The sequence below is a fragment of the Sceloporus occidentalis genome, unplaced genomic scaffold (assembly GCF_023333645.1).
Source record: "Sceloporus occidentalis isolate IW3139 unplaced genomic scaffold, rSceOcc1.0.p SCAF_361, whole genome shotgun sequence".
NCBI classification, from domain to species: Eukaryota; Metazoa; Chordata; class Lepidosauria; order Squamata; family Phrynosomatidae; genus Sceloporus; species Sceloporus occidentalis.
In genome coordinates, this window is record NW_028317341.1 from 438398 (window position 1) to 510486 (window position 72089).

At 42.9% G+C, this 72089-nt stretch overlaps 2 protein-coding genes across 4 annotated transcripts; one reads left to right on the forward strand and one right to left on the reverse strand.

Annotated features, from left to right (window-relative positions):
- Positions 1 to 17929: 17929 nt before the first annotated feature.
- LOC149273664 (retinoic acid receptor alpha-like) lies at positions 17930 to 52342 on the forward strand. Of its 3 annotated transcripts, none has more exons than XM_089506039.1 (8): positions 17930 to 18107; positions 45344 to 45492; positions 46804 to 46945; positions 48217 to 48377; positions 48736 to 48912; positions 50670 to 50874; positions 51560 to 51718; positions 52134 to 52342. In XM_089506039.1, exons 1-8 carry the CDS (start codon positions 17930 to 17932, stop codon positions 52340 to 52342), a joined length of 1380 nt encoding a protein of 459 aa, XP_089362165.1. The 3 variants fall into 3 exon arrangements, with proteins under 3 accessions (XP_089362165.1, XP_089362167.1, XP_089362166.1); XM_089506040.1 differs by lacking the exon at positions 17930 to 18107 and adding an exon at positions 36296 to 36464; XM_089506041.1 differs by lacking the exons at positions 45344 to 45492; positions 46804 to 46945.
- An 8053-nt stretch (positions 52343 to 60395) lies between these two features.
- LOC149273665 (gap junction delta-3 protein-like) lies at positions 60396 to 61313 on the reverse strand. The gene has a single exon (XM_089506038.1). The coding sequence runs from the start codon at positions 61311 to 61313 to the stop codon at positions 60396 to 60398; it is 918 nt and encodes a 305-aa protein (XP_089362164.1).
- Between the last annotated feature and the right edge of the window lie 10776 nt (positions 61314 to 72089).

Consider the following 72089-nt stretch of genomic DNA (forward strand, 5'->3'; position numbering starts at 1 on the left):
TGTAGTGCTCCAACATAACAGAGCTGTCAGTCGGAACATCTGGTACCAGAAAGCATTATTATCGTTATTATTTATAAAGTGGCAACAATTTCCGCAGCGCTTCTTACAGTCCGATCGTTCAAGGAGTCCAACAAACTAGAACTGACAGACGAACGGATACGTTGCGTAAAGAGGGTCCTGATCTCAAGCTTACAATCTACAGGGGATGGGTGTAGAGAAAGTGGGAGAGAAGTGCCTCGGAGCACTGTGGGTGTTGTATTAGTGGCAGGTAAGAAGGTTCTATCTGCAAAGATTGTACGCTTTTCTGAAGAAGTAGGTTTTTGAGGTTTTTCTTGACTATTGAGAGGGTGGGTGAAAGCCGACGGTTAGATGGACGGGGTATGTTTTTATTTTAACAGTTTGAGTAATTGCGTGGGTACATTAAAAAGAAAAAAGTAGCCCACGATATTGTGTGATTTGGAATATTTTAAAACCTCTCCAGGGCTGGGCATTATTTCTGTTTGGTGTACTTAAATATGGTGATGACCCGCCATGTTTCTGGATCTTTCCCCTTCGTGCTTAATGGCTGGACCGCAGGTGTTAAACAGATAAACAGGACTGAAAGTGAGCCTAAATCAAGCTCAGACTGGCCATCTGGCACACAGGGCAAATGCCTGGTGAGGGGCACTGACCGGCAGCACCATGCCCTCACCCAAAATGCTGCCACGGTGTGTGGCCACATCTGGATCTGCCCGGCTATCTGCATAAAAGGTTTTATTTGGCTGCTCTTGCATAGTCAAGCGGCTGCTGGCCTTAAACTTCCAGCGCCACCTCGTCTCCACCAGTCCAGCCCCGGCCTGAATCCAAAAGGCTTTAACGTACAGAGGAACTTTGAAGGAGCACTAATGGACCCAAGAGTGGGTAAGTGTTTCCAGTCTTTTTTAAAACAGTATGTTGTTTGGGTTAGGGGGTAGTCTGTGCAGACTATAGTTCCTGCAGGAGTCCTACATAACTTTTTTCTTTTGAGGACCCCACTTTTTGAGGTTCCCCCCCCCAAACCAGTTTGGTGGTGGCCAAAGTCAGAGTCCTCCCTAGCCTCTAGAAACTGGCTATGAGAAAGCCTGTGCTTTGGTGGAGCAGGTATCTTCTCGCCTCCTTGTGGACCGGCCACATCGGTGGCACAGCTGTATAAACTTAGTTTATGAGGTGTTATATACGTTCTCGCGCTCAAGTCCAAATTTTTTCTCGTTGAAGATTGTCTTGTAATATTTATAGGTTTCTGGATCCTTCATAATAATAATAATAATCATAGAAAGTACAATAATTTAAAAACAAAACACACACAAAAGGAAGAAAACCTGCTGCCCAAGGGCAAGAACATTCTTACTCTGTAGAACCATCAGTAGAAGGGCTGTTACAATTTGGGGGACACCTAAACAAATTGAGGGGACAATGAAATAGCAAACAAATGAATACAAAAATAATTCTAGAGGGCAAAGGGTAATAAAGAAATAAAGGGAAAACATATCAACTCACTGGGGAAGGCACATGGGGGGGATCCAGAAACATGTTTGTGATGGCGGTCCTGTGTGATACCACAATTTCTATCTGATAGATTGTTAAAAATAGCAGTACTCTGGAATGCCCTTTCCAGATCACCACTTTTCTGCCTTCTCCTCCCTTGATACAATCCGTCAGCCGAGCAAGGCATTCTGGGTCACTTCCTTTAAAATATGTAGCTGGATTTTTCTAGTTCTGATTTTTTTTTTTTAATGTGTGTGTGTCTCTGGCTCTGACCCAAAGCAAACACATCACTTCACCAACAAAAAGAAAGAAAAGATGCAAATAGATGTGATATTTATACAAGAAGAGGCCTTTAGGATCAAGTACATTACAGGAAACACAGGAAACATTTGCATGGGAGGTTCTGTCCCTCTCGGAGACAGAGGCTGGAAAGTCACGGGGCCCCAATGGAGAGGATTCCCGAAAAATGGCGTGTAAAAAATTAAATACACCCGCTATCTTAATACCATTGTGATCATCATATAGAGTTTGGGGTAAAGGGATGCTCCAGCCATCATACGCGACCAAGAGGTCTAAGCATGGGGGGATTCTGGAGCACTGTGTCTCCTTCTCATGGACCTTCTGGGTTTAATATCTAGCAGCCTGTCTGGCCGTACAGATTTTATTTTCTAGAATAATAAAAAGCAATACCTTCACCGCTCCACAGACAGGCGTACCCTGCACAGACTGCTTTCAACTTCGCTATCTTATTATCAAAACATTGCTGCCCCTTAGTCATAAATGGGTTTTATAAACTGTGTTTTACAACGGATAAGAGCCATGTGTTCTGGATTATGCTTTTATTACACTATGTTTTTATTTTGGATTCCTCCAGCCCTCCTCTAAATATCTATAACTCGCCATGATTTCCGTATTTGAAATTGCATTTTTTTTTTTTTTTTTACCCAGGACCTCTAATCGTAAATACTTGCATTTTTCAGACAGACGTTATCTGCTGCTGTAAATTGGATTTTGCATTGCACTTTATTATCCATCGGTGTTCCCTCTGCTCCCTTGATTTACTACTAGCCTTTAGGAAGTGAAAAGTGACTAGATGTGCAAATCCATTGCCAACAAATCTCCTCCAGCATCTTCACTACAAAGGTTTTTTATTTTATTTTCGAAATGTATTTATTTATTGCAAGAGTTGGTTGCGACTTTCAGACTTTTTCTGTTGTGGAACCCCCCCCCCCCGATCGTACTAGGAGAAAATGAATGGATTCTTGACATTATTTGTTTTTTTTTGTACAGGAGTAGCCAGGCATCTTACAATTACATTTATAGCGGCGCTATAAGTGAGACAGAAAAACCTGTTACTGGTTATATGTCACATATGTTTACAGCTGTTGATAAAATGTCAATATTTCATTGGCACACCTGGGATCTTCCAGGGACTGGTTCTTCTAAGTTCTCCCTTTCGTATCTCCTTCCGGGAAGTGGGGGTTGAGTAGAACCAACTTCAGGATGGTGGGATTAGCCACATGCATGGGCAGGAAAAGCCCCATATACTTCTTGAAGGGAGCAAAGAGTGAAGGGTACCTGGGTTATGAGTAGGTTGTCCGCTCTGTCCCGAGAGCACACTGGCCATTAAAACCTGGATCCCTCTAGCATACATGGGAAGATTCTGGGTTTGACCTGGAGTCTCTGAGTGAGGCCAGGGTCTCCAGGTCAGTTTCTTCTTTCTCTGGGCTGGGGAGTGTTGTTTGGCCACGCCCACTTCCATCCTACTGCCCACCCAGTAAAATTTGTCAGGAGCTAGCCCTGCCCCTTCATGAAGCCACTCCCACACAAGAGGAAAAGCTTGCCCAGGGAATTGTTCTTTATTAATAATGCAATGCTGTACCATAACTAGCAGTACATTACATATTTATTCAACAGAAACAATGATAAAAGGCAAAACAGTACTATCAGACTTTATAGGGGGAGTCTCAGAGTAAAACTTCTCTGTTCCATCAAGGTAAATGGCTTCCTGCCATAGCTGGCCTTTTAGATATTCCAAAGTCTCATTTCATATGCAGGTATCGCTTTCCAATGTCAGTCAATCCAGTTCTATCTTTGCAGAGATGGTTATCGGGTGTAAATGACTCCACTAATCTGATAGTAGAGTAATGCCCGACCAGATAACACGGTAGGCTGTGCTCTATTCAGAAGAATAAGCTGACCGGATGGATACTTTTAAAACCTTTCAGAATTCTGGGCACGTAAAAATATACCATTGAGGTCCAACGACATCCGCGCCCCCGGCAATACTTTGGCTGTCACAGAGATCTAAAGTTACGTATTTATCAGTTGGCTTTTGACGCGAGGGCTGGAGACACTAAGGTCTATGATCTAAATTCATATACCCCTTTTTAGTTCACTATAAATGTGGGAATAACCCTCAGTACATAAACATGGAGTAGGCACTAGCTTCCATAATGAGACGTTCCAAGTTGTTTGTTCATTGGTGAATACCTAGAGGTGACATTGTTCATCCCAGGGCTGTTCTAGGACCAACCAACAAACAGGCCCTTTACAAGTTTTAATGTAGTGGAGTCTGGAGTTGGCCTTCCAAATTAGAAGCCTCATTATAAGGTGGAGACAGGCGTAGGTCGTTCTACGAGACACAGCTGGTTTCCTCTAAGAGCAATGTCATACCACCATTAGAACTAAACTGACGCATGACCTGTACCGTGTGGCTGAGTTCTAGAAGAAGGATTTCTGTGAATTGCTGCAAATTATATGGAAACAAAGCACCTCCGAACCTATTGAGACTGCTTGTGGTTATCAGACGTGGACTGTTAGTTTGGGCTATGACCACCGAATCATTTGTCTTCTGACTCGCAACACCTCCTGGTTTGTAGTTCAGTAGTTTGTAGCCACAAAGCTAAACGTTTTTTCTCACCAGTGCACATTTTGATGTTTTATGCACTCCTGCGTAGATACTGACTGGCGAGGCAAGTATGAGAATATTTGCCTAAGCGTTCTCTGTCGACTTGGTCTATTCTAGTGATTAACCAGAGAAGTATTGGCTGATACATTCTGCGCAGATAACCAACCATCCCCAGGCATGCAACTTGTATCTGACTCATAGGAAACTATTGACTTCCACTTTGACCCTTTTAACCCTTATCTTACATGGTACATTGTTTCTGAAGTTCTGGATCTCTGCTGGTCTGTGATTTTTTTTTTTTTTTTTTGATTTTTTTTTTGTGGTTTTTCCGGAGCCTTGGGCTGTCTAGAATTTACAGGGACAATACAATGGCTACTTAGCCCCATTACAAAGTAGAGATTTGCACCCACAAACAGAAAGTTTCCTGCCACACTATGGGAAAAATTAAAATGCCAAAGTAGTGCTAATAAGAAGTCTACACTAGTCGACTATCTAGATACTGGAAAGTTCCGCCGTCACAAAGGAGCCTCGCTGCAGCCACCGAAGACTCGTTAACGAATTTACTTTATTATGAACCTACGCTGGGTGGTAATCGCTCAATATTAATGCGAAATCTACCAGCGCTGGCGAGCGGACCCTTCAGAGGCGCAGGTACTGCGCTGGAAATAGACCTGATTCGGAATCATAATACGGTTTTTTTTTATTTTTGGAAATCGGAATGTACTATTTGCTTCCAGATTCTATCTGTCATTGAGTTGTCTTTGAACCCGGTAGAACTGGTGCAAAGTCGCTTCTGGCAGCGCTTTCCCCTACAGTCAATATAATGAAGCGCTAGAGGAATTTATGGCCGCTCTTTTTGAAGTGTAAATGAGGTTAAAGACGGTGAGATTGGGATTCTGTCGGTTCTGAATGCTCACAACCAGCTTTTCTATGTAACAGGTGACTATTTTACACGGCGGGTATTGAATTTTAAAGGAACAGACCCCTAGGTTATTAAAAATATATATATATATATTTTATTTTTTTTACCTTTTCTTGTTTGTTTTTTTTGAAAAATAATTTTTAACCAATGACCGTACTGTCTTCTAGAGCGCAATAACTAGTTCTAAACTAAACAAGGACACAGACAGTAGTGACAGACATAACACACACACATGACACACTATCCCGTGCCTGTCCGACACCAACCCACCCCTCCGGAGTTCCCTCTGACTCTGGCTATGAATGTCACCTGAGTTCAAAATGCAACATTAACCCTTCCAGCTGTTCGTATTAAGGATCTAAGCTTTTCTTAAAACACAAGTTGTTTTTTTAAAATGTTTGAAGTAACCCTTCCAGCGCCATGCCATGCTCTCTCCATGATAGTAGAAGGGAGAATAAATATGAATAATGTAATATGAACTGGTTATAGAACGTCGGACCCTTTGAATGTATGGAAGGTAAGAAGCGCTGCCGAAACTGTTGGCGCTATAAAAAGATAATAATAATGTATGTATAGTTTGTACGGATTGACAGATTGCAATCTCTAGATTGTTTCTGTAAATTGAATTGTTATCCCAATTACTACTTATGTCCAGTTTACCCATTGTAGAGCGCTATGGAATATGATGGCGCTATATAAAACAATAAATAATAATTATATATACATAAAAAACTCCAGAGAAGGTATGTGTGTGTGTATAATATATATATATATATATATATATATATATATATATATATATATATATATATAATTTGTGAATATGTATGTAATGTGTGTTTCTTTGGGACGGAGAAGAAAAAGCAAAGCAGATATTATTTATGAGGACAGTTTTAATAAAAAATAAATATTGTGTATAGAAAATATGATTTTGTTTAAGAATCCTAAGTAATAATATTTTGATGTTGCTGGAAACCCCCTGGAGTTGCTTTCATCTTCTGCTGTGGGGGGTAGATGGGTATCCTGGGTTTTAAAGGCAGGAGACTGGAAGTTTTTAGATTGCAAGCTCTGGGGTGCAGGGCCCTCCTCGCCTTCTGTGCGGAACCCCGTTGAACAGCGCTATGGAATCTGTTAGTGCCATAAAAATAGTAAACTGTAACTTTTTAGATTGTAAACTCTGATGTTCAGGCTCCTCCGCAGCTTCTGCCTCCGTTGAACCGTGCCACCGCCTGTGTAGTCCTGTTGTACAGCGCTACGGAATCTGTTGGTGCCATACAAGTAATGGTTTGTATGGTTGCAGGGCACGTGGGATGCGTAGGGTTAATGGAACGGAGTTTACCCATTTGCTTAACGGCCGGGAAAACCAATCCCGCGCAAAGGGCCGGTGTAACCCTCGCGCCGCACGCTGCCTGGCAGGGGCAGGGTTAAGCCGGAGGGTGGCAGGGCTGCCGTGTCTGCGGGGTGGGGAGCCGGTGGGAGGCGCCGGCAGAGGCTGAGCTCCGGATAAAGTTTCACTATACCCGCTATGGCTGCGGAGAGAGGAGGCTGCCGCGGGGACGTCTGACACGAATTAAGCCGCCCTCCTCTCCTGCCTGTCTGCCGGGCCCCCCAGTAACCTCTAGGACCCCCACAAGGAGAAGAGTAACCCCTGGTTACACAGAGGATACCCCTGCACAGGTAATATGCTCCCAGCCCCAGAGCGATAAGATGGGGGCGCTGGGGACCCCCGTGACTGCTGCATGTTCTGTAGTTTATGGGTAGCGTTATATACAGTACAGGGCTGTGTGTAACACAAACACACACTGCATGCTGAATCACACACAAGTCTGATACAGATACACTTTAGTGTGTGATACAGTGTACACACACACACACACACACACACACTATAGTGCTGATACCATACAGGTGTGTGATACAGGTGTGTGTCTGCAGGTGATGGCCGGTGCACATAACACTCACACTCACGCCTTTAATGTGCTGCACACAGCGGACAGGTACATGTTGTTTAAACAAGACATAAGTGTGAGCATACACATGTGCTGTGTGTTGTTTATGATCTGTATAAATGTGTAACTGCGTCCTAGTGTTGTGTTACACTAATTTCTACTTGTGACACAGTGCAATGTACAGTGCAATATGTTATGTATATTGTGACATTTACTTGTGTGTTGGTGATTGCAGTGTATACTGACAGCTTTGAGGATTAAATATATGCATGGTATAACTACATAATGCACATGTGTGTCACTGTATTTCATACAAAGCCCTATATAATGTGAGACATGCGTAACACACATATGCTGCATATAGAGTTTGTGTTATTGCATTACATGTGTGTGTTACATTTAACACATCTGTATGCCTGCATTCTGCGTGTGAATTCTGTATGCTTATTATATATGTTTATACGGTGTGTGTATATGTGTATATATATATATATATATATATATATATATATATATATATATATATATAATGTGTGTGTGTGTACCGGTGTATATATAGCAGATCCTCGCCTGCAGTGCTGCTCTGTCGCCTGTACATCTGTGTAATAGGCCGCGTGGAATACCCACAGTACACACTTGCATGTGTCATATAGAAAAGCACGTGTCACATCATATGTTGTGTTTAAATGCTCTGTACACAGCGCATCACCGTGTGTGTCTGTTATATACGTTACATGTGCCCATATTGTGCAAAGGTGCATTATACAAGCCTTTATACATAGCGTAATATATACTGCATGCAGTGTTGGTGTTATTTATTTGTTTATATAGAGTCGTGATATTCTGCAGTGCTGTATATGCACGTCACTTGGTATACACCACTATATTGCATACCATGTGGACCTGCACGGCACACACAGTGTACTTGTCGGCACGCAACACACACTGACAATTAGAAATATTATATCCCAGCTTCTCGCGGGTTGAGTTCTAGTATTATTCGGTTATGATGCAGCTGATACCAGCACACGTCTCTACAGCTGTGTATATATATCACCCTCATAGGAGGAGACGTCTATAACTGGTTACAGCACGGACACAATGTACATTGTAAATACATTAAAAATACAATTACATACCGGAAAAAAAAGCACTGGTGTGTTTTAACAAATTGTTTGTAGGTGAGTTAAGGTTTTGTTGTGCTGATTGTGTAAAAAGCAGTGTTTGTGAGTTTTTTTGTGCTGTCATACAATTCTGTTCCCATCCATCATGTCGTTAATCGCATCATATAGAGGCAAATATTTGGTGTATGTTGGAATATACAATGTTATGGGTGTAAGGTACAAATGTGTGATTTTTCCTCCCTCTATAGAACAAATCCTACTTGTGAATTGGGCAGAAACTGGGAGTTCTGGATATTACCGAACGTAAATCAAAAGGGTTTGAGAAAGATTGGCTTGAACCCGATGCCTGTGTAAGATCTGAAGGTAGACTATGATGATGATGATGAGTTTTTTATTTTAAATAATAAGAGAAGCTTTACAGTTTGGGGAGAGGAGACGTCTATTGAGTGAGTCTTGGCGTGAGAGGTGGTTGGACCATAGGGAAAGTGCTTTAGTGTCGAGAGTGGTATGTGGTGGTCTTATCTGTAGAAGATCTGTAATACTTGATGTCACCGGTCAGGGAAAGGCGAAGTGTCCGTAGATGGACACCAGTGTCCATAGAACATCATTAAGTTGTCCACCACAGACCCCAGTAAATGTCCACCACGAGCGATGTTGGCGCTTCCCCCTGTGTCTGATGATCATACAGGAAAAGCTGAAAAAAAAACCTGTGGTTTAGTAAATAGTCTGTAACGTGACACAGTGCCGGAGCCCGACCTCACTTCTGTTCTCGTTGGCACGAAGTGACGGCAGAGCTTTGCACGCATGGCCACCAAGCCTTGCTTTTGATTGACTTTGACTTTAGTGTAAAGATGTCTTTGACTGAACCAACGTTTGTAGAGAAAGCTGTGGAGCCGCGTAATGCGTTGTCTTTGGAACACACAGTAGACACCCTGGCGGTTATATGTAGAAAGTGAGTCTGGTATAAAGTTATAAAACCTACTGTTTCAACATTACGACCATCAGGAGAGTCTCGAGGAAACTGGGCGGGGAGGAAGGGTGGCCAAACTGCGGCTCTTTCACGTCTGGCTTGCGGAAGTACATTGGTTGGACCAACATATTTTCATGCCAGCTCACTCAGACCCTTAGACAGACAACCTGCCAGTGCAACCATGCACTCTCACACTCACACTCCCTTAATGTTTCCTTACGTTCCCCACCGACCACTTCCGTGTCCCTGTCTCCTTTTCAGCAACTCTGCTCTTTTCTTCATTCCCGGTATCCACTCTGTTGCCCGGGCCTTCCGGAGCTCTTCCTTAAAAGGGTGGAGCTTCTGTGTGGGAGCGGGTATGTTTGGAGGCTCCGCCCTTTCGAGGAAGCGCTCCAGAAGGCCTGGTCAACGGAGCTGATACTGGAGAGAAGTGGATGAAGAAAGAAGGCAAGAGAAGAAGTGGTCGGAGGAGGAGGTAGGAAGACATTGAGAGTGAGTGATCGTGTGAGTTTATAAACTACATATGAATAAATTCATACATGTATTTCTTAAGATTTATATATAATTTTTGTAAAAAATATGCATGTCTTGCGGCTCTCAAGCATCTAAAGTCTATCTTTGTGGCTCTTATGTTAAGAAAGTTTGGCCAACCCAGGTATATTACTTGGATATAAAATTAATTATTATAACTATTTCATTACCAAGTACCCAGACTTTTAGTACTGCACTTACTGCCTCCACAAAGATGGCGGATGCTTGGTGTTGCGTGGCACACAATGTGGGCATTGGGCTAATCCAGGCCGTGTGGGAATACTAAAATCCAGCGTGCTATAATCTGAGTGCTTCTCATATATGGTGCTCAGTATTAAAGCGCTCCGTATCGGTGGGCATTATCATTAAAACACCACATATTACGCCACACGGATAATGTGTAGCATTCGATGAATATTTTTTCCTGTGCGTAATACAATTTACGCAATAGGGTGTGTAATAGAAATGTTACGTGGAACTGGTATGTTTCACAGTCCTTGGATTAGAAAAATTCATATATTCTAGGCGGGCCCCCGTGTGTAATAGAGACGCCATGATGGATGGATATTATGTTCTGCGAGCTGTACACGGTGATGAAGTGTATCACAATACACGTGAACACAATATACAGTAACACAAGCTGGCGAAACAAAGGCCGTCCATTTTATTGCTCTGGGATCTTTGCCCTGCGAACAATTTATTTTATCCGTACAAAGTCCGGAGAGGAGGGTGGGGTTGGGAATACCCAGAACTGACAGGGACATGGCCGACGGCCGGCGTCTGAGATATATTTAGCGAGCTTTTACATTCTCCTCTTGCCTTTCACATCCATGCTATATTTGTTTGGTTAGTATACAGTGTGTGCGATTTGTGTTTAATAGAGGTGTGCTGTGAAAAAGTGGGGGCAACCACCTTTTTTTCCCGTACCTGGAATTATAGCCGTATTGCAAATCCTGTTACACAACGTGGGGGCGATGGCCCTGCTCACAGCATTTAAAAGAATGCGCTGCTGCGGTAGAAATTTGTTTTGTGGTTCCCACAGCTCTCGGAGCCCTCCACATAACGCATGCACAGGATTGTCTCTCGTTTTCAGAGGGGCTACAGAAAACCATTGTGGCTTTGCGCTTAAAGTGGACTTTTGTTTGCCTCCGTGTTTGTATGATATGTATAAAACTTTCACAAGTTGTACATGTGATGGAGTTTGGTTCTGAAGTAACATCTGATACATCATCGTGGCATCTGATTAATATATGTCATTGACGATATATGAAGTCATCAGATACTAGCGTGATGTAGTAGCTGTGTGTGCAGCCCCGCAACGGCCATTGGCAAACTGGGAAATGCCCAATGGGCCAGTGCCCAGTACTGCCTCCCATGTACTGTTATTGCCACTCGTGTGGTAGATCCTGGTTTTAGTGTGTTGGAGTTGGCTTCAAGTGGCCACACGTTGCAAAAGTGTAAGCATCCCGTGGTCTTTGGACGGACATCATATTTGGGCTGTTGGCCTTAAAATAGCGGAAGCTTTAAAAGTATTCACGTGCTGTCCACTTACCTGAAAACAAACTATGTTGGAGTCACCCAATCTGTCTGTATGTGGAATTGCAAGGGGTTGGGGACATAAATGCCCCAGGGAAGGTGCCTGATTGGCCCTTTACCCATTCATTCTGTAACAGGGATTCCCCAGTGTACGGCATGCGTGAGATGTGGGGGTTTATTACCTCTCCACTGCCTTAGACCAGACCTATGATAGACCCCCCGGAACATCTGCCCCACATTCAAATGCACAAGACATGACATCGTATCCCAGCGCTTTCTAAAGCAGTCTATGGAGCCTTTACTGGGTTGGTGTAGCCACCATAGTGTAAATGCGCTTGTTGGGAAGATCAATGATCTCCCCTGTGATCGACCCATTGAGCAGCGGGACAACAGGGGGCTGATCGCACAAGAGGGTGATCTCTGACGTTAACGGACTCCTTGGTCGCCGGCCCAGCGCCAGTATAAAGAGAGGCGCGTTTCGCTTTTAAGACATTTCAGGGTACAGAATGAGTTACGTTTCCCACTAGAAGCGCTAATTGGAAGCAAACGGATCTGTTTTTGGAATGCGGTTAATGTTTATACCTAAATATAGAGTCGCAGTCCTTGTAGTAAAACTCCACTCATGCGGAAAACATGGAAAGTCTTCTGCGTGTGAGAGTCTTACGTGTGTGTGGCCAGGGCGGCGTGAGACTCCGGGGCTGGCTTCAGATTGAGTGTAGTGTATTCTGCTGACATTACCAGGACTGGCTCAGACAGCGCTGGGTCTGTATCTAATATAGTGCAAATTACCAGGACTGGCTCAGACAGCGCTGGGTCCGTACCCTCGGATTTTGAGTACACATTCCGGCAGTGCTGGTCTTGTAATGCGTGCCCCCCTTTTGCTTTTGGCTCCCTGCAGCGTCTTTAATGTTTTTCAAGTTTTATCTTTTTGTCTAAAGAAGTCACCTGCCTGCGGAGCCCACGTGGAGCATCTCAGGGCAATTCCTGGAATCCGCATTCGTTTGAGTTCATCTCACCCTGTGTATTTCTAGGAAATTGTGCCCGAGGCCCACGTGGAAGGCATGTGTTACTAGTGTTAACCTTTACACTACGTGTACACATCTGTTCCTGTATATGTATACTTTTTTTAAATTTTATTTTTTACATATATTTTTAATATTTGTTGTAGGTGTGTGTGTGTGTGTGTGTGTGTGTGCAGGGGTGTGTGTATGTGCAGTGGTGTGTGTATGTGTAGGTGTATGTAGGCCATTGTAAATACATCGTAAATATGTTTATTTAGGATTCACGCTCTTATTTATAGAAATACGTTGATTTTAGGAAGTGTGCTTGCGTGGAGTAGTTGCAGCAGGAAGTGGCATTTTGTTGGGCACAGCTGGTAGTCACGCCAGGAAGTATGAAGTCAGGCAGTAGTTGGGGGTCTGGGAGTGGGTGCACAAAGCGGAAGCGGAGTCCGCTGTAAGGTAGAGAAGGGAAGTGAGAGTAGGAGAGTGTTGTCGGGTGCTCTGCCCCCTAACATGCATCCCAGAACGTTTTCCCTCCCTCCGCTGCCTCTCTCTTATACCGGACCTATTTCCACCCTCCCTGACCCTGTTCCTCACCTGCGCTCACCTGTTTGTGTGTTTCGCTTTTGTGACCTTTTCCCTATCACATGGTTCCTCCTGATATGGTTCCTTTTTCGTCTTTTTTTTTTTTCTTCCCAGTGTCTATCTCTCCTCCACCTTTCTCTCTCTCTCTCTCTCTCTCTCTCTTACTTTCCCACTGTCCTCCTAACTTGTGATTCTTACTCCCCTTCCTACCCCTTTCTCTCACCCCCCTCCATTCTCTTTGGCTCTCTCTAGAGGGGAAGGAACACCAACTTCCTGGAGAGAATCTCCAGGCCAAACATCTGAAAACAAGAAAAGAGACAAGGGGGAGAGAGGGAGGGGGGGGGTGGAGGCTGAGACAGGAGGAGGGAGAGGGCTGGCTTCACAAAAGGTCTCCTGCAGCAATACTTTTAGTGAAGTATTTGTTACAGAAGTCCTATGTGTACAATCACACGTAGGAAAGGCACAGACCAGAAACTCATTCATCCGCACACACATTTCCAAGCTACATGAAAAAAGAAGGAAAAAAACCTCATGCAAAATCTTGCAGCGTCATCGTTGCATGCACACGGCGGTGTAGAGATACATATGTACTAACGTAGTAGCTTCAGCTACACAGGGTAACAAGTATAGATACAACATTAAGCTGCAGGTTAGCAGCTGGGTAGTAATTCCATCTCCTTGTATTACAGGAGATCTCCGGCCATCTCATCGAGATAAATATTTTAATATTTTTTTATTTTGCATGCAAATGCATATAGGAAGTCATGATCACCCCCCATGTGTTTTGCTTGCTCCCCCCCCCATGCATACATTAGTACCAGGGGGTTTAACGCATGTTCAGAAATCACTCCCGTTGGTTTAAATTGGAGCACTTTCTTGCCTGTAATTGGCAATAAACACAGACTCCAGAGCTCTGAAACTGCGACGTTGTTACTATTAAGTTTGTTTTTTTCCCCCATTTTTTTTATTTTGGTTTTCTACGATAAAATAATTCATATGTATGAGACTTTTTCTTTTACAATGCGTTATAAAAGGTCAGCCTCCCTGACAAAACTGGCCAAGATATGCCATTTAATGTTTTTTTTTTTCTTTTGAATAAACCTTCTTCCTCCTCTGACAGCTCACCCATAACCTCTTCTTCTTCTGTCTGTACTACAAACCCTTTTCTGCCATCCCTTAGCCTTCTTTATCTCTACACTCCATTTGTTGGCACACTTAAAGCTCTCCCTGTCCTATATGCATTGTGTGCAAGTTTAATGGGTGGCTGTGCACTTCCTGAACCCGGGTTACATCTTGTGTGACATGATAATGTCTAACCCCCTCCATATCGATTGTAAGCTTGATGAGATCAGGGTTCTCTTTACCTAAAGTACCGGTTAGTCTGACCGTTCTAGTTTTTGTCAGACCCTTTGAATGTACGCACTGTAAGAAGCGCTACGGAGATTGTTATAATAATAAATAGTAAAGTAATAATAGTAAAGCAGTGACTGGGTTAACACCATGGGTGGGAGAATTGGGAGCTATAATATCTAAGTGCAGCAGAAGGAAGGTCTCTGCCCTTTTGTGTGTGTGTTTATATATCTGTATGTGAAAATACACACAGTTTATAGAAGCGTTGGAGAGGTGTCCGAGGCTGCAGAATCCCTGGTGGGTTCGACAGGGTGTAATTTCCTGAAAACCTCTCGCTTTATGAGCAAACGTTTCTGTTTCTCTCCTCACCGTTTCCTCTTTTCTTTGTTTTTCTGTCTCCATTCTCACTTTTCCCCGCTTTCCTCTTTTTCATATTTCTCTTCCTAGAATTCCATTCTCTCGCATCCATTCTCTCGCATCCATTCATGGTCTTCTGTTCTTTTTTAATATGACTCGCTTATCAGGGGTCTGTCTTTGTTTTTGTTTTGGGCTACCGTGGGCACAGTTTGGCCATCATTTTGGACATCTTGGAAACCGTATTCCATTAGGTGTTCCTGAGATCTTTTTGCATATCCTTTCTTATTTTTTTTTTTTTTTATAAAGCACCAAGACATTGACCAGTCGTACAGACATACAAGCTGGTTCTTCGTTGTTACCGATCCCTTTTCTCTTACAACTCTTTTTATTTATTTTTGCATCCTGTCAATGATCTTATAACCGCAAGACAACCTTGTCTACATCAAGAGATGGGATTTGCCTTTGGCCCTTTGCAAGCGATATCTCGATCCATTCCCCTCTACCATCTATAGTGTGTATTAGTAAATTGATCCTACAGATGACAACCTTCATGATATTCCAGAGGATAACGGCAAAAAAAAAAAAATACAAACTATTTGCACCATTTTGATTCTTGGAAGGTCAGTGATTTTGTTGTCAGGGTTGCAGAGCTGCAAATAAATTCAGGCATATATGGGATATGCATTATTTTTTCCTGACACCTCCCACCCATGGCGCCCGTGTCGCCCACTTGTTTTCTGTAAGCGTCTTCCCTACTTTAGTCCCCTTATTCTGGTTTTCTAGACTAACTAATCTTAGTCTGATTTTTGTCTTCCAGTATCTGATGCCTGTAATTTTTTTTTCCTCCTGCTTCATGAGTTTCCAGCATTCTATATTCGGATCTTCTACCTGTTTTTCATTTGCATTTTCTCTGTTTCTTGTTTCACGGTATTTCTTTATTAAGTGCCCCTCTCTTTGTTTCGTGGTGCCAGTCTTCCTGCCTCTCCTGTATCTCTCCATCTATCCTTGTTTCTGTGCCTCTTTCTTCTGCTGGTTTCTCTCCTCCCCCTCTCCTTAGTCTTCTGACTTACTCTACACATCTCCAATTTCCCCATTTTTCTTGGGTGGCTCATTAGCCTGGTGTAATTGAACTGTAAGGACGGGTCTTTTCTCACACCGCTGTGAGATTTACGACCTTCCAAGCCCTGAATAAAAAACCCTCCCGAATCCCCCTTTCTGGCCGGCGTGTAATCAGCGTGATGGATCCATAGCATCCCACGCTGCAGGCATCTGTCCCTGATTCTACATGCTAGGATGGACTAGAGGAGAGGGGGTTGCATGGAAGAGGTAGTGGTGGAGATGCAGGATAACTGGAATGGAGACATTATGAGCTGATGTGGTGGAAATTAAGGGGGTATAGGAAAATCAGCAATGGCGTGAGTGCAGACCATAGAAACAAAGATATAGCAATAGAATTAATGAGAAGCTTGGATAGGGCATAATAAACGGCTTGAGCAGAGGAGAGACTGAGTTGTTTGGAAGGAGAACGTTGGGCAGATACAAGTGGATGCTGAGACCAGCCTGGTAAGGTAGAGCTGAGGTGCCCAAAAAACTTTTGAAGGGCAAATGACCAGGGTGAATGGGTTGGGTATCAACTGGCTGAGGCAAGAGGCTTGGAGAGACTGCTTTGGCCTGGGCATGAGAGCGGTTTGTAGTGGCGCTGGGCCTATAGAGGTTTCTGATTACCGTCTGAAGAAAGGACCGCTATGAAGCCCTGAAAGCTTAAATGGCTTTAGTGCCTCATTCTGTGAGTCTTTTTGGAACCAATACAACCAAATCCATTCTAGTGGTTTAAGTTGTGTTTTAAGACACAGCTAAGGATTGAGGGATGTGAAATGGTGGTCTGGTTCTGGTATAGAACTGGAGCCATATCTCACCTGCATTCAAGCATAGCCATCCTGAAATTATGGTCTGTTTGCATTTTAATGTTTGACAGTTTCCATCAAAAAAAACTACGGATCCCATGGACAAATCTTACAGCACTGTTCCTCGAGTGGTTAACAGGAATAAGCATATACACCGCTTTTATTAAGGTTTTAGTTAAATCCATTGTGGTTGTTCTTGTCTGTCTGCTTATTTATCTCTTTTCTATCTTTATGACATAAAACAGCGCATACACATAACAATACTTAAAAAAAAGCCAGTATTAAGCCTATGGCTGAAAACATAATTGTTCAAAAGCTGAATAACAATTGTATGCTGATAATAATGCTGAATGCCGTGCATGTTCATTGTGTTCTTATATTTGTTCGTGCACGCAACACCGCAAGTACGAAGAATGAAAGACATGGGAGTGTGACAGCGTTGTGCCTTTAATTATTATTTTTTGTTCTCAGAGCACACACAGTACCCTCATAGCAAACGTCTGATTGAATACGCGGTATTCCTAACACAGACAAGATTATGTATGACTGGTAAACCAAATATTCACTAAGTAAATAAAAAAGTTGAAGATGTCCACCATGTTTCTACTTTTCAGAATTGTCTCTGATTATATTGAATAATCGAATAAATTAAAGGCTATTGGGACTATTGAAATAGTCAAAACTCACATCTTCCAAACCCTAGAATTCATCGGAGCAAACATTAGGGTGTTCAAAAATCATCTTTCTCATGCAAAAACCAGCTTATCCAGCCTTAAAAAAAGAATGGTTGCATATATCAAAAAGTAATAAAATAATAAATCGTCAAAAACGTATCACTTTTTTTCTTCTCCCTGACGCTATTTTACATCCTCTGTCTTCTTTTCTATTTGTTCACCTATCTAACCACCTGATATTCCATTTAATATCACTTTTTTTTCAACTTTCTTCATTGTTTCCTTATTCTTCTGCTGTTTTCTTACAGTGACCCTGAGAGGAAGAGTTTTGGCATATAACCGCGAGCATCTTCCTTCACCGAGAAGTCTGATGTCGTCCCGTTTCTAACCAGCTACCCGCAGGATATCTATAGTTCTCGTTTGGGAAAACGAGATCGTGCTTATAGACGTCTCCTGCCGAAAATCCTTGGAGTTTTTCGTTGTGGGTGGATCTAACGCTTTGGATTTATTGCTCCTGTGCACTTGCATTTGGGGGGTATCCCCCCTCTTTGAGAAACGTGTAGATGGAAGTTCAAGGGGCCTGACTTGGTCCAGCTGGCTGGACATTGAATAATGACTAGTAACGATAGCCCCTGCCCACCATCTGGGCCAGGACACATGAATGGATACCCCGTACCCCACTATGCCTTCTTCTTTCCCCATATGCTCGGTAGCATGTCTCCACCAGGGGGGCTACCAGGAGTGCAACACCAGCTACCCCTCAGTGGATATAGCACGCCCTCTCCTGCAAGTGAGTACCCCTTCCAGACCCAATGCGGTGACATGTTTTTAGAGTGTTTATGCAATATGTGTGCTGTATTTACATTCTGTGTTTCCCGTACGTTATATTGAGTATAAACACATTTATATTTCGGGTTCCCGGTTACTAATACCACGAGTAGGTGACCTTGACCATTGTCTTTGTCAACAGAGTGTTTGCCTGGTATGTTCGCCGGATCCTGGATATTACTTCTGTTTCCTTAATGTTCTGTAGGTGAACTGGGAGACGACGCAGCTTTTTTAATATAATATTGTTAGTATTCGCTGACCTTTCTGGAGCGTTTCCCTACCCGGATTGGTGTTAATGTTCTTATATAACGTGTATTACCCGTGTTGTGTGTAGGTAATTGATTGAGCCGGGTGCTTTTACCTTTCTTTTTTCCTTGCATGGCGTTTAATGAGCTGATTTAAATTTATCGTTAGAAGTCTTGAAAGTACCTCAAACAGAAAATTTTATAGAAAACTTTTTTTGAATTTTTTGGTGTACAAATGTATGTGTTTTCTTAAGTGATGATAAACAACACAATGGATATTATTTTTATTATCTCTTACTTCCGATATTCAAGTAATATTTATGTTCCCAGTTATTGCAGATTCTTGTGTTCTGTATTTTTATTGTTCTAGTTGTTAGCAATGAGAATTCGTTGTCGCTTTGGTACTTGGCGCTCTCTTTCCGGAGTAATTTTCCTGTTTCTGAATTGCCAATTCATTTTCATGCTTCCTGGCTGATCCTGCTCCATGCCGAGTCATTGGGTACGCTTTTTTTTGACAGATGGGGTCAATGTGTCCTTCTTAAGGCGCAAGGACCCTTTATGGTCAAGAAGGTCCTGGATCGGTGTCTACCTTGGTCATATGCAGCGATCTTGCCAGCATTAAAAAATAAATAAAAATATTCATCCAAAATAATCCAAAAATGAGTAACGGGCGTCTCTTACCAACGTGTTATTTGCCATCCTTAACATTGATGTTTTTGCTGCTCTTAAAGGTGACGTTTAAACCTTTTTTATTATTCTATAAATTTACTTAAAGATTATTTAGTTTAGTTTACTTTAAAGTCAAGACAAATCGGTCATTGTAAATAAATTCCAGGATATTTCTTGGCACGTTTTGTATAGAAAATAGAAGGGTCCAGGCTGCGGCAGTAAGCTGAGAATTCCTCGGTGTCAACAGAACAAGGCTCTTTTTGCATCACCTTAGGTGGCTTTTTCATGAACACAGGTGGAGACACTGCTTTGTCCACCTGTACTCATACGAGGACAAAATGTCATTGTGCTCAGTTCACCTTCAAGGTCTCTGTCTGTATAGAGGAGCCAAAGAAGTATTCTCACAGCATGTTCCTTCACGTTGTTGTAAGGCATCTTCAGGGATTTGAGTGTTGAGCACAAAGTCTTTCTTTGTTGGAAAGGATGCTGAGGATTGACACAGAGTATCAGTTGTTGCTTTTGTTGTTGTGTAGGTCCATTATGTGACCCAGGTTTAGAGGAGGAGACCTCCCTTCTATTCGCAGCCAGACTTTGTATTTGTTTAGGGGATGTTTTTGTCCATTTGGTGGTCTTCCAGCATTTCGTATGGTCCAGGTAGTCGCATAATAATAATTAAAAAAAAAAAAATGCATTGAAGACTGCTTAATGGAATGTTCCTATCCATATGTGTATACGTTTTTGGATTGCGTTGAAAAATCATTATACACCTTTTATGTATATCATTTTGGCAATTTGTTAATGAATAATTACAGGGGGATGGTTTTAAAGAAGCTTTGGAGTTCCTCTAAAGCCTAGAAGCCCGACATGCGCTCCGGGGCTTACGTTACGTTGCATTACTTTGTGCCCGGTAGCTCACATATAACATATATAATATATATGCTCGAGTTGGAGGCCGTTAACATCTCCTGATCTACCCTGGTCTTTCTGCCATGCCGTTTTCTCGACTACGGACCCAAGTATATTGTGTCATGTGTAGGTTCTTGCACTATTCGGTACTGCGGTCCACAGAATCAAGCGTGGAAAAGCCCTGTGAGGGCAGATTGAATCTCGGAGGATGGCGACAACTGTTGTAAAGACCGGGACAGCTGATGTTCGATGAGTGATTAAAAATGAGTCAGGCCAGAAGCCGCTTTGTCAAGTGATGTCCATGTTGGGGGGAAGACGGACGTGCCGGGCTAGGAATGGGGAAGCGTTTTCTTTTGGTTACAGAGAGGGAATGCATGTGATGTGGTGATCCTAGAGGGGAAACACATGATTCTGGGCTGGGTAAAATATTCTAGAATTCATCGTTTCTACTTTTGAAAACTAATCTGGGGGAAAAAACACAAAAACATCCGTTTCCAGGAGAAGAAGAAACAAGAACTTTGATCATTGCTGCCTCCAGAGGCGAACGTACAAGACCTCACCGTTCTGTTTAATTTCTCTTTGTTGTGATAATTCACTTTAACTTAAATATGATGTAATGGATGGATTCCGTTTAAATCAGGAAGCTCTATTTTCCTCTTTCTATTATCTGGATCCTCGGAGGTGAAATTTGTGTATTTTCCATCTCATTGTAATTTTCACTATACTTTTTCTACAAGCCACAGTCTGCCTCTGGCCCCCATTATTAGTCCGATTAATGTTTTTCTTTCTCTGTCGCTTCAAATTACTCAGTCCGTGGGATTCTAGGTATTTGAGGGACTGAAATGATTGAATTTACCCAAATGCTTCAGTTTTTAGGAGGTTTTAAAGAAAAGAGGTAGGTCCGTGGGTGAAGCAGACCCACTGATGGATATGTGTGTGTGTATGTATGTGTGTGCGTGTATATGTGTGTGTGTGTTTGTATGTGTGTGTGTGTGTGTGTGTGTTTGTATGTGTGTGTGTGTGTGTGTGTGTGTATGTGTGTATATATCCTGCAATGTTTTTCCTCAAAAGGCACCGGCGGTACAATGGAAGGAGCCACATCTTCCCGTGTAAACTGAGCCTCCCATTATTTGGTAATATTTCCTTCTGAAAGAAAATAATCTCTGTCCTCAAGCAAGCGATAAATATTATGAGCTAATCGAAGTCCAGGGTCACTCATTGTATTCATATAGACTTTTGTGTTTTTTATGCAAGCTTCGTTGTACGTTTGCCTGTTTTTCATGGCAGTCATTCACCGTCCCCATCACTTATTTATAAAGGTTTTTGCAGCTCTGTGCATCGGAGAATCCGAGCGAGTGAGAGTTTAACGCGTTTTTAGCACATGTAGATCTCGGGGAAGAAGCGCGTCTACTGCGGAGGGGTTTATACGGCGAAGGAGTCTAAGTGCGGAGGGGTTTACGGCTCTCCTGGAGAAGACTGGGCCGAGGTAAGGTCTGGGTTTCTTACAGAGAAGATAATGGACAGATTCCGGTATGTCATACGATGCTGCGTATTGGCTTTGTTTTGTGTAAAGTTTTAAAAATAATGAAAAAAAGCAAATGTTTACCGAAAGTGAGTGTCTCAGCAGTCAATAAATTGTCATCAAACTATTACTCCATATGACTCCTCACAACTGCTCCTGTTACTCCATATAACCCCTTCCTACAGCTTTTACAGCTTTTTTATTGCTCCATATAAGTATTATTCTATTTTCATTCCTATATTTGCAGTATACACTCAGTCTGTATGTGTAAGTGTGTGTGTGTACAATATATATATATATATATATTATATAATACATAGTATGCAATTCCTTTCTCTGTTGCGGGTATCACATTATGTATATTACCCGTAGATTGTAAGTTCTGCTATCTTTATTGTTTGTAGCGTTTCACGCAGTGCTGGGGTAATAGTGCGTAGAAGGAGACTGATATGAACGGTGAAACAGGAGGGACGAGAGCGTCCTGCTCGGCAGACCTTCCAACTCCTCCTGTTACCCCAAATAACCTCACACTCTCTGCGCCTCCTACTGCCTGATCTCCCCACTCGCTAAGAAGCCATTCTACCCCTCCCCCCCCAACTTAACCCTGTGCAGGTGTATCAAAGGATCACATGTTACGCCGCAGCGATCGCTCCCCTGAGATCAGGTGACGCTTACTGAATATTTCAAACACTTTACAAGGTAACTGTACGGAAATGCTCTCTGTTACCCGTGTCCTTCCATTATTTGCTTCTCTCTCTCTTTTTAGCTCTTTGCTTTTGTTTGGGTTAAGTACACAGATCATGTTTTATACTTAATTGGCCTGAATATAGACCCTCCCCAGTTACAGCCGCCTTAAATTGGGTTACATTTTGTAGAAAGAAAAAAAAAATATATATATATACATATATACAATTCGGGTTATATTTTTGAAAATGTGTCCATCGTAAAAGTCAAATGTCTTATATGTCATGGATTTAAAGGGACAGCCATTCCCTTTTTTATTACTTTTCCAAAATAAATACCGTTTGACCCTTTCCTATAGCAAAATGAGACATGGCTTTATTGCTCCCCCCTCCAAAAAATATGGTATATATGGGGAATGTGGAAAAAATAACCCCTACGCTGATGCAGGTGGTAACAAGTCTGGCAACCATTATATCTGGCGTCACTATTTATGACCATGTGTCCAAGCCTTATTTACCTGCGTGACTCCTCTCTACTCCTTTAAGTACAGACATGAAGGGGAGGTAATTCTCCCATATACAATTATTATTGTTTTATATAGCACCATCATATTCCGTAGCGCTGTACGATGGGTAGACAAGACATCATAAGTAGTATATAACATAACGATTCCACTTACAGAAACAACAGGTGAGGAGGGCCCTGCTCATAGGAGCTTACAATCTAGAGGGACGTTAAGGGAGGAGAGGAAATCTATTTATACTTTGGAATTTTTACGTAAATGTATATGGATTTCCAAAGCCTTTCCACTGTAACCCAGCACTGTTTGACCTCGCCAAGGTTTTGGCTTCACCTAAATTACAACTGAATTGGAACTGTCGCCATCACGGCTTTTAGTATAATAATTAGACTTATTTATGATATAAGTACATTCAGTAATTGAAAGGCTTTTGTTTCTGGTTTGGCCGTCATTGTTATCGTTTTGGTGATATTAAGGTTAAACATTAACTCTGTGAGATTGTTCTCTTGGCAGGACCTACATTACTTAAAATATTTCCTAATTTGAACCCCCCCCCGGGGGGGCTGCCTGAACCAATCAACAACTGAACATTAGGGTCGAGATAACTTAGTGGGGAGGAATAATCATGCAGATCCTGAGAACAGGATGTTTTTGGTATATAATGTGCTTTCTTATCGCATTTAAATATCCTTATTTAGTGTAAAACGTGGAATTTGGGGAAGTGACGGAGCTCGTGACCCCCTGTCCTTTTTAGTCTTGTGCATCCTAACATTAATTTTATTATCTGTATTAAAAGTTATAGATATGCCATCCTTTTATTATTAATAACTCAAGTTGATATAAATCAGGGAATACCGGTGTTTTACGTGTTACAAAGTACATTGCCCCCTCTAATTCTGTATTGGCTTCCCTTTATTATTTGGATGGAGAGAGTTGGTTTTTGGCGCACCCATTCCTGCGTGTTTTTGCCCATTCACCACCATCTTTCTGGTGTAATGCGGTTAACGCGGCCCCAGTCAATGCTAAAACAGCAATAATATATCCCCAAACGCTAGTTTTTGCCAATCGTCATTCAGTGTGGAGGCCAGCTCTCCGTCAAAGTCTTCTGGTCTCCAAATGTGAAGGATTGAAGGTCAATTTCAGTAGAATTTGACTTTGCTTGGTAACCTGTGGGATTTAGTAAATACTTGTTTTCCTTCTCAACATGATGGAGCCAACAAAACACCCATCATATGGATGCATTGGTTGTGTTAACCTATATAACCTAGGATAATAAGAGAAAATGGGCTGCACAACTGGCAAAGATTTTTCCGACTCCGTAACATTTTGGGTGCGAAGGCGCAACAACAAAATAGCATTTTCCTTCCTCAAATTATAGGACCAGCTTCTTCAAATATCTGTCATTTAGTATTAAGAAGTCAAGCAGCTACAGATGATTAGTACATAGTCCCCTGGTAGTCAAAGCGTCACCGACACATAAAGAAGTGACAGAAGCTTTTGCCGCGAGCGATTGTTTCCACCTGAGTAGCGCAGAAAGGCTTCGGCTGAGAATGTGTTCGGGTCTGTGAAGGTGACTTCCAAAAATGTTACATTGTGAATTTTGGATCTTCTTTTGCCAACTTAGAGGGACACTGTGGTGCCCGTGCAATCAAGAATGTTTATCCAGGTACTTCTAATATACATTCTTTACTTGTAAGGAATAAAAGCACCATCGTTCTCTCTGCGATCGCTGGCAGGAAAGCGCTTGCATTGAAATAAATGAGTATGCACTCTGGAAGGTCTCTAGTAAGCGTACAGTGAGTGCGCTCGGTTGTTTTAGGCCAAAGCCAAAGAGCTTAGGGGTTGGCAAAAGATGGCAAATGTATAGGAAGGATTCTGATGAATTCCTCCAAAAAGAGCAGAGACCACAGAGCTATCCTATAAATGAAAGTGTGCCTGATGGCTGGGGTGTCCCTCTTAACACATTTAAGGAAAACATCCGCAGCGATAGCTGAGACCGAAATATTGTTCAGCCCTTAGCTGAATTAGATGCTTATCGATCTTGTAGGAACGCCCGCTGCAGACAGGGATCTCCGGGACTCTCTAATGTCGCCGGCTTTAATCAGTCAGTAGAGTGTTAGCAGTCTGCACTGGATTCATGCTTTCTAAATATGGGGCGACTTCCATTGGCCTCTCGGGTTCAAAGCAAAGCCAGGATCTGCTGATTAATTTATTTGTGAGGTTAATCTGGTAATTGGAATATTAGAAAGGTGTTTTCCACTTTGGTTGGGACCTTTGACATTCGTAAAGCTTTGTCTGTGGGAAGTGATGTGAGCTTTCCCTGAAATGAACCGTCTCAACATCTCCATCTCCATCTTCTGCAGGACCAACATTAGCCTTCACCCTTTACCATTATATATCATTTTCATAGTTCTGCCACATTAACTATGAAGTGCTGAGGACCTACTTGGCACGGAGAAGAAAGGGGCAATCTCACTGAGGCTGGCCCAGGTCTTGGTCGGGCAGCTTGTGGAACCTCTCATCTTCCGTTAGATAGAATCATAGAATTCTATGGCGGGTGAGAACCGTTTGGCTCAACAAGCCTTGACCCAGCAGGTATCTCCACTAAGAGGGGTCGGGTTAGTCATTGACACCACTTTGTGAATGTGTATTCATTTTCATGCAAATGTAGCGATTGTATCGTTTTCAATGAGAGTCTATATAACATTTTATTGGGCATCTGTAGCTGTTACTGTGTTTTTTATAATGCTATATGTGTGCGTTTGAAACCAAATATCTGTTTTCTGGTAGGCATTATTGTTTCCCTTAATGGAATAGTTATGGTCAAAAGTGTTAAACTTAACAAAATACTAAAATGAGATCCCTTTGTAACCAAACGCGGCATTAATTACATCGTTCCTAGTACCTCTGAATATCCATTCGCTTCCAGGAAATAATTATTTCATCAAGTAAAATTTGCCTCATTTATATACATATATATATTTTTCTGCCTGGAACGCTTGTCATGTGACACACAAGCAGCCACTGGTAGGCTGTTGCCATAGAAACTGAAAAACTTCTTTAAAGGTCCCTGTGTTTTATCGGATTAAACGGTATAAAAACGAAGGCAATAAGGTTTATTTGCTCATAATCCACGGAATGAGTGTTTTGTGTACGTGGAAACCCACTTTCAAAAATGTGTATTTTCTATAGCGGCGTCCCGTGCAGTATTTACACGCGTATTATGGGGGGGGGTTCAGATGACGTGAAGGGATCACCGTAAGGATATTTGCTGGTAAGAGCCGATATAGATAAAGCCCCCTGTGCGTTTCGAGTCAGAGCCTCACAAAAGGCAATTCATTTCCTGCCATCCGGCCGCAGCCAACGCGACCTGTTTGGTTGGCATTCTTTGCCGCGCCTCATTTCCTGTCTCACTAAATTGCATCTCGCGTGGGGTTTAAAATCCCAAGATGCTATAATTTCATTACGTGCAGCTGCCTGCAACGAGTTCGCTGCACCTGGCGAATTTAATGGGCTGCTTCCAGCTGAATAATCCTAAATCGGCTTATTTGGTGCCGTTCCTTTAAACAGATGTGCCGCGTTATAAGTATTTCTTTTATCCACCGGGATCTCGGATTCGTCCCATGGCAAGATCTGCCGTAAATTACACCCAAGACCCGTACATGGTTTATGTGACCCGGAAAGGCATAGCCTCCAACTGTCCTGGAGTTCTATGGCCATTTCCAAGTCTGCATCACCTGACCCGGAAATAGCTGGTGGCCTCAGTGTCCCACAGGGTATTTTAGGCAATTAGACGGTAGCCATCCAGACAAAATATAATCTAAACGCGTTTTCCTATTTTGTATGTAATTGTGAGGTTTAGGGCCGATGTAGTGAATTACGTACGGTCTTGAAGCGAAATCCTGTTTTAACTAAAACGTACTGGTCGGGGGGCAGTATTCACACAGCGGAGAAGGATGGAATTTGCAGTAAATAAATTTGGAGTAAATAAAGAGCGTATATAATGAAAAAATAAAATAAACTGAAGCTTTTCATGTTATGGACAAAAATGAGAAAGTCAGCAATAGAGCGTCCCGTCGATGTATTAGAGTGTCGCTGTTCCCAGCTAAGCCCACCCAATGCTATCCACTCAGAGAGTTGTATTATTATTATTAATTGTTTTATATAGCGCCATCAAATTCCGTAGCGCTGTACAATGGGTTGACAGGACATAACAAGTAGCATGTAACATAACAAATTGACTTACAGAGACAACAGGTGAGGAGGGCCCGGCTCAAAGGAGCTTACAATCTATTAGTCATAGACTAGTCAATACGGTATTATAATTATTTTTGTTGCTGACCCACAGAGCTTGCATTCTTTCCCTCCCCTCTTCTACCTACTAAGTTGGTGTTTTTCATCTGGGATTCCTTATTTTTTTCCCCTTCTCCCACCCCGCCTGCAGCTTTTCTTTTTGTCACCTACCCTTCATCAATCCCCCCCCCCCCAGCTGCTGTTAAAGATTAATTATGATCTTTCTTTTTCTTTTGCCCAAGTTGTTGTGGGCTCCTCTGGTTGCTGGAGGCCTTGTGAGCGCAGTGTCACGCTGTCACCATTTATTCTGCTTTGGCTGCCTCCTTACATCGCAGGCACGATAAATGGCTCTCTTTTCAAGTGCAAGGCTGGGAATGACAGAGTTGCAGTGGAGGAAGGGTGTACTAGGTTGGGGGTTTTTAAAAAAAAAAAATAAAAAAAAAAAATGTTTCCTTACCAGTGCTCACTCTGTTTATTCCAAAAAAGTAAATATTTATTTCTATATAAATATATATATTTATTTCTTCACCCTTTTATATTTCTATATATATATATTTTATTATTTTTATATATATTTTTTATTTCTATATATATTTATTTCTATATATTTTTATATATTTATTGCTATATCTATTTAGATATTTATTTCTATATATATTTAGATATTTATTTATATATATATATATATATATATATAATTATATTATAGTATAATATATATAAACTATGTACACCTCACTTTCTACTCCAGATATCTGCGGCGTAATCAAGTCTGGTTTTTATCTAATCTTTTCTGTGATAAGACTTCCAGTCCTTGGGCATAGAGGCAAATTAAAAAATTACAGCGTCAGAACACAGGCGAAAGCAGCATTTAGTGGTAAAAATGTAATTTAACTCCTTGGCTGCAGGAGACGATGAAAGCATGCATTTTTTGCTGTGCATAAACAAATACGGCCTTTTTCGTTTATTTAGGTGTTCAAATTTGTCGCTAAAATAAAATGCGTATATTTTACATTTACCAATAAATTTCTGCTCTGAGCCGGGTGAAGATCCACATTTTCATACAAACAGGAAAAGCAATATTTAAAAAAAAAATAACATTTATGGTTCATTTAATAACCCCGGATAAAAAAAAATAAAAATGTTGCTTAATAATCGCATCATCAGATCAGTTAAATAACACATTTCTGGGTTTTTTTAATATTATAAATATATATATATATATATATAATTTTTTTTTTTCTCCCTTATGATTTGTAATACAGAAAGCAGTCCTGACTCGTCTCTTGTCCTGTCGAGAGAAGGATTGTTGAAAGGGTTAGTGCCCCCATTATAACAAACCATCCTATATAGATATATTTATCATGTTTTGTACAGCGCTTTTGTTCTGCTAAATAAAGAAGTTAAGAGAGGGGGGAAAAAACTCCCCAGCTCAGCAGATCACCGCGAATTGTCATTTATCACGGCCTGTGCTATTTGCTGAGCTGTTCAGAATGGGGCGGTTGGGGGGGGGTCGGTGTCGAAAAACGTAATGGCTACTGGTTAATTTTTTATTTAGGTCGGATGATAAAATGTAAAAAAATAAATAAAAAGGAAGGAAGTCTTGCTTTTCTTTTTATAGCCAAACGCTTGGCAACTTATTAAAAAAAAAAATAAAAATAAAAAATATATATATATAATAAAAAATAATATATAATAGCGCAATATCCTCAGCCGGCCTGCAGGCCGTATGTTTTTGTACATAATTAGGTTTCCTGGAAACGACGTGTTTATGCGATGACTGTATTTCGCACGGGGACTGAAATATACATAAACACGCATGGCGAGATTTTAAGATTTTAGCTGTCTGTCCATGCATGATGTCACTAGGGGGACAGCGATATACGAGCGCGTGCGCCAAAAACGTTCTGTAGAGAGAAAGAGACAGTACATGTAATATTATAAATGAGACATTAGGTTTCGGAACAGGAAAGAAAAGACGGGGTGAAAAAAAAAAGAGAGAGAGATGAGTGGAGGTGGGAGGGAGACCATGAAATCCTAAACGGAGCGAGATGGAAGAGATTAGAAAGATAGAAATATAGAGCAGGAGAGAGGGAGCTCGTTGGGGACGGGATGAAACCTAAGACACAGGCGCAGGGAGGGAATGAGCGGATAAAGATGGGGAGAACAGGGAGAGGGGGATGGAATAAAACAAGTGGGGAGGGAAGGATCATAGAGTTTGGCTCTAGAAAGCTAGTCGGGCCCTCTGGCGGGTCTGGGCTATTTGGGGCCTACACCAGCTGTGTAGTTAACAGAGTGGAGTCACGGAGCAGTTGATAGGAACTCACAGTAGGGGCCATCTTTAATCAGCCCCGGGGGGGGACACTTTATCACGGAACACAATGGGGTGATTTTTATTGATGAGAGCGAAATAAACCGCATTATTTGGGTTCGGAAGGAGCTGGACGCGCGCGTGTGTGTGTTACGGTATAAATGTGTGTGTGTGTGTTACGGTATATATGTGTGACATCATATGGGATCGTTTCTGTGTACGTCAATTAGGTTTAAATACATTTCTGTTATTATTGTATAATATACGGTTACTCCTCTGAATACAAAAATATCAAAGTTACCTGGTTAAAAACATATTAAAAGTAAAAATACCATCGTCTTTGGCGAGTCTGTATGCTGCCTGGAAGACATTTGAGGCGCTCTGACATTAAGAAAACCCCGTCAGCCATCACAACCGGCTAAAACTAACAAGACTTTTCTCTTGCCGCATCATGATAAACAATGGAAGGTCTGGGCTTTAATCCCCCAGAGCTGTATTTGACGGACGCAGGCCTGATTAAAGCACTTAAAAGGGTAGTTAATGTCTTCGTGTATTTTGGGATCACTAAATCCATTTATCGAAAGTACCCAAAGCTTGTACTTTTTCCAATCAGAGTGATTATTTTGGGGCTATTTTGTTTCAAAGTAAAGGAAGGCTGAGCTCTGTTACAAATGTTTGACTTAAAGATCACATCTAATCAGTATCCTTTCCTGAAGTTATCACCCTTCTCCTCCTCCTATCCTTCTAAAGACTGTCTGAACCAATTATCAAGAACTTAACATTAAAGGAGAGATAACCTAATGGGGAGGAATAATCACGAAGATCCGGAAAACATGAGATTAAGATGGCTGCTCCCATAGCATATACATGAGGTGGGATCTAATACATGTATGTAGCTTTGTTAAATCCGTAAACACCATAGATTTGAGTATTTTATTGTTACCCTCGCATTTTGCCTTCTATTGATCTCCAGCTGGCTCCTAAATTTTATGGGGGTTCCACGTGAGCCGCGTGCTTCGCTACTGTGTAATAGCGATACGACGTGTCACGCTTAAAGATCTTCTTCTTTACAATCATTAGGGAACGGCGGCACCTAAAACTAACAGTAGGAAGAGAGGTGAAGTTGATGTGGAGGAATGGTATGGACATTTCAGGCGTGGGAATTACGTAAGAATGAACAGAAGCGGAGAACTGGTTTTGTTTTGGCTCCCATCCGGGATGTCACCGCGTTGCAACATACCTGGGAACTCCCTGTATTTTGCCCGAAGGCTCTAGAAATCAGAGCCGATTACTGAGCCTCCGGTTCGGTGTTTGAAAGGGAACTCCCAACAAATTCATACATTCCTAATATTCGATTAAATATTTATATATATAAATTCTGTTTAACAGTTCTGGCCATTTGCATGTGTTCTCGCTCTGTTAGTTTAGCACATTCTACTAGAGAAACCCCCCCGGCTCTTTATCATAGTGCCTGTGGTAAACAGTACAATGGCTTATCCAGCCAGGCACTCTAATTAAAGTCCGCGTTGGAACAGACTTCATTAGCATTGCCGTAAAGCAACAGCTCAGCGTGGTGATTGTGCACATAATGAAGTTTATTTGAACAAAAGGGGAAAAAAACTGTTTTTTGTCAATACCGGCCTACATCACTGTATACAATGCTGTATTTAATGCTCAAATTGAAAAATATTGGTACCACGGGACTTACTCTTTAAGCTTAATGTCAGCTGGGCTATTACAAATAAGGCTAATAGTAGCTGCTTGAAATTTTGCAGCCCTGATCGCTTGTACCCTGATGATATCTTGGTGACATTACTAGGGGCACTTTAAATATTTATTGTTGTGTTTTTTGGGTTTTTTTGTGTTTTTAAATTGTTTACTATTGCTACTTATTTATTTACTTTCCAGACCCAGGGTTCTACAGGCTTGCTTTCTTGATCGCAGCATGTGTGATCAGACATGGTAGGGTATCCGGTGCCCTGCAGGGTATCTGCTGCTCTGTTTGATGCTTCCCGCAGTGTCACCATTGACACCGCAGGGGGTAAATGCCCAAACTTCTGTTCCGGCTTTCATACCTGTGTGTGATCATCCTTATATAGAGTCTGTTAGCCGAGAGCCAGCAATGCAAGCTCTTACTGATGGGGGGGGGGGGGGCTGTCATCAGAGAACTAAACTCCCCCCCTCCTGGATGCAGTTGATGTAGCATTTCCGCCACTTTCTTCTTTTATCGCCAGTTTCAAAGGGGTTAAAAAGAAATGCGAAGCCCTCACACTCTCCATATCCCTGAACATAGCAGAATGTTTCTATGAGAAATACCTTTTGCTGTTATGGCACCCCAGCTTTCTAAACAGGCTAACACGCGCATGGTGCAGAAGGGACCCAAGGGGAGAATAGATTGGGAGCCCATTCTCACGCTGGCTGAGCAGACGCGCATGCGCGCACACCCCGCTCTGCTGCACGACTGACGTCAGGAGGCGCCCAGAAGCAAAGCGAATGAATGGTGTTTCCGAGTGAACCAATGCTTGCTTTATTGAAAAACAGGAAGAATTGAGCATTTCTGTGATCCACCCCACCCCCCCCCACACACACAAAATTGGGCTGCACCTATCATTTTTCCCATCTCTATGTGTCTAATGTGATGGAAACAGACACTTAATGGTTTGAAATACTTTCCGTACTACAAATCTTCGGTGAAGTATCGTTAGTGTGTGCGTGAGTGAATAATTACTTGTGCATTTTTATTTGGCTCTCACATCTGTCACCCAAGAATTTCTCAGAGCTATAAATGTTACCCTCCCCTCCGAATTACCCCGTTTGGCTCCCTTCCCGGGGCATCTAAAGAAACATCATCAAGGGTTCCATTTGGACTCTGGCCGTAAATCTTGGTTAGTGATAAAGAGAATTCATTCTTGGAGATCTCTCCCTCGCCCCCCCCCTCTCATTTTATTACCGATCCTTCCTGCCCCCCACGCTATCCACCATCCTGGGATAAGAGGCCTGCAAATTGTAAAGAGGTTATAAATTAAAAAAAAAAAAAAGAAAAGAAAACAAAAACTTTCATGTGCATAAAAAAAAGCTCTTCTCCACCCCTTTGCCCCAAACTCCCTGTCCTCCAAAACATGCCATTTTTCCCCCTCGTCTTTTCTTTTCCTACAAAGACATTGGGAAGAGCGTTTTCTTAGTGTTTCATAGAAAAGGAAATAGTATTTCTCACCGCAGGCTGCAGATCTGTGATGTCACCTATAGGGATTGGCGTTTTACATACGCAAATGGCTTTCACTATTATTATTATTATTATTATTATTATTATAATGCTTTATTTCGGTTTACGTCATGTTGAGAATAAAAGTAACATATAATGTCATCTGGTTACATGGACCCCGTTCCCATACCTGGGAACTTTTGTAAATGAGCTGACCCTGAGGCTCTTGAAATATTAACCCTTTAATAGACCATTGTTCACAAATGTGTTACCAGAATGGCTCTAATACCATGGAAACCTTGACTGGTCGTTATTTAAAGATAAACTTAATTGCGTTCAAGCAGTGATATCGACCATGACAGACTGGTCGCAAACGCGCCAATTTTTACGATTACAAAATCTGCCCCTTCACCCTGAGATTTGGACAAAAACCCAGAGACTCGGGGGTCAAACCCTGAGAGGTCCCATGTAGGGCCATTCCTATTCCTAAGCGAGAAGAGGGTGAGCAGTCGATATAACTGCTCATTATTGTTTATCGATAGGAAAGAGAAAGCAGCGCAATCATAAAAACAAATTAATGTATCAATCAGAACACAACGTGGGCATCTTGTGTGGGCAAGAAGTTTAGATCAAAAAGCTCTTCTCTATTCCATATATACTGGAAAAGCTTCCAAGTCGGCCGACGCACCGGGGGGGGGGGAATCGGGAACCCCACTTCAATGCAGGTAGGTAAAAATGTCCTTTTTAAAAAAATGATCTAAATGTACCTCATTATCTCTAATAACGGATAAAGACTCTTCTGTATTTTAATGGCTTTTAAATGGCTGCTTCCTGCTCTGTTCTGTGAATGTAGGGCTGTTGGAAGAGGGTTGTCTGATTTCAGTTTGCTGGCGATTGGGTGCGTGCTGTTACTCGCAGAAGAACAAATTGTTCTGTAGTGTGTTTATTTTCTATTAATTGTACGTCAACATAAACGTACCTGGGAACCTCCTTAACGAGCTGACCCCGAGACTCTTCGTTAGTAAGCCTTTAATAGTCAATAATAATCTAGATTCTATTGGAGGTGCTCACTAATGGTGACCACCAAATGGTTCTAGTAAAAGTCCTTGTAGAAGACATGGCTTGTCAAGAAGTAAAGATTTTCTGAAGTTACCTGTATTTAAGCAGGGATTTCCGCTGTGATATAACAATGAGTGAACAATACCAATTGGGAAGATCTATAGAATATATAGAATCTGAATTTGAGTCGGCTCCGGAATGTGATCTCAGGTATCTGGGGGTTAATTTTGATATCTGAAATCTAAAATCCCTGCTTTGCAATGAGGCACACCTTGTTTTAAGCATGGGTGCTAAAAACAAAGGTAACGTTTAACGCTGTTTTAGAGTGCGCATGTGCAGAGCTGGCGGGCAAGGTGTGCGCCACATGCACGGCTCTCCTCCATACCGGTCACCCCTGTATGTGCGCAGATGCGCAGCCACGCTCCCTGGGGAGTTCACCCACAAGTGTCGCTGACCCTGTGGAGTTCATGGGCCACATGGGTCCTGTCTGCACATCTCAAGTTGGTTTGGTCCTTGGACTGACTCAAATTATGCAAAAGCCTAGCAGTAAAACCCCCGCCCCAGGGGGAGTGGATTTTTTTTTGTTTTGTTTATTCTATGTTTTTGTTTGCAGGAAATCGCAATAAATTATATTCCATTGTGTTTTATGTTACTGTATTTATTAATAATGTTTCAGAGGAAACCCCGCAAAATACTGTTACTCGGTATATATTTTCCAGTATACCGGTATTTCCTTTTTTCTAACTTTGTGTTATATATAATTAGGGGGAGATATGTATGTGTAATATTAGGATTAACAATAATACAGAATTTGTCTCTTAATAGCGTCCGGCAACATTTTGTGTGTATGTATGTGTGTGTGCGCGTGTGTGTATGTATCAATGTATGTACAGCAGTTGACCCATAAAATCTGTTGTCTGTCTACCTGGCCCCGGGACGTGCCCAGACTTGGATATACACAGGTATGTCGAGGCCCACAATACACACACACACACACACACGTTGTATCAGTGTAAGAATGTTTGTGTGACAGTAAGGGAGGTGGGTACAAAGAAGGAGGGTCAGTTCATTCTAAAATGTGCAAGGGGGGGTGGGAATTCTGTGATGTCACTACGTTGGAGAAGGAGTTGGTTGGGTCATTTGGAGGTGAGGAAAAAAAGGTTCAGGGAGAGGTCATATGCATGATATTAGGCAAATCCGGGATGGGGGTGTGAGAGTGGGGAGGAGAGGCCTTTAGATCATAGCATCTCCTAAATAATACATGTGAGGGTGGGATCCTTGAAGATCTGTCTTTTGTAGAGAATGTTTTGTCCCTGCTGGCAGGCAATAGGTTAAAGGGGGGTGTTGACTTGCTGGGCTCAGCTGCCTTCAGTCCATCAGGATAGAGAGAGAGGAGGGGGGGGAGGAGAGAGAGAGAGAGAGGAGGAGATGAGAGACAGTGGTGTAGTTTGCTGCATTGAGCTGTGTGTGTGACACCAGAATCTGCTTTGAGAGAATCGGGGATCCCCTTCCTACAGACCGGCTGCAGCTGGGAACCCCCAATCCCACAAGGAACCCAATACCCTTCCGACCAACTGCAGGCTCGGGACACCAGGTATCCCCCTTATCCTACACCGCACCATTACCAAGGAATCCCCATCCTCCTGAACTGTTTATGTTACCAGGGATCCCCCCCATACTACAGGACCTACTTCTCAGGGATCCACCAACTTGCAATCCTCTATTATCGCAACATTTATAACCAGGACCTTAGAATGATTCTACTCCTGGAACATCTGCTTCAATATTAAATAGATCTCTGGTTATAAAAAAACGTCCATGCTAAAGGATTTATTTATCAGTAGATCCCTAATCCCGTAGAAGACTGATTTGACGATTCCCACCAAGGATTACTAGCCGCGTGGAGATTGATCCCAAACAGGGACTTTTGCATAGGTCCCAAATCCCAGAGGAATACTCTTGTTTGCTTCGTTGGACTGTACACACCGGAGTGAGATTCCTAACGTTAAAATCTGGGATTTCAGTGTTTAGAAGCCTGAAAAAAACCCAAAAAACATTCAAGCTAAAAAGGAGGATACCCCTTAACCTCAAAGAGGTTCTCAGCATCCTACACGAAGATTAGAAGGACGCCTCTCGCCCTAAACAGATTTTCTGTATTTAAGACTTTCTATTTTTAAGAGACTGGAGTACAATGCCAGGCAACCCTTTTAATCCCCAACCACTCTCCCTAATTGACCTGCTCCACCTGTGAAAGAAACCGAGTGGAGCGTTTAACCAAAATAAGGATTTAAAGGATATACTACCCTGAAGGGGGCAAATTTGAAGGTGCGGAAGCCCAACAGACGTCCGCCTCACAGCATGATAAAGGGCATTTTTGGGGTTCGGAGCTTCCGAGGGCTCCAAGAAAAAGCTATTCTCAAACCATTGTTTGTCCAGCTAGTGGGGTTTTGATTTTAAATTCTCCCCCACTCCCTCCCCCTCTCATCTGTTTGATGGAATCCATGCGGAGAGTCAAAGGAATCTCCCATCAGATAGCACCATTGGATTTGTCTGCAGATGTACATTGCTACCCTCATCCCTGACTTTTAGAATCTTCTGTTGCGGAATCTTTTTGTGAACCTCAAAACATTCTACAGATACCCCCCCCCCCGAAGAAATATATATTTTAATATATAACTGCAGTAATCTGCTTTAGTCGCTTATTTTTGATACATGGTTTATTTGAAGTCCATTCACAAGATGTATGAGAACGTGGATGTTCCCGGTTTGGGTGCAAGCCCTACGCACTACCATATGATGGATTTCTATACACAGAACAGGGCATGTCTGATGCAGGATAAAGGGATTGGGCCCATCCATGGATACGGAACCCCTCTTCGGAACCAGCATTGGAGCCATTCAAACCACTGTACGTAGGTGAAAAGGTCGCAAACCCATGATCTGGGTACTTTTGGCCCTTCTTACTTAACCATACCCCGGCCTCTGGTAATTTTACCCAAATTCAAACAAATAATTTTTATTGAGAATTCACAATATTTTTTTTCTGGTTTGTAGAATTTTTCTTTTTTATTCTGTTAGAATTTTTTCGGTTGTGGGTTATCCTATTCTAGGGTCTGATAAAATAATTGCGTGCAGACAATAGGTAATTTTTCTTTTCTCCCTGTTTTTTTTTCTGTGTATAAATTATATTGTCGACGGCAAAGCCTCTCAAGAACAGAATATAGTCCTTTATGCAATAGGGGCTTTACTACTTACATGTCTATAGATTATTTCCAAATTTTCATTCATTTGTTGGATGTTATTTAAAAAAATATTTATACTATTTTCTTGGAGAGTATACTATAGTGTTTATTACTTTATAAATAATAGTTTATCTTTCTAAATAGAATTATAGGCCTGAGAGGTAGAACTCTTTCCTTTTACATGTCAATGAATGTCTGAAATCCCATAAATGTATGTTTGTTTGTTTGTTTTAACGCTCTGCTCTCATTCCTGAAGTCAGGTTTTGTAAGGCAGCCTAACTTACTCTCTGTCCTAGGCTTTTTTGTTACTAATTTGAGCCCTAATTAGTTTATATTTATAAGACACAACTCTGGGTGTTATGTGGAGCAGCCAGTACAAAAATTCTATGTTTCCATGGTTACTGCAACACACTTCCAACTTTACCCTAGAGTGACTTTTTGAAAACTTGGCCCATTGTCTCGGTTGGATATGTAGACTTCTCACATTAAAAGTCTCTTGTGATGATGCCTAATGGCTACCGCAACATGTTTAGATTAACATTCCATTGACAGGACATTGAGTAAAATAATATACACGGTTTATTTCGTTGATTGGAAAAACCCATTCTTTTGAGATTTTTCCCTGTTTAACTTCTAAATCGCAATGGACATATGGTTCATTTTCCTTTTAATAGTATTGTAATATGTTACCATTCTCTGTCTTCATTGTTTGGCATTGCGTTTTCTTGGTAATACAAAATGGTGGCCTGGTTTAGCCGTTAGCCGATAGTGAGCTGCGTTACATCTAGTAGTTGTATCTTGAAAAAATTGAGCTTTGTTTTCTCAAACTAGACTTTTTATGCAGCTGCTGCGGGATGGAGTTGTGTGTTGTCACGGGATGGAGTTGTGTGTTGTCACGGGATGGAGTTGTGTGTTGTCACGGGATGGGGTTGTGTGTTGTGTTGTCACGGGATGGGGTTGTGTGTTGTGTTGTCACGGGATGGGGTTGTGTGTTGTCACGGGATGGAGTTGTGTGTTGTCACGGGATGGGGTTGTGTGTTGTGTTGTCACGGGATGGAGTTGTGTGTTGTCATGGGATGGGTATGGCTCTTATCTCTTACAGGGGATGCCACATGCAGAAATTACAGAAATCATACATCCTTTTCTTTATCTCCCCTCTTATCTTCTTGCTTTTGGAGGATGGGCAGGACTCACACCAGCATGTAAACACTGCTATAGGTATCTGGCGGACCCCCCAGCGGCTGTAAACACAACACTGTTAGATTAGAGAGGAATCTTCTCTCAAAACGCTTCCCCCAATGTCAGTCTCTTCTCTTGTTTCCGGTGTTAATCTGATATGTTTAGTATACATTATGATTTGGGATTCCACAGATGTGTTTTTTTTCTTTTCTTTTTATAATATCCACAAATGGCTGCAGTGGAGAAGATTTGACTTCAGCTGAGCGGATAGGCCAGGCCCTCTGGCTTCGCTTGGCCAGGCCCTCTGGCTTCGCTAGGCCAGGCCCTCTGGCTTCGCTAGGCCAGGCCCTCTGGCTTCGCTTGGCCAGGCCCTCTGGCTTCGCTAGGCCAGGCCCTCTGGTTCCTAGAGTTGTTTGGCCAGAGGACCATGTTGAATTTTGGACCCATGTAAACAATGAATGGTGGCTGTACGGCACGTTGAATTTGTCCAGGCCTTTTTACCTATATTATATTTGGGAATTTTCATGCCTAATCTGCTGCCAACGTACATGACTAGAAGCATGCCTAGCACAACGGGAAACGAGGAGTGGGGGTTAGACCAGCAGAAAGGTGGGATGGGTAGAAGTGATAAAGTGGTGTTTGTGTGAGGATTTACACCTTGAATAGAGAGGGTAATAAGGTGTATCACCCGCCTGTCACCACCCCACATTCCCGGCCTCTCCTTTGTAATGCAGAAGTTGGCCCTCCAGCCATAGATAACCCAGAAATCTCGGTCATTGTTAGATCACCCCGACCTTCTGCTTTTATCCAGATGATCAGGATTGAGGGGGCTGGGTATGTTGACACTTGTTTACGGTTCTGCTTTTGACTTGTGTACAATGTATCACCGCATGTGTATCCTGAAAACCCCTTGGCCCATACAGCACGCGTCTTTATGATCCGCAATCAGCGGCACTAAACATTGGAGAACAATACAAAGCTGGCGTGATGGCTTTAAAGGACACTTGTCCTCCAAACCCAAGGTGCGTAGAGGTCACAAAATTAACGACGACGAAAATCCTCACTTTTTAATATTTCAACACGGGGCTGGTGCATTGGAGAAACGCCACGTTCCTGGCCGGATCCGCAGGGCCACAGAGACCGGTTTGAAATCTTTTCACCGTTAAAATTAAAAGATCGAATCTTGTGTATTCCACCAGGAACGACCCTTTGCCCTCGTTTGTGGGGGTTTATAATGAATGATAAGGATAATGTATACAGTAATTAAAGCGGTCTGATAATAGTAAATAAAACGGGAGGGGGAGCTAATCTCGGCAATTAACCACTTTAGCCTTTGTCGGTTTGTTTCCAGTTGGAATTGCAAATTTGCCCGGATTTTCTTTGAGTTTTTAATGCTTTTATTTCTTGCTCATAAATTGGGCATTTTTAGAGATTGTTATAATATAGAAGGCGTTAGAGCTCCTTCTTAGTACAGAGGTCTGCAGCGTGTAATACATGGAGTGTTTCTGATGGGATTAGTAGGTATGTCTTTGCCTGCTTGATTGCAGGTGGCCTTTACTTGTACTTTGTTGGGGTTCTTGACTCAAGGTGGGTGGTTAGAAGAAAGATGAGAAATACAGCATGTAGCGGAAGACCCAACAAGGATCTTTATGACCGACACCATATTACAGTTGTAGATGTGTTCCCCGTGTGTCCCTCAACAGTATGGCTCACGGATATCTCAATGGTCGCAGCATCAGGTCCTCGGCCCTCTTCACAGGAAACACGGCCACTTGGTTTAGATAATAAGAGTACTTTGTGGTGTTGCTATGATGAGCCCCTTAATAGCTTCGGAAACGTCTTAAAGCCTTGCTGTAAAGCCCTAGCAGAGGAAGAGATAAAACGTTTTACATGACTGTGTCAGGGCAGTCTTTGGTGGCTTTCAGGAGGTATCTCAGCAGCTTCCCTGAATAGGACTGATTTTCAAAGCGGTCGTTCACAATGCGCATTTGAAAGCCCTTAAACACTTGAGCCTTTATGGCCGCAATCAGGCTTTTTATTTGTTGTGCTAACAGGATATCCCGGAGACATTCAGCGACGATGGGGATCAAACACCCCTTTCCCCCCTCATGTTCCTCCGCTAATGAGATTGTTCTCTTTAGTGCTAAATTAATAGTAATTGGAAAAGATCTTTTTTTTTTTTTTTTTTTTTGTAGACAAGATCATTACAAATTTAAACTAGTAATATCCTGTTTACTAAAGACCCATAATGCTTTTATACCTTTCTACCCACCAACCGTATGTTCTTCGTATGGCCCAGATACATTGTAATCCATAACCCTGCTAAGAGGTTTTGGAAACACAAACAGTAACAAAAAATGCACAACGACACCAGTTTTGGGTTTCCAGCTCCATCTCGCATTGATAACCCGGCATTCCAACTTTGCTAAAAACGGCAATTAGTGTTTTCTAGAAATAATAAAACAAAAAAAACCAAACGTATAATTTGTCCCAAATTTCTGATTTCAGTTCAGGGTTCAAAGTTGTTCTGCTCTTTAGGGTAAGTATTTTTTTTGCTTTTTTTCTTGAGTTATCAAACTCCTAAGAAACATTTTGATTGCAAAAGAAAATAAAGAAAATATTAGTTTGTTTTTTTTTTACAAATATTTTTAGTGGTGGCTTCAGGCCGCTTCTCAGGGGGTTTATAGGAAAGGAGCGATCTCAACTTTCTCACTTCAATTTTTAATGCTTAGTTAAGTCTTTGGGCCGACATTAAAGAAACCTCACGTATTTCACTATGCATTATGCAGGGCCTGCCAAGCTGTTCTTGCAGCAGAAGCTCACTGGTTTGGGCCCTTTTATAACGCATGGTGACATGGTGGGAAGTAGAAACCACGATTCTCCCGCAAACTCCTGACTTAGTGAATAAACCCTTGTGGGTCCTACCACTTCTACACAGGGAGTAGGTGTGGGTTCTACTGGAAATTGGCCCCCGTCGGGAAGGTGTTTGGGCTGTTTGAAAAATGAGTATTTTTAAGCTTGACGCAGGGCTTTTGACGTCAACCTTTGATGGGTTTGGGGGGCAAGTCTAGCCATATGCCCCAGTAATATAATGACCAAAAACGCAGACACTTGGAGGTCAGGGAGGGTGTTATCTTTAAGTGCATCAAAAGTGGAGCCGGAGACTCCGCGCGTAATTCCCTGCCCAGCTCTCGGCCCTCTCGGCCGCCAGCCCTCCGCTTTCTGGCTGTGTAGTAATGCAGAATTTTCTAGCGCAAAAGTAAAAGAAATGATAATAATTTTCACCCCACCAAGTGGTTTACATTTCTCTTGGCTCTTAAACCGCGGGGACTTTTATTCCATTCCTTTGGCAGATTATCTTTTTAATCTTATAATTAAAATCTAGTTTAAAATAACGACTCATTGATAATGAATCCCTCGCAGTGCTCGCTGATAATGAACCCGGCTCGCTCTGTAACATTAATGAACGTTTCTGCTCGATGAGAATGATCTGGGGAAAGCGCTTCCGTTGTTACCGTTGTTGGATTTGTTTGGGTACTCGGTATAATTCGAAATCACCTTGGGTATTGCGGTGTCGTTATCACAGTATATGTAATCTGCTATATTATACAACGGGGAATGCGCATGTTCTGCGAGGTTGGTTAACTGGGGGTTCGAGGATGTGTCCAAATAAGACCCCCCAGTTGCATGGAGGAAAGAGGCTGAACATTTGTCTGTTTACATTTAAGAATAATTCCGTCGGAGGCTGCCTGGGAGTTCTGCTTAAAGAAGATATACCTGTGTAATGTTTGTGTGTTTGTACATGTGTATATATAATATCTATATATATTCTAATAATAATAAATATATATAATATATAGTGTGTGTGTATATATATATATATATATATCTATATTCTAATAATAATAAATATATATAATATATAGTGTGTGTGTATATATATATATATGTATATATATATATAATATATAGTGTGTATATATATTCTAATAATAAATATAATAGTGTGTGTGTATATTCTAATAATAAATATATATAATATATAGTGTGTGTGTGTATGTATATGTGTATATATATATATATATATATTCTAATAATATTTAGTCCATTTCTCGGAATCCGCATGATTATCTTATCTCTGTTCTATTGTTGAATTTCTGATTGTTGTTGATTGGTTCAGGCAGCCTTTGTAATGGTGGAGGGGGGGGAGATAGATTGAGTAGATAATTCAGCTCAGTTACTTTGTCCATTTTTCCTGTTGTGAAAAAACAAACATCAAACCTTTTTTTGGTCCTTTGTCTTAGATCCACAATAGCCAAATGAATGTTACAAATACCTCGCTGTATTAACCTCTGCACCTTCTGCTGGAAGGCTGTCCCATGTATCGACTACCCTCTAAGTGAAGTCAAACTTCCTTACATGACATCTGAGCCTAGTGTAATTCTATAACATCTTGTGCTTACCAAGTACCAAGCATGCGTAAGTACACTGACGATTTCATTGTGCGGTACGTTTATTCCATGCCAGTGTATAGATCGTACGCATCTTCATACGGCGCTGCCTCGGTGTATATCAGTACTCGGCATCGCTAGGTAAGCTGTTCGCTCCGCAGCGTGAAGCAGAGCTGCCTGCTCCTTATCGCTGTACAGATCAGCAGCGCGTTGGAAACTCACAGATAAAGTTTGCACGATGCTACAGAGCGTCACGCCTGTTTATCGGGGTACAGATACTTATCACTACTATACAGCGGGGCATTTCCCATCCGGTATATGCGCGCGGGGTAATATACGCCGGGAGGAAGCCGTTGTCAGTGGGTGTTTTTTTTTTTTTAGCTTTGACGTTGAGAGATTAGATGGTGACTCAGGATCAAATGATCCTGTGCTGGGGTAACGTGAGGACGCTTATGTTACCCTGTCTGCTGTTGGGGGTGGGGGGGTTAGCTGTGTCTGCGCTGTGTATATGTGTAAGGATATACTCTCTGCCGTATATATTATATCGCACGGCGAAAGCTGATACCGAAGCACCCTAAAGATATTCCAGCTTGGGGTGTTCGGACCCCTAACACAACAAATGAATGCATAGTAGGCTTAGTACGCGGGCTTAAAGGGACATATTCTCTTTAATGCATAGGATAGCGGAGGGGTCCCCCGTATTTCACCCCCCCCATTGGCATGGTGAATACCCCATGCTGGAGACCACCATGAGCATGCTAGAACCAGCCGTCACTCTGCTATACGTTGGGGGCTGCGGCTCACCGGGTGTAGTTTGTATGTGTCGGGGATCTGTGTGTGTGGTGTGTACACATGTAGTGTGGTATATTAGCAGCTGGCAGTGTACTCTCACTGCTTGCATGGTACAGTGTCTGTATGGTTGGCACACGCCATGATGTATGTGTTGTGCTCCGTGTACACGCGTTGGTACATGCAGTGTATGTGCGAGGTGGTACGGATTTGGCACATTGCGTTTTGGCACCGGCTGTACGCCTCGTTGTTCTCGTTGTACGTTGCAGGTACTTGGAACATGTGTTAGATGGTGTAGTGCGTGTCGTTACTGTGCTGTGTGTAACCGGCTGCCGTCCGTTGGCCGTGGTTCCTGTGTATATTTAAAGGGATTGTGGGTACCTGTCACATATTACCCGCGCATTGGGGCATGGTCTGCTAAGGGGAGACTGGCTCTGCTGCTACCCCCCCCCCCCCGCCCTATAACAATGTACCTATTGTCTTCTGCCTCCTCCCTCCATCTGCTCTCCATTCTTACCCCTCTGGAATTGGGGATTTGCCCAACTGCCAAACCTCTGACCTCATTTGCCTTCCTGATCATAATTTGCTCGTAACTTTTTAACACTTTCCTCGGCATCAGATCTGTTTGTTCCGCCAAAGCTTTTCTTTTTTTCTTGTTTTGGTCCCTTTTTCGGCATCTCCCCGGACCCCGGAGGTGAAGGGGTTAACCCGGTCACTCGATCTTGAAGAACCTCCAAACCAGTTAGAAGCGACCACATATTCGGTTTCTGTTGGATCTTTGTTGTTAGGTTTTCTTATCTCTCGTACACAGGAATACGTGGTAAGGCTGGATCTCACATGCTGAGACACCAGGGCTAGAACATGAATTAAAACTCAGAGAAACTGCTGCAGAGAAGTAGTAGTGGATTCATGGCACAGCTTCCCAGCTGAGCGGCAAAGCTAAAATTTAGATCCAAAGGCTACTTACGTAATCTCTGCATCCAAAGCCCTTGCTCTGAGCCTGATGTATAGTTAGTGCCGTGCTGTATATAATAGGAACTGTCCATTGACCTCCTTGTGTTAAGTTTATGATCCCTGTTAATACATTACTGTATGGATGTGGAAATATTGACAAACCAGAGAGTAAATTGAACCGGGGATACCCACGTCACTTCAAATCGTAACCCATCCCAGGTGTTTCGCTGAGATGCCTGGACATACCTATGGGCGAGCGGCTCAGAGAGGGTTAAACCCACCACCACCACCACTGGATTTTAGTGGAATTCACAGAAATGCGGTGGGGGGGGGGGGTTACCTGCCAGCTCTTGCTCCGGAAGGGGGGGGGGGGGGTGTCAAAGTGCAGAGAGATTTATTGAGGGTCGGGCAGATAAGATTTGAGGATAAATACCATATGGTGAGCTCCGTTCCAGGAACCCGAGACACGGAGACACAGAACGGCTCCCATAACCTGCTGCTAATGTGAAGCAGAATGAAACCGTCTCTGGTCCACAGAATGTAATCGGGCCTGTCCGTTCCTGGCTCGTGTTCTCCGATCTCCGGGGCCCCTGGGCCGCTCTACCTTTTTGTTTTTTTGCACTGATTTTTGTTTTGTATCTCAACATCCATTGGCTCAGTTCTTCCCTTGCCGAGGCCAACATACCAATCAAAATGATATTTTGTGGTGGGATGGTTCCTATTAAATAACTTCATACAAGACTGTTCCTATTGGACAATGCGGTCCTAGATCCTCCGAATCCACCAACAATGCACAATTTTAGGCTCTCCTCAACACTGGCCTGTGGGCCAATCAGGGCATCGGAAAAGTTTAGCTGTTCCTCCAGTGGCTTAGATTGGGCCAATCAGGGGCTCTTATATTTTATCCAGGGTTGCATTTAAATCCCAGTGCTGTAGATCCCACCTCTCGCCCCCACTGGCAGTCAAACCATGACTCCCATCATGCGCAGCTCTTGAAACCTGATCAGCCGGGTGTTGTTTCTGGCAGTCCGTCTCTGTAGCGTGGTATAGGAAGGTGTCTCGGATCCTGCTGGTATTAATACGGGGGGTGGGTTGGTGCACACGGGGCACGTACTGAGACTTCCATTGTGTGTACGCACGAATCCCTCGTTAACGCTGTTCTCTTTCTTTAGCAATCGAGACCCAGAGTACCAGCTCGGAGGAGATCGTCCCCAGCCCCCCATCTCCTCCTCCATTGCCCAGGATCTACAAACCCTGCTTCGTCTGTCAGGACAAGAGCTCGGGGTATCACTATGGCGTCAGTGCGTGCGAGGGGTGCAAGGTACGTACGCTGTCCCCTAGCCCTCCTGGTCGGTACAAATAGATTTTTTATATTTTATTCGGGTCGTAGTTGGGTCTGACTCGACATCTTGCCACTGGGGGTTATTCTCTGGCCTTGGCCTTCAGAGCAGGGAAGGGAGAGCGCAAATTACATGCGCAACCAGAAAATCTTTTCAGGTCAGCCAAATTCTGGAAACCTCAGAGGAAATTCAAATTCCAGCAGGACAATGACCCAAAGCACAAACCCGAAGCTAAACTGGGGCATCCGAGCCACAAGAGAATTCCAGCGACCGCGATCACAAAAAAATGCATCGCTTGCGTGGAGGAGGGCCCTTTTTTTACATTTATAAAGTGTAGAGGTTGTCGGCGTTAATGTTAATGTTTATTAAGGGGGCCGTCTCTTTTTTTTTTTTTTTCTTTATTTCATGGATGAGCGCAAACTTTCTTCTTCTGCTAGGGGCTCTACATATCTGCACATTTACAGGTTTTAAGAGACGTTTCCCCCATGTGGAAGCGGTCAGCGGTAGGTAGTTGAGGTGCCCAAGTTGCCTACAATGTATAATCTACCTATGACCTAAACTGGTGAGTAGGTAGACTATACATTGGGGCTTTTAAATGGAGTGATACACTTTTATTTTACAATCAGACAGTAAAGTAACCTCTATAAAAGCAGTAACTACAGACAGACAGACAGACATTGCTCTGATACAACACTGCGCGCTATGTAATACTGCGTCCGATGGTGAACGGGGTCATAATGTATTTTAATGGCAGTATCTTAATAACGCTCTCATGCACCCAAAGCCCTTGCTTGAGCGGTGTCAGAGATAATCCACGGCGAGTCTTAAAGATTGCAGTTCATCGATGACATCCATCAAACGGGACTTGAAAAATTCTCCATTCAGAAAATCCATCACTATGCGGTTTTGCTCAGCTAGTAGAAATCCATTGAAATAAGACCCCAAGTAATCATTTCGGAAATGGTTCTTTTCCACGTACTCAGCATGTAACACTTTTAAGGCCGATAAAGCACCAGATACCTCGCCGTTAAAGGCTTAAGGCCCCCACGTAGCCCAGGATCCATCATGTTGGTCTGTGTGTTATCAGAGACCGCGGCGTCTGTGGCGGTGGACTGCTTAACCTGTTCCTGCATCTCGTGCCCAAACCAATGGGATCCTTGGAATGACGGGAGCCCCCCGCGCCCACAGCGTAATCTCTATAGAGAACTAAGCTTTACGTTTCATTATGTGGTCTGCATGCCCATTATGTATTATCAGGACTGTTCTTCTTACAACGCATCGCTTCCCCGTAGGGTTTTTTCCGGCGGAGCATACAGAAGAACATGGTGTACACGTGCCACAGAGATAAGAACTGCATCATAAACAAGGTGACCCGGAACCGCTGCCAGTACTGTCGGCTGCAGAAATGCTTCGAGGTCGGCATGTCCAAAGAATGTGAGTGATCTGTACATCTCTACTTAGCTTCTCCTGTAACTGCGTCCCCACTTTGTCCCACGGAAAACCAAATACTCTAATTTCAGCTTAAAATACATTACTGTCCCAGTAATCTGCCTTTTCCTGGAGGCCGCCATTGCTGTCAGACATGTGACATTTTGGGTGGCTTTCCCTGCTCAACATTACATTGAGCTGATTCTTTATGGCTATGCTAATGAAGTCCTGTCCATAGACTTTTAATAATCGGTGTCAGTGTCTGAGTGATTAAGACGGAGCCATTCTGTTGTTAACCACAGGCAATAAGATAAAGAGTCGGGGTGTTTGTTTAGTAGAATGGGTTAAAAAAACAGCACTAGAACGGGTTTAAAAAAAAAAATGTATTAAAGTAAAACTAATAATAATACGTTCTGGTCGGAGTTACCCTTTAATATATGAAAAATATATGGTGTAATGCCCACCAATGTGTATAATATGATGCTTTAATCAGGAAAATGATACCTAGAGGTAATGTTATATAGTGGGTGAAGCACACATCTGTGCTTTATTCACAGGCGGACCACCTTTACATTTTTGTAACCAAAAAATATTGCTTTACACAAAAAAACATTATTAGAAATGAAAGCAAAAAATGTAACATGTTGCTGCCGAGTTGCGTGTCCCGGTGGTGCGTCCGTTCAGCTGGATGCCGGGGGGGACAGCTGTTAGACGCCCCCCCCCTCGCGTTGACAGCCTGGAATCTATACATTGTGTGACGTGTACATGCGCTGTTCTCCTGCCCCACGTGCAGCCCCTGTGTACACCACACTGCTGTTTATACATACGATACAAATATATCAGCTAGCGTTTATAAAATGTTTATATGTGGACCAGCACGACGTCCACGTCTTCTGGGAAAATACATTTACAGGAAGATGCTGGCTGAATGATGAATCTAAAAGGGATTGTATATGTTGGCAGTCAAACTGCGCAATTATAAGCATTTCATTCCTATTGTTTATAGAAGCAAAAACATTAGTTTGTGGGAGAGCTAAAAATGCCGCTTCCATTCATAGTTCTTGTCCATGGATACCCTGGTGGAACTTCTGCCCCTGTGCTGTCCTATGGTGGTGTTCTGGAAGCCTTCATTGGTCCTCCCGATAATAGACTATATTATTTAGAGAGCCGCTCTCATTCAAGGCTCTTCTAATTATCACGTATGGGTTGCTACTATGTGAATACAGCCATTTGTCACAAACGACACAAATTAACTGCGCCCCCTTTCACTTACCCAGCTGTACGAAACGACCGGAACAAGAAGAAGAAGGAGCCCCCGAAATCCGAGTCATCCGAGAACTACGTGCTCAGCCCCGAGACCGAAGATCTGATTGAGAAAGTGCGTAAAGCGCACAAGGAGACCTTCCCTGCACTGTGTCAGCTGGGCAAATACACTACAGTGAGTACCAACTACTCCCGTGTCAACACTACAGCTAGCAACTACCCCTGTGTTATCCATACCCAGCTAGTGAACTTGGTCTTAATTACACTGTGCTATGAGTGCCGCCACACCCTGACCAACGGGTCAGTAGACCCACACACCGCTGAACTAACACAAATAATCCTAGTGTTCCAACATTTGGAAGAGTCTTTAGGGGGCTATAGCCTGCAGGGAATACACCAGCCTTTCACTTCTGAACACACATTTTGGTGAAAAGCCGCTCTTTAACACTTTCACACGCCGCTTTTACCACTCTGTCCCTTCATTCTCATACTCTTCCTAACCTCCTTATCAATCTCTGCTACTCCCACCCTAGAATTTCAGCGCAGAGGAGCGCGTCTCCCTGGACATTGACCTTTGGGACAAATTCAGCGAGCTCTCCACTAAATGCATCATCAAGACGGTGGAATTTGCCAAACAGCTGCCGGGATTCACCACTCTGACCATTGCCGACCAGATCACCCTCCTCAAAGCTGCCTGCCTGGATATCCTTGTAAGTCCTTCTTGGCTTCTTTTTCCCTCGATGTGTACGCAGTGTTTGGGGCGACGACCCCATAACTGTTGCAAAGCTTTGGTTATCAGCTCAGATCTACGAAATCACGTGCCAGTGTCTGAATAAAGGTGACTGGAAGTCTTCTTCCGGCCATAAAATGTGCACAGCGTTGGGGAAAGTGGGTTAAATGGTAATTTGTTGAGGCCAAGGTCCTTAATTGGTGTTGTTGGCCCATCGCACCACAGATCCAGTAACCTTCACGCCGTTCCGAGGTGAGATTACCTTCTTTTTTACCTCTCTGTTGAAGACAGATGCGAGTTGACATTGTACCGGCGTGACATTGTTCTTGGGGAATTCAGTTCCCCTGCCAGGGCACGGTGACCACAGACCGCTGGCTTGCGTTTAATGGAGTTTCCGCAAAGGAGGAATATCTGTGCTGTTCCATAGTACAGGGCCGCATGTCAATGTTAGTAAGGCAAGATTGTTGCACAAAGTTCCCAGTTTTACAGGAAAATTCTGCTCTTAATCTAATATTTGTTTTCTGAATGATAATATTTGGGAACTCGTGGGTTCCCTTTAATTCTCTCTCCCCCATCTTCTACTGGATGGAGACGAAGGTTTCCTAATCTTATCTCTCCGGTCCTTAATGATCCTTAGTATTGCATTGTAGCATTATTAGCACAATATAGCTTTGAGAATGTGAGGTCACCGGGTGTCTCCATAAATGTCCCATCAAGCAGAGATTCCAGTGATATGAATGTTTTAACCCAGACAGCGTGTTACTGATGTCTGCAATAAGAGTTGTAAATTAATGATGAAGCTTATTTGACGGTAGACGTTAACTAAGTGCAGGGTCGGTTAGGGATGGGAGATTTAGTTGCTTTCAGCCACAGACTCGCTGCCCTGTCTCTGGTGTCTACCAGCTGCTCCAATGTGTTTGAGATAAATGCCCCGGGGTGGCTTAAGCCGAAGCGCTGGGCTCCAGGTCCATTGAAAGGACCAGTTAAGGTGCAATGCCGGTTTTAACATTTTGTTGCTTTAAGTGACACAAAGCTCTTATTGCCCTGCTGTCCTTGTCACCGTCCTGTAATAAGCCCCCCTAGCCAGTGGATGTTAAAACCCATCCCAGAGACGGCCCAGTGACGTGTGGCCCTTTAGGCTTTTCTTATGATCCTTCTGCTTTTCTAAAAATCTATTGAAAGTAGACATGACTTCATTGCGGCCGAGTCCCGATCTGTGTCTTCTGGTGTTACGCAGAGATCGTGGTTTACAAGGGTTAATACCCCAGACTACAGCGCTCTTACCCTTTAAGTTTTCCAAGTGGCTATGTAATTACACAGCCCGAAGAGCACACTGAGATCAAAGGAAATATGGAAAAATTACTATTCTTTGCACCAATAACAAATATTCATGTAAAAATTCCCATAGTTTTGAAGTTTTTACATTTTGTGTGTCAGAGTTTGGGGGAAGCAATATGTCCTGGGAATCTTTACTTCCTGTTGTGGTTCAGCACGTTGTCCTCACAGGAAGTGAGTAGCTTGCTGGAAAACAGCTTCCCATAGCACACGGAAAACTACACGCGTAATTTCATATGTATTATGTTCTGTCAAGGTATGGAAACAATGACACATTTTCGTAAACAGAATACAACAGACATTCTTTCTTTTTTCCTATAAAGTCTTTGTATTTCTCATTCTCTTGTCAATATTTGGGCCAGCCCGGTGTAACGCTTGCTTTTTTCCACCCCTGGAACACAGATCTTGCGAATTTGCACACGCTACACCCCTGACCAGGACACCATGACGTTCTCAGACGGACTCACCCTAAACCGAACGCAGATGCACAATGCTGGGTTTGGGCCCCTTACGGATCTAGTCTTTGCCTTCGCCAACCAGCTGCTACCGCTAGAAATGGACGACGCGGAGACCGGACTTCTCAGCGCCATCTGCCTAATCTGTGGAGGTAAAGAACTGCTTATCCGTACCCAATATGACATCATCTCTGGGTCGTCGTAACGCTTTTAACAAACAATTTGATCGTTTCCTTCTGGTATTGGCTTCAAAATATGTATCTAAAATTCCAAATGCTATCTCTTTACCATCAGTTGGTGTTGGGTCCCTGGGTGGTGCGTTAAATAGATGAGCACAAATCGGGGATACCAGGACCCTTTAGTAAATGTTTGGACCCCCTTTTTTCTTCAGGTTAGGGGGTTACTCAAATTTAAAGAAGGGGCAGAGTTTGAGTGAAACGGATTACAAGGAGAGACGTTTTACATATCTGTCCATTTGATTCAAAGTGTAGACAGCTTTTATTATTACCTTTTGGCACCGACCCACGCTTCTCATTGAATCGTTAAATCGGCGCTTCCTTTGAGCTTCACCTAATGTAATAGTGACGCCTAGTGGTTCATTTTAGTGAAATTATTTCAAATACACAAAGCACCTACCCAGCGAATAGTATTTAAAAAACACCAAGATATGGCACATATTCAAGTCCAGGGCATCCAACTTTACCTGGTTGCTTGATTTTAATCCTTTTTTTTTTTTGTGGTTTGAAACTATTTTTGTAGAACGGTTGGATCACTTTTACCCCGTCCCTATTGGCATACATGTTGTTCTGTATAGTAATGCACAGCGTATCTCCTCAGACCGGCAGGACTTGGAACAGCCAGATAAGGTTGACAAACTACAGGAACCATTGCTGGAGGCACTAAAAATCTACGTTAGGAAAAGGCGACCCAAAAAGCCGCACATGTTCCCCAAAATGTTGATGAAAATCACTGACTTGCGGAGCATCAGTGCCAAGGGTAAGTGTGCGCGGAAATGATCTCCGGTTCCACGTTTTTGTTTAAAATGATTTGTTGGCCCGAATAAGAATATAATTTGAAATGTATAAAGCAGTAAGCAGACATATAAATGATAGGGGAAACGAGAAAAAAGGGATGGAGTAAGGACTAAAACAGCAGGGAAGGTAGCCTACGCAAACCTACTTACTATTAATACAGACCCGGAGCTACAGAAGGCTAAATAGAATCATTGAACGTTGGACCCATAAGGCAGTAAGCAATGGGTAAACTAATTGGGGAAATAGGATCCAGAGAAATAGTGCTTTGAGTTGGTTTTTGAGGATTCACTCAGTGCTTAGTGAATAAGCCCCTTTAGCTCTATCTCAAATGGGATGGCAGCAGTGCAACTTGTGACGCATCTCTCCTTATTCCTCAGGCGCTGAGCGTGTGATCACTCTGAAGATGGAAATCCCAGGATCCATGCCTCCCCTTATCCAGGAGATGCTGGAGAACTCTGAGGGCCTGGACAACTTGGGAGGTGCATCTCCCAGCTCGAAACCGACTACTCCTATACCACCAGGGAGCTGCAGCCCCAGCCTGTCCCCCAGCTCCACTCACAGCAGTCCCTCCACACACTCTCCCTGACCCGTCTCCCGGTGGCATTGGAGCGACAGAGACTCACCAGCTCGCGCACAGCCTTCTCTCTGACTCATATTCTTGTCTTGCTCTCTCTCTTCCTTTTCTTCTATTTTTCATTTAAATCCTGCCCCCCATACTTTGCTTTCTTCGTTCTTCCCACTCACATCTAACAGTAAAAAAATCACAGGTCTGTTCTTTCTCGGAACACCATTTCTTTAAAAGAGAGAAGCTGTGGTGGTGTGCGGGGGGGTGGAGGGGCGGTGAAAATACCCCCAACTGGACTCCTGCCCCCTCACTTCCATTGTAACCTTGTGCCTCTGGACGGCTCTTATCTCCCACGCGCTGGAATGAGAACGAACTGATACAAACTTTTCTATAAGACAGACGTACTCTTACACTGTGTCTTGGTGCTGGGGGGGGGAGCGGGAGGAACATGCTATAATCTGCTAAAATCGGGGAGGTGAAACTCATACATCCACTTCTAAGGGGAGAAAAGCTGGAACGTTAACTCTGTGACCCTACCCTGCCCCCCCAGAGCACTCTGCCATTAAAGAAGAGGTAGGGGTTAAGTCCAATATGAATTCAGGGCCGCCTTCAATGATATAGAGCGGATTATACCCGTTAAAAATCAATAGGATGGTCGTCATTTTGTTTTAAAAAATGAATTTTAATGTCTGTAAAAAAATTGAAGCAAAATTTGTATATATTTTATATTTTTCCTATTTTTTTTCCCCTCCAAATTTTAATCCATAACTGTTTTTTATGAGAACATGGTTGCCATAATTGACTATTAAGAAGACAGGAATCTCTTCAAACAGGGAAAAAAAAAACAAACGGGAAACATTTCGCAAAATACATATTTATTGGCAGGGTGCTAATGGGGGGTCTCTGATGGGGACAGACGAAGAGGTTCAAGGGTGAACTTTAAGAGGACGGATGCTGCAGCGGAGGACTGCAGTACTTTGCCGGCTTCTTTGGCATTTGAAGGATAAAACCTTATCTCGTTTTTCGATACACCAGCCACTGTATCACTGTTTCTTCCCCCTTTTATCCTCTAACCACTAAAAAAAAAAAGCTGCAATTTCCTTTCTCCCCACTCTTATCCCACAGGACTTGTAGTTTTCACACCTCAACACCAGCAAAGGAAAAAAAAAACAAAAAAAAAAACCTTTTACGTTTGAGTTTTTTTTTTTGTTTCGAGGTTAAAGAAAAAAAAAGAAGAAAAAAAGGAAAAATGTTGAAAAAAATAAATAAAATAAGATGTGAAAAGGTTTTTTATGTGAAAGATAAAAATGATTTTTTTGTTTTATTTTTTTCTCGAGTTTTCTGTCTACCTTCTGCACAAACATTTTATCTTTATATTAAAACAAACTTGTTTGTTTGACTCCTGTTGCGTTAAACATGTGTTGGTTAGACGGTTAGATGGCTGTGTTTTTTGGGGGGAGAACATTGGAGGCTACTCTGACTGTATGGTTTTGGTTCACATTACTCCTAGTAGACTTGATCTTTTGGACCGATATTTATTCCGTGCAGGAGTGTAGTGAGTCTCGTTACCACCAACGTTTCCAGGTTTAGTATTCCCAAAATTAGGAATATGCCAAATGGCTGATTATTTGAGTGAATTAGAAGAATGGGTGGGAGTGCGACGGCTTCAGTTTAATGTTGATAAATGTTAAACAATGCACTTGGGGCATAAAAATGCATAGGTTAAAAAATTTAGCATTGAGGGGCCCGTGCAGTCAATGACAACAAAAGAGAGGGACTTGGAAGTAAATATTTATGACGACTTAACGATAACAAGGCGCAGGTAAAAGCCGGCAGGGATGCGGGCAGGCAGTTTACGGATCGCCGGTCAGAGATCACCTAGTGTGTTGTGTTTAGTGCTGGAGACCCCGGTTTCAGAAAGATATTGACATTTTGGAGAGAGTTCACAGTAGGGCTACTAAATGTTAAATGTATCAGGAAAAACTAGGGTGTGTACATATAGCTAGATATATGTTTATATTGGATCAATGAAAATAGAGGGGGGAGATGTGATAGAAACATTTAAATACATAGAGGGATTTTACAGCAGTTTATTTCAGAGGAGGAGAAATGTTGGAACATGAGGCCATCATAGAAACCTAGAGGGCCATGGGCTTAGATGCAATGTGTTGGGTGGTAGACAAGCGGAACAACCTCCCAGTGGAGGTTTTTTTTTTGTTTTTTTTTTTATATAACATGGGGCTTTTGAAGACACTCGCTGAACAGTTATGACAAATGCCATAATGGAATGAAAATACATTAGATAATTGTGAACATTTGATACTTGGGTGCAGCAACTCGATAATAAGCCATTCACGTAGCAAAAAGTATAATACGGTCACACTTACCTTGTCGTTAACCTTGTTACAGGGCCTGGGGCTACAAAGCCATCAAAATAATGGCAGAGCCCATCCTATCTAATAGTGTTCAGTGATCAAAATATAAAACGAGGATGTGGTGTTTGGGGGAGTAAAGAAGTGTTCTACGTATCTGTATATATGACTGCTAAAGAGTGGGTTGAGGAGTAGAGCGAGGACTTTAGAACATGATGGTTCGTAAAGTACATAAGGTGAAGTTGAAATATGTTGCTTGCGTAAATACACATTAATATTTGCTAGAGCCACTTCTCGCTGTCATTAAATTTTTTTGGGAGAGGGGAACAGTAATTTTCAGCTTTGCACGTGTTATCGGAGTGATTTCAACCCATTATTCTCGGTGGATAGGCTTTGTGTTCAGGTTCTGTAAGTTGTCCCCTATGGATAGCAATGTTTGAGTAGGCCCACAGAATCTCGATGAGATTAACATCAGGGCTTTGAGTGGCCCACTCCAGGACGTTAACGGTTTTTTTTGAACCAATGCTTGGGATCCTTGTCCTGCTGAAAAGGTGAAGGCGGCTGAAGCAATATATCTTTGTGTTCTGCGCCAACTATTCTTCCCTGAGTTTGAAGAAGACGCTCAGACTCTGCTGGTGAGAAGCATCCCCACCGCATGATGCCGTCACCAACACGCATGATGCCGTCACCAACACGCATGAAGCATGGGTACCACGCATTGGTTTGAGTTTTGGCCAAAAGGCACTACCTTGGTCACATCTGGCCACAAATCCTTTTCCTACATAACATCTGGAGCACTCTCGTGCTTGAAAGGATCTTAGGTGATGGCCATCTTTATACGTAAGCAAGTAATATATTTCTGTATTTTTTTTATTTTGTCATCGGTTAAAATTAAAATAATCATACAGAAGGAAATTACAATATAACATCACATGGTCCCAATTCTGTGACGTAGGAGCATCCTGTGAAGTAAAATAGTCCCTTTTTATTTTGCTAAAGCCCTGAAAGCGATACTGCAAACAGATCTGTTAAAAAGCAGGTTCTCATCTCCCTCAACATCTCTCTGGGCATTGGTGCCAAATATTAGCGTGGGTCTTATTTATTAGTAAAATACGTGGGAAGCACATTGCGCATGCATGTGAGTGGCTGCAGGGGGCGCCATCTGAGGTGTCAATAAGTACCTGAAAGCGCATGTTTTGGTATGGAGCTTACAGTATGTAAAATTTTTCCTAATAATAAGGTAATTATTAATGTAATTATGCATTCTTGGGAGAAGAGTATGTTTTACACATTTTATTTTAATTTTTACTACATTGTATTTTATATATATATATATATATATATATATATATATATATATATATATATAATGCTTATAAACACATATATTTAATTGTGTAATGGGTTAATTTCTCCAATACAGGCCTCTTTTTACTTGATAAAAGCGGAGTGAGAATGTCGGTGACATTGCAGACAACAGCAATGAGATGTGACGGAAGCACCGAACATAAAGACGTGTATGTACAAGGTAACCAATACCCTGGGACAATGTTTTATTTTTATTGATTAAATATAAATTCCTGTTTAAATATGAAATTGTGTGGACACGTTTGGGATGTTTTGGGGTATGTGGCATATTTTTTTTATCTTTTCGCTCTCGAGGAATGTACATATGGCTGGATATTTGTGATATGCAGATGCACAGTTATAGCACTAGAGGGCGCTGTGACACCGTCATATATGTAATATGTGATGTGACTCTGCCAGGGCGCTGAGTTTGCAGGCCTTTGGCTTTGCGGGTGCCGGAGGGGGTATTCCCTCTCACAGGGAAATCGCCGTCAGGGCCACCCTATTCTATCTGCCTCCCTTTGGGAGGTTTCCTTGGACACCCATTGATATAGCTGCCTATTTTTGTTGGAGTTCCATATGCGGTGGCAGAGGTGCAGCTGATGTTGGGTCTTCAACCTTGGAGACCCAGCTGGGGCTGCTACCCTTGGTTCATGAAGACAGCAAGGACACCTCTGTCAGCAGCTTTCTCCTTCCCCTGCTCACCTCTGGTTTGTACGATATGTTACACGTTGGTAGGGAGAAGGAGATGTCTGGAGACTTCCTAATGATCCCAGTTATGGTAACGTGAAGATGTGACCATGATGGCCCTTATTACCATGATTGGGAAGCTGCAAAATCTTTTATTTGTAACATGTGATATTCACTGTATATAATATGCTATTGTAATACCGTGTAAGGTGTTTCATGGGGTGGGTAGGGGCTGAGTGCAAAGTTTGGCTGCCCATTTGCCTTACCCAAATAGCCACTTTCCAAAGCTAGCATTGCATGGTGGCCACGGCATCCACGGCACAGACCCCCATTGGCCTTTACTTCTCTGAGTTGGTCAGAGATCAGAGGATGGATCCCCATTCCCTGCAAAGACAGGATGGTGGGGAAGCAACCCGGAACAGCCGGACAGCGCCCAAAACACGAGATTGTTGGGAGGTATGTTAAAGGGTCACAACTAATAGGGAAGCCCCCCTATTCCTAGTAAACTTTTAAGTCTATAGTTACACGCAGTATATGACACACACCAAGAGGACTTGGATAGAAATGTTTTGACACCTGATAAGTAACATACTAAAGTGGACAGAAACCAGTTTGTCTTCTGCTTTACAGTCGGAGACTATCTGTCTATGGAAATGTACTTAAGATAATAAAACATTCCTTACTCTCTATTTTTTTTTATCTGTGCTTTCCTGGGGAAAAGATCCAAAACAGGAAAGGGAAAAAAACAAATAATTCACCAGATTCACCCCTAGTAATAGAGACGGATCCTCGGGGCTGTGTGACGCTAAACAGGCACGTCTCACACTCTTTCTGAGCCTGTCCTGAAAATAAAGTTGTGGGTCTGTATCTAATGGAGTGCATCCTCCTGGCTGCAGCTAAGCAGGACAGGCCCAGATTATACTGGATCTGTATCTAATGGAGTGTAACCTCCTGGCTCCAGATAATCAGGACAGGCTCAGAAAGTGCTGGGTCTGTATCTAATGTAGTGCATCCTCCTGGCTGCAGGTTATCAGGACTGGCTCGGAAAATCTTTTAATAACAGAATTGTTGTAACAGAGACTGTGAGCATTCAGAGAAGCAGAAAAGAAATACACTTTGGATTTTGCAGTAGAAAAGACTGGTATATTCATAATATTTACATAGCACAAATAATCGTCCGTCTCACGCGCTACCAAATAAGACAAAAAGTATACAACATCCTTGGACCTGATAGTTAAAAAAGTAACGGGCGAGATGTTTGGATCGGTGCTTTCCAGCGGTGATAATGAGTGGCCCTGTGTGATCTTTGGCTTCGTTTTCTAGGTAGTGCAAACGTCGGCATCCTTATTTTCTACAGCTGGCTCACGGTAGGATTCTATGGCCGCCTCAGCACTCAATTCGCTGGATTTATCAGATTTTAGAACACACATGGACTAAAAGTTTTCCCAACATGAATTACTAGCAGAATCGTCCAGTTTATCTTATTTATTAACCCACGTATTAGCATTAAAAACGATAATTACATCCCCACACTTTATTGATGGCTTTTATCTCTGCAGTATCCACTATATAAACTTTTTGGCACATATGATTTTCTTTCTTTCTTGTACTTTTTTTGGAAAACTCTAAAGGAAGTATTATATGACTTTATTATATGAAAAGGCTAATTTTTAACATTTACAAACACACTTGTAGTGCTGTCTGTGCCCTGAGAAACTTGTGTTAATAGAGATCGGTGATGAGTAGACCTTGTGACCTATTGATAAATCTTTATGCAGAAGAATATCGTGCTTTGCTTATAGGATTTAGTTCTTTAGCACATTCCCTCCGTGGTGTATTGAGCTTTTTCCCCTCCTAGCCGCAGTTCCTAATGCTGAGTGCTGGAATACAATGTCATATCGCGATGCTCTGCCTCTGAAGAACATTCTGTGCCCGAGGGAAATTAACTTTGGAGGCTTGACGAGGATAGACCTCTGAACTGTTAATTGGCCAGTTGGGGATATAAGTGATCTTTCTTTTTAGCGACCCATTCAACTGTAGAGCCGCGGGGAGCCCGATCGCCCGAGAAGGCAATTGGCTCCCTATTGCGCGGCTACAACTTACATTTATTTATATAGCGCCAGCAGATTCCGTAGCGCTCTGAATCTGCTACAGGAACAAGGGGATTTTGGTTCCAAAGAGGGGACTGATCCTCCTAAACAGGGAGACCTGGGAGGTATAATAGAGTGAACCACAAGAATCTGGACGTGTATTAATTGAGTTCCATTTAACAGAGGTCAGATTCTATGTCGATGTATTTGGATGTAAACGCCACAATTTCAGATACCTGTACATTCTGGAATTGGGTATTCGCAGCTGCGAATATACACTTTGCCTACTTCATGTCTATCGTTCCCCTTGGGTCCTCGACAACAGGCCAGCGGGCACTCAAAACAGATGGGGTCACAGGCTTTATGTGCCAGCGTGGGGATTATACAGGGACACCCATGTCCCATCGTCATGTTTAGCATTGCCAGTCAGTTTTCCTCACTCATGCTACGGATTGTATTCTAGTCACCGATCGAACAGGAGACAAAAGCGACACACATTCTTATCAATCCTTGGACCGCATTTTAAAACAAAACATACAAATATTTTAAGAGAAACAGTTTAAATTTCTTCGAAAATTGTACAGTATACATGTGGCGCAGGGGAAGCCAACAGACAGCACGTTGCGATGTAGAACTGGGAAAAAACACAGACCGCGTTGGCTGAATGATTCTTATCTGACGTCAGATTCCATGTTTCTATCTTTGCCAGCCCTTTGGTCGGGAATCCTGTGGATGGAGGCTGCCCCCGATGCAGTGCATTACTTTGTCTATACATTACAGTACGTATGTATACCCTGTACATTTGGAGTAGTGTGTATGGCATGATACCGCAAAGGCGGTGTTGTGATGACCTGAAGAGCTTACAATCTGATTTAATATGCTTACTGTTTGTAGATTTAGGACCAATCCCATTAGTTTTTTGTGTTTTGATAGCAATTCCATATTCCATCTCAAGAAGGGAGATCTTCTTGAGACTTTTGTAACTTTACATTTCTAGCAACTTCCACGAATGACTCCACTGGCAATTCCATAAATCACCACCATGGGGAGTTGTGTAACAAAACCGTTTATACCCCATAACGGCATCCTTTGTGTCTCTTTTTTACCGGCTTTCTATGCCGTCCTTTGGGGTGAGTGTCGGACAGCGAGCACGTACTGTATTTTTTGCCTGATATGTTTTGGACTGCTATGTTCAGCCATTATTACTGCACCATATTCCTTATAATAAGGCTTTGTGGCATTTTGCCCCCACGGGGCACTTTTAAAAGTCTACACCCTGTTTGCTTTTAGAAGTAAGTGGCATTTTGTAGAAAATCATTGATACTGGTTGCTAAATAAAACGGTGAAAGATTCGGTTACTGTGGCACTGGTTACACTGACGGGTTTTATACGACTCCGTATAGATTTTTGCCCCAGGCTCATAAATAAATGCCCCTTTACAAGGGAAACTTCCAGTTCCTGGAAGCCACTTCTGGCAAGGCCATTGTAGTGCCAGCTTTCCCATATCTCTCTCTGACCACCGGGTCAACGTGCAGGGAGAACCATACATTTCCACTTTATCTGCTTTGTGTCTTCCTATACGGTTAAGTCTGCTTTCACCATCATGCGCGAAGATTTGCTGCTGTGAGCAGAGCTAGGGGCCACTTTCAGTTTGTACGTAGTGTCCTGAGGATATGATATGGAGAGTCTGTGTCCACCAGGGCCGTTGGCCTTCCTGTCATCGTTGGTCTTGCCTTGGAGCAGGAAGTGGCTTGTCCTCTCGTGCTCCCTGTTTGACCAGTTGTCCCTCTCATAAGCCGGGGGAGAGCTCGGACCCTCTATCCCCCCAGACCTGCACTTTCCCTTAAACAAGATGTGCAGTAGTTCGGCCAAGCTGAGGAGTGCAGAAATTACCCCCACCACAAAGTAGAACTGCAAGAAGATTGTCTTTTCTGTAGGCCTGGACACAAAGCAGTCCACGGTGTGTTTACAAGGCAGTCGCTGGCAAAGGTACTGCGGCTCGACCTTGAAACCGTAGAGAAACCACTGTCCTACAAGGAAGCCCACCTCGGCCAAAATCCTCATCACCACATTGACAATATAAAAAGTGCGCAAGTGGCGCCCCCGGTGCTCTGTCCTCGTTTTAGGCCTGGAAGTGTCTTGTTGCCCGCTGCGGGCCGCATCCTCCTCCTCCACATCCCTTGACATCTTGGCGCTCTGGTGCATGGAGTAGATGACAAAGAGCACTGCCGGGGCCGACAACAGCACAATATGAAAAACCCAAAAGCGGTAATGGGAGATGGGAAACGCTCGGTCATAACACACTTGGCGACAACCTGGCTGCAGAGTGTTACACACAAACTCCTCCTGTTCATCCTCAAACATGTCACTGCCAACCGTAGCCAAGATAAGTATACGGAAGATGAGCATCACCACCAGCCAGAAACGGCCCACCATCGGAGAGTGCTCCTGGACGGCGTCCAAGAGCGAACTCAGGAATCCCCACTCCCCCATCTCTCCTCTGTAGTGCGCTCTGTAAAGAAGAAACAAGAAGGTTGGAGTTTAAAGGAGTTATAATGTGACGGAACGTATCGTGTGCAGACGCAGAGAATATATTGTGATGTATGATGTCATTCTGGGAGCTTTTAATCTCAAGTACAATTGTACACAAGGATATTGTATTATTTTTACACATGCACCCCCCTGTTAGGTCATCTGTGTACTTTCTGTGTAATTATGTAATTTCCATAGCAGATGGAAATTCCCGACACGGAAAAGAAAGGAAAACTGAATGACAGACGAAATCCTGAAGCTGAAAATACAGATATATTTTTATGGAGCAGTCCTTTTAAAGTGCTCTGCGCCAAAACTTCATTCACACTCTCTGATTTGTTAAAGCACAATAGAGCGCTGTATACAGTAATATAACCCCCAGCACTGTATACAGTAATATAACCCCCCAGCACTGTATACAGTAATATAACCCCCCAGTGCTGTATACAGTAATATAACCCCCCGCGCTGTATACAGTAATATAACCCCCAGCACTGTATACAGTAATATAACCCCCCAGCGCTGTATACAGTAATATAACCCCCCAGCGCTGTATACAGTAATATAACCCCCCAGCGCTGTATACAGTAATATAACCCCCAGCGCTGTATACAGTAATATAACCCCAGCGCTGTATACAGTAATATAACCCCCCAGCGCTGTATACAGTAATATAACCCCCAGCGCTGTATACAGTAATATAACCCCCCAGCACTGTATACAGTAATATAACCCCCCAGTGCTGTATACAGTAATATAACCCCCCGCGCTGTATACAGTAATATAACCCCCCAGCGCTGTATACAGTAATATAACCCCCCAGCGCTGTATACAGTAATATAACCCCCAGCGCTGTATACAGTAATATAACCCCAGCACTGTATACAGTAATATAACCCCCAGCGCTGTATACAGTAATATAACCCCCCAGCGCTGTATACAGTAATATAACCCCCCAGCGCTGTATACAGTAATATAACCCCCAGCGCTGTATACAGTAATATAACCACCAGCGCTGTATACAGTAATATAACCCCCAGCGCTGTATACAGTAATAACCCCCCAGCCCTGTATACAGTACTATAACCCCCAGCCCTGTATACAGTAATATAACCCCCCAGCGCTGTATACAGTAATATAACCCCCCAGCGCTGTATACAGTAATAACCCCCCCAGCGCTGTATACAGTAATAACCCCCCCAGCGCTGTATACAGTAATAACCCCCCAGCGCTGTATACAGTAATAACCCCCCAGCGCTGTATACAGTAATATAACCCCCAGCGCTGTATACAGTAATATAACCCCCAGCGCTGCATACAGTAATATAACCCCCAGCGCTGTATACAGTAATATAACCCCCAGCGCTGTATACAGTAATATAACCCCCCAGCGCTGTATACAGTAATATAACCCCCAGCGCTGTATACAGTAATATAACCCCCAGCGCTGTATACAGTAATATAACCCCCAGCGCTGTATACAGTAATATAACCCCCAGCGCTGCATACAGTAATATAACCCCCAGCGCTGTATACAGTAATATAACCCCCCAGCTGTATACAGTAATATAACCCCCCAGCTGTATACAGTAATATAACCCCCAGTGCTGTATACAGTAATATAACCCCCAGCGCTGTATACAGTAATATAACCCCCAGCGCTGTATACAGTAATATAACCCCCAGCGCTGTATACAGTAATATAACCCCCAGCGCTGTATACAGTAATATAACCCCCCCAGCTGTATACAGTAATATAACCCCCCCAGCTGTATACAGTAATATAACCCCCAGCACTGTATACAGTAATATAACCCCCAGCGCTGTATACAGTAATAACCCCCAGCGCTGTATACAGTAATATAACCCCCAGTGCTGTATACAGTAATATAACCCCCAGCGCTGTATACAGTAATATAACCCCCCAGCACTGTAAACAGTAATATAACCCCCAGCGCTGTATACAGTAATATAACCCCAGCGCTGTATACAGTAATATAACCCCCAGCGCTGTATACAGTAATATAACCCCCAGCGCTGTATACAGTAATATAACCCCCAGCGCTGCATACAGTAATATAACCCCCAGCGCTGTATACAGTAATATAACCCCCCAGCTGTATACAGTAATATAACCCCCCAGCTGTATACAGTAATATAACCCCCCAGCTGTATACAGTAATATAACCCCCAGTGCTGTATACAGTAATATAACCCCCAGCGCTGTATACAGTAATATAACCCCCAGCGCTGTATACAGTAATATAACCCCCAGCGCTGTATACAGTAATATAACCCCCAGCGCTGTATACAGTAATATAACCCCCCCAGCTGTATACAGTAATATAACCCCCAGCGCTGTATACAGTAATATAACCCCCAGCACTGTATACAGTAATATAACCCCCAGCGCTGTATACAGTAATAACCCCCAGCGCTGTATACAGTAATATAACCCCCAGTGCTGTATACAGTAATATAACCCCCAGCGCTGTATACAGTAATATAACCCCCCAGCACTGTAAACAGTAATATAACCCCCCAGCACTGTAAACAGTAATAGATTGACAAAAACATGGTTTCATCTAACTTTGTTCCAATAAACTCTTATATCTGCAGACCTGGAGACCACCATTGTTGTCAGTCAGGTGATATTTTGAGAGACTGCTTTATGGCGATGCAAATGGGGTCCCATCCGCTACAGACTTCCGTAAGTCAGAGTCTGATGGTTTATACCGTAAACTGCAAATGTGAAGAAATTCTGCTCAATGATTAAAAAAAAAAAAAGGATGTATTTGTTAGTGTCCAGAATCCATCGCACCGATTTGAAAGATTCCCTAGGAGGCGCATTAGCAAACTGAATTAATTTGGGGCTAAAATTGTGCATTTAGATAAATTATCAGCGGGTTATTAAAAAGGCATTTTCATTTCCAGTAAATCTGATCAGAGCTGCTCTTTTTTTTTGTACAACATCAGAATGTAACATAGTAATGATATAAATATATATTGATTAGCGCGGTTCCAATGATTCCTAACGGCCACCCGTCTCCTCCAGCAGGTCAATTATCTTGGACAGACGCAGATGAGAAACGTTGACTTTATTCCTCTCCATTATCGGAAATAATCGGGGAGGACTAACAAGGAATCCGCAGCCTCAGGCCAGCGAATGGAATAATTATTATACCGGATTAGCCCAGAAGGCACAAGGAAGTCCCTGGCAAGCTAAAAAGGTGACAAATTACAGAAACATTTATGGCAATGTGATAGAAAACGAGAAGTTTTACGTATAGAACTTTAAATATAAAAAAGGCGATTTACTGGGTCTGCAAATTTCCCGGACGGGGATGTGTTATACGGAGATGTAATGCATGGGGTGGGCAGTATTCTATATAGTGAACCATTTAATATGATATATGCTATATATGCCGGCTTTGTCTAAAAATCCCAAAAATGAATCTAAAAGTAAAACAACAAGGTGCATAAAATGTATTTAACCAGAAATCAAACAGTTTGATCTCAAATACAAGAGGAACGAATGACTTTTTTCCCCCCCTTTTTGGCACGGTCCCTTTTTCCTCCCCTGTGAGCTCAGAATGTGTGCGGGGTATGTGTTTATTACCAAGGCTAGAAACTGTATTTGTACATAAAACTGTCTCGCTTACTATTACATAACCCCCGATATGGCACAGAGTCGCGGAAATAATCCTGATAACGCCCAGCGCCTAAGGTGTGCTGTTGCTGGGTGAGCATGATGGGAGTAGTGGTTGTACCAGAGCGGAAGGGTTACCTTTTGTTTAACTTCACGGTAACGTTCTGCCCTGCATGCAAGCTGTGGGCTCCTGCCGATGGCCGTGGGCCGGGCCGGTGCCACATAAAGGTGTCTCCCCAAGTTGTGCCGATGAGAGAGACAGTTCTTGTCCTGAGTTTCGAGCTACAGGTGTCGGCTTTAATCCCAGCCGTATTCTTTTTATTAATACGAGCTTTGTGTGCGGCACGGCGGGGTTCCCCTATACCAACAGTTACTGTATTTGAGACCGTAGAGGTGTCTACAGGCGGGGGAAAGGTTGTAGGGAATCAATCAGGGGCAAGTTGGAGGAGGGCTTAGAAGTGAATGGTTAATATGAATGGAATGAATTCCATATGTGGAGCTTCGCGTGGCTACAAGGAATTTGAAAGCCACTAAAACATACGAGAAAATCAAACTTCTCTGCCACCAGATTTATATCGGGAAGAAGGGTGCTCTGTAATGAAAATGAGGCAGCTCTGAGGCAGGTAGAGGGGGTTTTAGGAAACCCCTTGGCATTCGAGTTGCCAGTTATTACTCCCATAATGCCCAGCCAACATTGTGAGCATGGCTGGAAGCATTTCCCCGACTAGTGGAACAAATTCCAAACCCAAAGCATGAAGCGCGGCTTAACCCGACACCAACGATTAATGTATAATATTATAATAGTATAATAATATATTGTATGTATATTATGTATATATTGTATGTGTATATATATAGTATATTATGTATATATGTATATACATACAATATATACATAATATACATACAATATATACATAATATACATACAATATATACATACAATATATACATAATATACATACAATATATACATACAATATATACATAATATACATACAATGTTTCCATAGCACATCGCATTATTAAACACACTACGGGATAATGCCCAGAATCATTGTTTTGCTGGATGGAGTTGGGTGTGCGGCTGGTAAACGTGGCACTGCGGGGGTTAATGCCGCAGCCACGCTCCCTCCTCTTGGTCAGACTGATAATGGATAAGAATGTCTGCATTTAGCACATACCTCTCAACTGTCCTGCAGAGACATCAGGGACAGCTCCGTCTCCCCGAACGCTGGCACCGAGACTGCAAAGGAACCACACAGTGTCACGTAATGACGTCACAAGTACCCAGGTGTGTAACCGCACACTGCCGGCAATCACACAGCACGTGGCCACACGCACCTGTAACACAAGAGACACCTCACCCCTCCTAATACACAGACCCCTCACCCCTCCTAATACACAGACCCCTCACCCCTCCTAATACACAGACCCCTCACCCCTCCTAATACACAGACCCCTCACCCCTCCTAATACACAGACCTCTCACCCCTCCTAATACACAGACATCAGGACACAGACCTCTCACCCCTCCTAATACACAGACATCAGGACACAGACCTCTCACCCCTCCTAATACACAGACATCAGGGCACAGACCCCTCACCCCTCCTAATACACAGACCTCTCACCTCTCCTAATACACAGACATCAGGACCCAGACCTCTCGCCCCTCCTAATACACAGACATCAGGACACAGACCTCTCACCCCTCCTAATACACAGACATCAGGACACAGACCCCTCACCCCTACTAATACACAGACATCAGGACACAGACCCCTCACCCCTCCTAATACACAGACATCAGGACAGCTCTCACCCCTTCTAATACACAGACATCAGGACAGCTCTCACCCCTCCTAATACACAGACATCAGGACCCAGACCTCTCGCCCCTCCTAATACACAGACATCAGGTCGCAGACATCAGAATCCATGCCTTTCTTCTACTGAAGAGGTCACAGTTACTATACTAGACATAACCACGCTGCTGTTACCTGTACAGAAATAATATATCCAAATTTCTCTCGGCTTCTGTATACCAAGTTCTATTGTGTCTGGATCACAATTCCTGGATTTATCGCTCTTGGTTTCACTTCATTTTCTCTGGATAGTTTCAGAATGCAGTGATATTTAGGGGCCGCTTGTCTCCTCCTCCTCTTAAAGAGACATCAACCTGTCTCTAGCAGACATATAGAAACACGGAATTTGATGGCAGATCGAATGAAACGTATATCGTCCAATGAAATAATATAGTAAAGAAACCTCTTCTTCGATTCCTATGTTAATAACATAATACAAATATATAACATAATATAAAAAACGTACGGTATATTGATACTATGTAATAGATTTTGTTGCTGATTTTTAATTTAGGTGCTAAGCTTAGTCCATGATTAGAAATAATAATAAAAAAATCTGTTTTAATTATTTTACATTGTTTCATGATGAAATATGTTAGATTCGTTTTGCCCTAAAATTTTGTAATACGGACCAGAATAAATTAATTCTTTTTTTTTATTTTTTTTTTTTTAACAATAAATAACATTTCTTGTATTAGAGGCAGCATAAATATCCAGTTACAACGTTTAGCGGAAACCCCATATCGAATGGGAAATCCAGCAACAAATAGTTAGAGGAGCTATGGTCTAAACGTGAACTTATTTCACCATGATGTGATTTTATTTATTTATTAATGATAATGTTTTACTCGACATAAAAACACAACAGAGGTATATTATGCTGGAAGTGTCTTGATCGCTTGCAATCTAATGCAGTTCCCCAGTATCCCCGTGCCCTCTTACCTCCCCAGTATCCCTGTGCCCTCTTACCTCCCCAGTATCCCTGTGCCCTCTTACCTCCCCACTATCCCCGTGCCCTCTTACCTCCCCAGTATCCCCGTGCCCTCTTACCTCCCCCAGTATCCCCGTGCCCTCTTACCTCCCCAGTATCCCTGTGCCCTCTTACCTCCCCACTATCCCCGTGCCCTCTTTCCTCCCCCAGTATCCCCGTGCCCTCTTACCTCCCCAGTATCCCCGTGCCCTCTTTCCTCCCCCAGTATCCCCGTGCCCTCTTTCCTCCCCCAGTATCCCCGTGCCCTCTTACCTCCCCCAGTATCCCCGTGCCCTCTTACCTCCCCAGTATCCCCGTGCCCCCCCCATGTCTTCCCACTATTAGCTTTCACCCCCCCCACCTCCCACTCAGCGATACAGCTTGATTCCTTCTGGAAAGCATCGTAGTCTCTGTCGGACAATGTGTTCTGGAGGAGAATCAAAAGCTTTTTTCCAGAGAATTTGTGCTAAAAACATTGTTTAGAGAGGATGTTTTGATTTTTAGAAACATGGTGTAGTAGATCCAGCAGTGTCCATACAAATGTTTATAATGCTTTAAAATAAAATAGAACGTAGAAATACGATGGATAGATAGATAGATAGATAGATAGATAGATAGATAGATAGATAGATAGATAGATAGATGGATGGATGGATAGATAGATGGATAGATGGATAGATAGATAGATGGATGGATGGATAGATAGCGGGTAAAAGAGGAGCAGCACGTTTATTAAAGGGACCTAAACAGCTAATTGTGAGTGATTTCATTATAACTATTTCTCGTTATCTCGAAACTAGGATGAATAAACCCCCGGATTCTCCCTACCATCATTACTTATAACCGCGCCAAGATCCATCGGAAGGATCAGCTCCCATCCTGAATATTGACTACAGATCGATCTCCTGTGCAAGGCAGAGAGGAACGCGCATTGCAGGGTTACCGTAACACAGAAACCCCCTATGTCTCCCCTTCACCCCGGACGGCTCCAATGGGGTTAATTTATTTACAACGTCCTGGCAGCAAAGTGGAATAATGGTGTGCGATACATTTTAAAGTCAAACACCCAAGGGCTTAAGTGAGTTCGTTCCCTGCTGCCCCGTTACGTTTATCCAAGGCAGCCTCGCTAGAATGGCAAGAAGAATACAGATTTATATCCCATTGTACAGCTCTACGGAATATGATGGTGCTATATAGAACCATAAATAGTGATAACAGCCACCGTGCAGACAATTAAAGGGACCACTCAGCTATCGTATGCATTAATAGTCATATGCTGGGTGGAGGGTCCACGTAGCTCTTGTCTTCTTTCCTTTGCTCTTTTCTTTTTTTCTTTCTCTCTCTCTCTGGGGTCGGTTCACAAAAGGGAGAGTTTTTGCTGGATATACTCGCGAAACCATAACTCATCTCTTAGTTAATAATCTCCTTTCCTTCTCTCTCTCTGTCTCTCTCTCTCACTCTCTCACACTCTCACACTCTCACACTCTCACACTCACACTCTCACACTCCCACACTCTCTCACTCACTCTCTCACTCTCACTCTCACTCTCTCTCTCTCACTCTCACTCTCTCACTCTCACTCTCTCACTCTCACTCTCTCTCTCTCACTCTCTCTCTCACTCTCTCATTCACCCTGATTTTGGTTCTAGGCAGTTTCCCGTGATCTGAGTTCTCTTCTGCACGTAGAGAGTAAGAGGTCAGAGACGTTGGCGGTCATCGTAGTGGGAACAGAGCTGGGAGGGAGGACTGCGACAATATGAAGGAGCAGGAGGTCAAAAGCTGGGGACGGACGAATGAACTTGACAAACATCACTTGGCCCCTTAATGTTAATTTCTACCGTTTCCCTGATATTAGATTTGACAGTTTTAGCCACTAAATAAAACCAAATTACCGCAATTACAGATTAAAATAAATAGTATATGTGTATTAAAACCCACTTTCTTTGTTTGTCCGCAGTAGGAGCCAAACATTCTCTTACTCATGTGCATAAGGGAGGCCGCCATTATTGTGTGTCATGTGACTTTCCCTGCTGAAACGCCACACTGAGCTGATGCCTTATGGTAATGCTAATGAAGTCCCTTCCTACATAGACTTTTATTACTGGATAATTATTTATTAGTGGTTAAGACTGAGCCATGGTATTGTTTTCCACAGACAGTATGATAAGGAGTCGGGGGGTTTGTCTAGGGCCACTTCTTCAAAATACACGACACAGGGCTGTTTTACAATCATTAGTGCCCTGCATGCCGCATATTTACACTAGGATGACCATGGGTCATTCCGCATGTTACTGAGCAGCGTATGTAAAATGCTGACCGTCATGTGTGATGTGTAAACCTGAGCGTGAGTAATGCTTGTAAATGTAATCCTAGAAAGCCGTGTCTGTCTGGCCGATATTATGATTTTTATCATCCCAGCTGTTGTAGAATTTTTAAATGGAATCCCTTTACACAACGAATCTGGAGATCTATGGGAGCGTTGACAATGCTGTGTCCTGTCAATCTGCTTTGTTAGTTGAGGCAGGGATATCTCCGGATGGCACCTTCTGAAAGTGGATGGTGTTGTCAACAGGGGGAGTGACGCTGAAGGAAACGAAAGGAGTCCAGTCTAGATTACAGATCGATGGAACTTCTAACAAACATTTACTACATAGTTAGGTTAAAGTGCAGCTTTCTCAATATGTTTACCTTTAATGGTGCCTGGTAACAGCCAGGGCCGGCCCAGGACCTTGTGCTGCCTGGGTCTAAGAATGAAATGCTGCCCCCCCCCAAAGAAAACACGCCTACATCCATTATATGTCACCCATGCTAGCACGCACACCCAGACACTCATGCTAACCTATGCACACGGAAACTCATCCTAATGCACTCATCCAGAGACTCACAATAACACATCCACTCACACCGACACAACCAGGCACTCAACACCAACACACACTAACACACACCTCGACTCCCACTAACATACCCAGACGCACAGACACACTCAGACATACAACCAGACACGTTTACACACGCTAAAGCAACTTGGCACATATAGTAACATACTGACACCCACACTAACAAACATACCACGCTAACATACTCAGGCACACACACAAACATACTCAGACTTATTTACCATGAGGTCACGGGTTGTGACGTGACACTTCTTTTTCCTCAATAATAATAATAAAGCTGAATGCATATGGGCGCCTGGGACCCGTGTAAGGACTCTGGGTGCAGCGCTGTATTATTAACCATCCAGGAACCATTCCATGAAGAAATCTGTGTGTTATTTGTGGACTGTGCGCCATGTCCTACCTCTTGTAAATCCTCTGATTTAGTTTGATATCTGGCTTGCTTTGTAGTCATGGCTTAGGAGACAAAACACACACATAATGAAAATAGTCTGAGAACTTCATCTGGGAGAATGTTCTAAGACGTTGTCGTTGTTACACTTGGCCACGTTCTGTTAAGCAAGATTAGGCTGTGGTTAGACACCAACGAATTTAATGTTGGTGGGGGGATGTAATAGAACCTGGATGACTGCTAGCTGGACATAAATACTTAAAGGTGTTTGACGGGATCATTGGGTGCATCTCAGGGGACACCTTGACCAACAAAGGTCAATTGGCACAACTTGTTCTTAATAACGGATACCACTTGCTTACAGTGCTGTGTTTTTCTAGGACTGTCGTAAGCAGCGGATGAAGCAGAACAAGTAGAGTCTGAATACCATCTGCGTTTTCAAGGTGGACACAAGCCCTTCTCAGCTGGTCGGACGGTGCGTTTCGTATCCACGGCTCAGCTGCAAGGTGAGTATTTTTGGGGGGATGAGAACATTCTCAACTCTAATTAAATCTTAGATACTCCCTCAAAGCCCCCCTACCAGGAAGCAGTAGTAACCCCAAACCACAAAACGTATGATTTCCTTTAGTATCTCTTTGTAAAGCGTTTTCTGTCACTCTTTCCCTGTCTCTTATATATGATGTGAATTAGACCTGGGCGCCGGCCAACTCTTCGTGTTCATCTTCATTGGGAAAAAACCTTCGTATTCAACGAATACTCGCCCGTCCTGTGTTCGGTTCGGGCGAATATTCGTGTACATTCTTCGTGTTTGTTCCATACTATGGAATCCTGCTACTCACTAAGAATCTACTATCCTATCGTAACTCTAAGAGGAGCCTATTACAATGGTTGACCATAGTCCTAGGCTTCTACTCCATTGTTAATAACTACTAACAAGTGCTGACAGCACCGAACAGTCT

Coding starts and splice junctions, on each gene's coding strand:
- LOC149273664 (XM_089506039.1), top strand. CDS start 17,930: ATGACTAGTAACGATAGCCCCTGCCCACCATCTGGGCCAGGACACATG. Junction 45,493..46,803: donor GTGCGTGCGAGGGGTGCAAG/GTACGTACGCTG, acceptor GCTTCCCCGTAG/GGTTTTTTCCGGCGGAGCAT. Junction 46,946..48,216: donor GGTCGGCATGTCCAAAGAAT/GTGAGTGATCTG, acceptor TCACTTACCCAG/CTGTACGAAACGACCGGAAC.
- LOC149273665 (XM_089506038.1), bottom strand. CDS start 61,313: ATGGGGGAGTGGGGATTCCTGAGTTCGCTCTTGGACGCCGTCCAGGAG.